This window comes from Hakea prostrata, chromosome 5 (genome assembly GCF_041222555.1).
Source record: "Hakea prostrata isolate BN-2017 chromosome 5, UWA_Hpros_2, whole genome shotgun sequence".
Taxonomy (NCBI): Eukaryota; Viridiplantae; Streptophyta; class Magnoliopsida; order Proteales; family Proteaceae; genus Hakea; species Hakea prostrata.
This window is the reverse complement of record NC_142604.1, coordinates 20,725,277-20,776,716: the sequence shown is the minus strand read 5'-3', so window position 1 is coordinate 20,776,716 and position 51,440 is coordinate 20,725,277. Positions and strand designations below refer to the sequence as shown.

General features: G+C 39.0%; 1 protein-coding gene across 1 annotated transcript; it reads left to right on the top strand.

The window, feature by feature from the left end:
• The first annotated feature begins 22,820 nt into the window (after positions 1–22,820).
• LOC149015663 (uncharacterized) lies at positions 22,821–44,801 on the top strand. Its single transcript, XM_089155086.1, has 6 exons — positions 22,821–23,161; positions 30,136–30,280; positions 35,370–35,630; positions 37,932–38,013; positions 42,821–43,017; positions 43,914–44,801. Exons 1-6 carry the CDS (start codon positions 22,932–22,934, stop codon positions 44,217–44,219), a joined length of 1,221 nt encoding a protein of 406 aa, XP_089011212.1. The 5' UTR covers positions 22,821–22,931; the 3' UTR covers positions 44,220–44,801.
• The last annotated feature ends 6,639 nt before the right edge of the window (positions 44,802–51,440 follow it).

Below are 51,440 nucleotides of genomic sequence, written 5' to 3'. Positions count from 1 at the left end.
TAGAAGGTTCAATCACATTCTCAGTTCATAATCAATCTAAGTCGATAAAGTCACATGTTGATCCATATGTCAAGAGCAACATTAATCACTTATATATTGTAATTTCAGAGTCATAATCATCAATCCTAAACCCTAAAACAATAGCACGTAAAAATATAGTCAAGGTTCACACCAATCAAGAAAAAAACAATGGTTATGTGCAAGTGAATATCCTCACCTTGCTATTGATTTGCAATCTTGTAAAATAAGTCAAAGAGTATGTTCACGCTTCCCAAAAAGTCCTAATAACATTTTGGTTCAAAATTAGAAATAACCCTAGAGGTCTAACATTGAAAAGAGAAACAAATGATCAACACTGCAGGGTGTGGTTGGTCGGGTCGCTTGCATGGGTCACCTAGGGCAACCAGGGCATTCAACCACCCTACGAGTACGGACAAAATCTACTTAGATCGACAAAAGGCTTTTTGAAAGGGTTCTAAACTACTCCAAAATACTTAAAAATTTTCAAATAATACTAGAACATTATCTATCATAGTTTGGACATCAAACAAAGTAAAAAGAATGAAAACCTAACTATTAAATCAACCTAGAGGGGGGGGGGTGAATAGGTTGCAATTAGTGGAATTGCCCAATTTTTCAGTTTGATTGCAAGTTCAAGATAAATTGAAAACTCAAATGAAATTAAATGATAACAAACAACCACAACACAAGAATTTAGTAGTTCGGCTTTACAAGTCTATGTCTACTCCTCTCTTGGCTTTAACAGAGATTTCCACTAGTGATTCTCTTTTAATATGGTGGATAAAGAATCAAACCATTACAATCTTTTTTCAATATAGAGCAAGAGCACCTTTTACAATATTTGTTTATCCTAGGGAAAAAGCACCCTCACAATCTTTGTTCATGGGTAAGAGCACCCAAACAAGTTCACAGGCAAGAGTACCCAAAATATATTCTAATCTACCTAGACTAGAATCAAACAAATACAAGAGAAGGATATTACCTAACAAGAGAGGTGACACTTTACCTCTTGTGTGAGTGTGATGCAATGAGAGTGTATGATCAAATGGAAATGAAGGCACCACCAACGCCTTCAATAACCTCAAGCTTGGCTTCCACAAGCTTGATTAACACCTTGGTATGTTCTTCAAGGTTGAATGAGTACGAGAGGCAAAACACAATAGATTTCTTGTAAATTTGAGAGTTGTAGAGTGGTAATCACTCAATAGGCAAGGTTCAAACTCTCAAATGGGGTTGGTTGGGCTTATATAGAAATGTTAGGAAATGCCATGTCAGCCTCCATTAGTTTTGTTGATAATAAACACAAATTACTAATATATACATTAAGTGATGTTTGTCCAGCTCATTACTAAAGTGGACCGATTTCAACTCATTGGACCAAACTCACTAGATGCTCAAGCCCAAGTTAAGATCAAGCAATCTTGGACAAAGAATCAAAGTCAAGATGAGTATCAAGTTCAAAGCACAAGAAGATGCCAAGATCAAGTTAAGATCAAGACTTAGATGAATTTAGGACTTAGGACACTTTCACATACATGCATATGTAACCACATTAATTATATGCATATCATGTCACTAGACTGGCCTAGGACATATTAGGAAAGTGTAGGAGGCTTAGGGTTGACCAAAAAGACCAAAAACCCAAGCCATGTCCAAGTCCCAAACTTGACTGGACCATTTGGCTGCAGAAGGATGACCATTTGATCCAAACGGACATCTGTCTAGTCACAGTGGGACAAATGGTGCTCCATCTGGCTAGTTCGTCTGGTCCTGACATAAGCCTAATGGCTATATTTTAACGGATAAAATTTGAGACAAAGCTCCGTCTGACCAGAATGTGGTTTGTCTGGAGTAAAATTTCACTGAAATTTTATATCCGTTGGGAGGTTGGGCCAAGAAATTGAATGACTTCTTTATAAGCCCAACCACCCTCAATTGAGAGTTTCTACCTTACCTACTGAGCTATCACTCCCACACAACTCTCAAAGCTATCATTTGGTGAATTAGCATTGATTACTTGCCTTCCAACTCCATCCAACTTTGAAGGACATTCCAAATTTATCAAGCAAGCTCATTGGAGTCAAGTTTGGAGTTATTGAAGGCCATTGGGACTTTTTGGTGGTGCATTTCATATCTTGAGCATACGTTCCTCATTGCATCACATTCACCCAAGGGGTAAAGTGTCACTCCCCATGTTAGGTAATATCCTCCACTTCTTCAAATTGTATTGATTGTTCAATTCTAGTCTAGGTTGATTAGAATTGGTAGAGGGTGCTCTTGCCCTATTTAGAACAAAGATTGCAAATGGTGCTCTTGCCTACTTAAAACAAAGATTGTAAAGGGTGTTCTTGCCTTGGTAAACATAGATTGTAAAGGGTTTGATCTCTACCCATTGTATTGAAAGAGAAAATCACTAATGGAATACTCTCTTGAGGCCAAGAGAGGAGGGGACGTAGATTTGTAAAGTCGAACCATTATAAATACTTGTCTTGTGGATTGATTGCATTATTTGATTATCATTGAAATGCACAATTTACTTTGTATTTGCAATTAAATTGAAAAATTAGGCAAGTCCAATAGTTGCAACCTACTCACCCCCCTCTAGGTTGTATTAACAAGATAGCATTCAATTGCTTGGCCCAACCTCCCAACGGATAGAAATATCTTTGAAATTTCAGTCCAGACGGATGTCTGTCTGCTTCAGATGGAGACTTGTCTCAAAAGAAGCCGTTAAATATACCCATTAGGCTTAAGTTGATACCAGACATACGACCATTTGACCACACGAAAAATTAGTCTGGTTTTTGTGACCAGACAGACTACCGTCTAATTCGGACGTACGTCCGTCTGCAACACAGAAGCACAAAGTGGGAATTTAGGGACTTGAAGGGGTTTTTATGGATTTCTAGCCAACCCTAGGCCTCATACGCTCTCCTAACATGTCCTAGGTCAATCTAATGACATGATATGTATATAACTAAGTGCAATTACATATGGGTATATGTGGAGGTGTCCTATGTCTTGAAGTTATCTAAGTCTTGTACTTGACTTGATTTTTGTATCTTCTTGTGCTTTGATCTTGATGCTCATCTTAACTTAGGTTCCTTGTCCAACTTGACTTGGGCTTGAGCATCCGACTTTGAGTTGGAGTTGCTCCACTTGCTCTCATATTGAACTAACAAACACAACTCAATATAGCCATTAGTAATTCATGTTTGTTATCATCAAAACAAATGGGTCTGACATGGAATTTCCCAACACTAACGAATCCTATATTAGGTCTTATCTGAAATCAATCCTAAAGAGTCACGAATGAGCCAGAGTGAATGGGGATTCACTCTAGAGTAAAGAAGGTAGAAGAAGTATCTTGATACAGTGACTAGAAGCCTTCAACTTAGTCTTGGCAGTAGTAAGAATCAATCATAGAAGAGAAATAGAACGAAGAATATGAGTACCAACCTTTAAGAAAGCAAATTGCTGTTCGAAAACCTTGTCGGATCCTCTCCACACTATCTTTCACCTTTGAGGAGTGTTCTTTAACAAGTTCTGACATTCTTTGATGGCTTTATATCATAATGATACGTTTTCAAACGAAAACACATTAAATAGGGCTTCAAAAATCAAAATTTCAAAATTGCTCTTTTTCTCCTTGAACCAGGCTGGTCGCCCTATGGCAGTCAATCAGCCCCTAGAACCTTTTTCCAGGAGCAAAGCCAAGGCCATGAAAACCCAAGCTCTACCCTAGTGCCTATTTCATACTATAGAAGAGTCCTACCTGATTTTTCAGGACTTTCTACACATGTCGTCATAGTATACTTGATCCATCTACCAAGTTTGTCAACGTCCCAGTTGGACCTTCTTCCAAACTATGACAGAACTCCCAACTCAGCATCATCTTCATCTAATTTCATTGGCTCAGAATCCAATCCAATGGTCTCTACTTGGATGGCCCACAGTTGCCTTATTTTTGCACTCCAGGTTTTTGGATCTACAATAAGGATTTTCAAGTTAGGATTTTAGGGTATTTTACACTAAGTCTCACAAAAAAAAAAACTCTAGCAGATCCCAGAAAACCCCTAGATTAAGATCATGACGTTAAATTAGAGTCTGGGATTCAAATTGAGCAAAAACAACTCCAAAACAGTCTCTGGAACCCAACTAGTTGCTTGTTAAGCGACCGCCCAAGTCTTGGACAGAATTCCAAGTCCCAAATTTAGACTTTGGATCCCCCATCCTTGATCTGTATTTGGGATACTCCAAGTCTAAACCATGTCCTTAGAACACCAAAGAAGCTACTCAAACTACATATCACATAAGGGAGGATCTAGATCTACATCATCTTCTTCGATAAGATCCGCCATTAATCGGATATAAAATCCATTCCTCTTGGCATGATTCTAATCTAGATCATCGATAGGAAGGCAATATATTAATCCAAACCACCACAACAGAACTAGAGGAAAAATAAATGCTCTCTAATATGATGTAATTCAATAGATTAAGAGAGTGGTTTAACTTACCTTCACTTAGGATCTGAAAGTCAAAGAAAACTCAAAAGATTCTTCGGGAAAATAGGCTTTCTTCCACCAACCATGTGTTCTCTCAATCCTCTCAGTCTACGGCAGCCTTCAAGAATAAAATAATACCAAATTAGGTCATGGAAGGCTTTAAATAGGGTGTCGGGGGGCAGAATAGGGTTTTTTAATAAAATGTTATAATCAACCGCTAGGGGTGGCAGTTGCTTGGCCAATTGACCGCTTTAAGCAACCACCCCTAGTATTTTTCAGTACTTGGGCGTTTTACACTTCCGGTTGATCTCTAGTTCTGTTACAACCTTAACCAACATGTGGAGGGCTCTTACCTCACTAATGGACGTCTTCCAACTCGACCTTTCTTGCACTAGATGTCTACCTACCCAATCCATCCGAGTTCCGACTAGATCTCCTTCTGGTTCCCAATAAGGCAGGTTCTTTGTCAACACCATTCAAATCCATGGGCTTAGGGACTAAAACACGGGACCTACAATTCGGCTAGGAATATGGGGGTTATTACAACCACTGCTCCTTAAATTTAAGACTTTCTTATGGTGTCTCTTGAATGTGGGGTTACCATTTAGATCTACATTATCTCAATGGACAAATATGTACAATTTTTGTGAACTGTGCAGAGATAAGACTCTCTAGCATGTTATCTTATCATGTGAATAGACCAAGAGAATATGGGTGGTAGGACCATTAGGACTAAGAACAGAACACTTTTGTCTATGACTCAATCTTGCAGTTGTGTAGTCAAATTCTAGTTGGCAACCAACTAGATGAACCAAGAACCTAGTGGTTTTTTTTGTCATTGTCATTACTTGTTTTTTTCCTATGGGTGGAAAGAAATACTGTATTAAATAATAAAAATAGCCAAAACCCACATAGGGTGTCATAAAATATCTAGAAATGGATAGGTGAACTTGATCTTAGGCCAACTAATTGGGAGGGGCCTTATGATATGCAAAATAAAATGCAATATCCAACTCATAATTCTGTCTTCAGCACACAACTACTTACTCACACATCTTACTATGTGCAGGGGTATATAACGAATTTCTAAACAAAGCCGGATGGAGTGCGGAGATTGTAAGTGAAGGCGACCTTTATATATATATTAATGCAAGAACATTGGACCAGGGAAACAAAGTGGAGCCTTGCTATGTGCAATGCAAGATGGCCTACATTACCCAAGCATATCTAAAATATTAATGCAAGAAGTGTGGTATAATGTTGATGAGGCAACACATCTCTTTTCGGTTCCACCACAAAAATTGGCCCCTCACCTTGTTTTGGTGCTAGTAGATATAAAGACAAAACTACCTAATGACTCTTTTTATCAATATAAATCCCCAGCACTTTTAGCTAGGTTCACTAATTTAGCAGCAAGGGTTATGATTGAGATTTCAGAATACAATAACTTTCCCTTTTTGTGGAAACTAATAAAGTTCCATGTGTAAATGCACATAGTGGTTTTTATTTAAATATGAATTACACAAAATGAATTATGCAGTTCATTTTTATAGTGCATATTTTCTAGACTAAAATTGGAAACCTTTTTTTTATGGGATAATTGTTGTTGTCCCACTATGCTTTGATTTTATTATTATTTTATCCCTTGTATTTATTAAAATTATTAATCCAACCTTTTACTTTGTCTACAATTACTAATGTTCCTTACCATTAAGCTCCGTTAGTTTACTGACAATGTGACATTTTTATATTTTCTCAAAAACCTCAAAATAACCTTGGAGTTATCTCTTTACTTATGTACCATTTTGTCAAGTTATATTGTTACCCTTAATCAACTATAGGTAGAGATGACAAATTGCAGCGCAAACCATTAAAACCGAACCACACCAGCCTGTTATAGCCCATTATAGCCTGAACCAGCCCGGACCGAACCTTAATGGGATGTGTTTGGGCTGAGGGTGGCAAAGCCTGCACAAACCCAAACCCAAACCGCAACTTGTTATAAACCGTTTTACAACCCGTTTTATAATTTCACATTAAATGTTGTTTGAATCATTGTATTACCACTAGGTCGTTGGTATAGACTACAAAAAAAATCGAGTATGAATTCAAAGATCAAATAGTCTTCTACTACTTGTAAATGACAATTAGAAGGATTAAGTATGAATGCCCAATTGAATGTACAAAATTTGTTTAAATTAAGTAAATATTTATCCAATCTAGAGGTATGTCTTTGCATTAGAGCATATCAAGTTAAATTAAGTAATGTGGAATGACTTTTCATTTTTTAATGGGAATTTATCAATAACAAATTTGCTTTCCTTAGAATTTTGGCTCTTTTTGCAAGATGTTCAACTATTTCTTTTTGTTCGTTTTTTGCATATCATAAATTGTTAGCCCAAACCGTTAGTTAGCCCGACCCAAACCGAAACCGGCCCAAAACCGTTATTTTGCTAATGGGCCGTGCTTGGACTGGGTGTATTTGAGCTCAAAACCGTTCCAAACCGCATCGTTGACATCCCTAATTATAGGGGGAAAAAACCTTAAATTCATTTTCTTCTCTAAAAAGAAACTGTAAAATTAATGAAAGAAGTGATTGAATAAAACTCAAAATGGAAACTGAAGATAAGGAAAGATCGAATTCAGCTCATAGTTGGAAACTGAAAATCACTTTAACACATTTTCCACTGAATCATTAACTTCACTCACTTCGTTTTTACTTCTTCTCTTTGATTTCCTTTGAGAATCTACAAATCATCAGCAACAATTGCCAAAACCTGTAACAGTTAAGAGGAGCAGAGCGACATCAACAATTTATTTAATACTTTGAGTAAGTAAAGGTTGTACGCAAGGTTTTGCCTTTTCTTTGTGCCTTCTTTCACCTTTTAACCATTCAACCTGTAATGGGTAACCCTTTCTATTCATTGTTTCGAGTGAAAATTGCTCCGTTGATGGTGAAGAACCATTCACCAAGTCTAGTTTCACTGCCCATAGAAAGTGGTGGAGTTACTTGTACAATATCCCTTCTAGAGGTCGAAACAACTTTTATTTTTCACATTGATTCTACTCATAACTTGGGGGTGCTAGTGTTTCAAGTGGATGGATTCAAGCCAACCATTTTTAAGTTCCCATTTGCAGAAAAATTTAATGCTTTATCTAAGTTCAATGAAGCCAAGATTTCTTCATAACAAACATTAACATTTTATCCTAAGCTATCCAACATAATTTTAGTGGAAAAAAAAACTCCCTCTTTCTCATTTGTCACTCTTGTTCAAAGTTATTTTTGTTTACTCCAAAGTTCAGAGGTTTCCTTCTTTTTAGCTTCTTTCTTCCCACCACAAAGTATGAATGGAGCTTTAAAATATGGTAAAGCTGGTATTTTCTTTGCCTTTAATAAATGAGGGTGATATCGTTTTTTGATTTTCCTTTTTTTTAAATTCTAATGAAGGGCAAAACATACATATCATATCCAAACTTAACAGTTACTTAACATTGTTAGAAGGAAGGGGGACTACAGGAATTTTGAAAAAACAGGGTTTGATTAGTAATAAAACCAAATTATAGGGGACAACACTAGTTAACCCTTTTTTTTGATTGAAAAAAATTATATTAGCCATTAAGTGTGTGCCTTGATCATTAGTGATTATTTTTATATTTGTCATCAATTTATGCTTTTGGTTATCAAGTATTTATTTAATGGAAAGGAGAGAAATAATGGTGAAAATTAATTACAAATAAGTGATAGTTTAGAATTACTATTTTGGACATAATTAAGTCTATTTTTTTTTTTTTATGAACGTTTGAGAGTATATATTTTGAAGAAAAATGTAGACATCTTCCATGAATTCGTGCTTCTATATATTAAATTAATAGTAATAATATATAATTAAGTATAGCATAGTACAATTCTAAAAAAAAAAGAGCAAATTGCACTGGCATCCCAAAATGGAGGCCTTAAAACACTAACAACTCACTTTATATTTAAAAAGCACAGAGACCCCAAAGTTGGATTTTCGTTGGATATATTTGTCAAATTTATCACTGAAAATAGTTAAATTACTGTTTTTTTCAAAAATATCCCTATAATAAACAGTGTCTGAAAGATTTTTAGTGACAAATTGGACAAATATATCCAATGAAATCCAATTTTAGGGTCATAGTGAGGTGATAGTAGGATAAAGGGCTCTATTTTGGGGTGCTCATTTGCAATTCTGGCTCAAAAAAAGTCTGAATTAACATTTTATAATTGGAGTTACTTGCCATGCAAGTTCCATTGAAGTTGAAGAGAATGGGGCTGACTTAGGTGATAGTGTAATCCAACTCGAAGAAGGCAATACACATGGTTATGGAAAGACAAAATAACTTGGAATGTTTCTAAGGTCATTAGAGACATCTTAGAATTACACACACAATATTTTAAGTTAAATTTAAAATAAGAAACAGATCTCATTAGGTAATTTTAATAGAATAATTAACCGATCAAGTAATGATAGTTTAGGAACCATATCCACATCCTATTAGTTTTTGGATGGAATCAAGTTCTCTTTAAAAACACCAATGCATATTTGGAGGCTGGTTTTAGTTAACCATTTACACCCAAGTTGATATCATCCCCTAAGAGCTCATTTGGCATGTCCTAGGGGGGAGGGGGGGGGAAATGAGCAAAAGTTACTAGTGGCAAGTATTAGGATTTCCAAGGGCCATAATAATGACTTTTCAATTACAATTAGGTTACAACAAGTATCATCTTTAAGCTCATATTTATTTGCTCTTATAATGGATGATTTAACCAAATACAACCAATATAAGGTCGTCCCTTTGTTTGTGTTCTTTATTGAGAATGATATTTGGTTGTTAATACCCTTGCTAGTACTAAATAACATGGAATCTTGAAGGGTATTTATGAAGCCAAAGGGAAATTAAATGATTCCATTTCATTAGCCAGCAAGGGTAGCATAAACATTCCTACTACCCCGATAACACTCAAGTTTGTTCCCCTTTGTTGATGAAGTCAAAGTTATGGAACTCAAATTTGGATTCAATAGTTTTTAAGATAGGTAAAAGAAACACAAACTATATAATATTTGATAAGAATAAGATAACACCCAACCGGGTTGAACCACGGTCTGGCAGTTACCCCAATCGGCTTGGTTCAAAAGATGAACCACCAAGTAATGTGGAAAAGAAGGAACCCGACGGTTATGGAAAGAAACGTGTTCCCTTTAAATTCGGATACACGATAGTGCCACGAAAGGTAACCATGACCAGTTCTAAAAGATGGAAAAAAACCCTACAATCGGACGGCCACCAGGAAGAAGCATAAACGAATCTAATAGTCGAGAATAACAGGTAAACCCTATATAAACTAAGAGATGGTACACAGTGAAGGTATCTAAATTGTTTCCCTCCATTAACGTTATTCAATTAAGCTTTGCAATCAACCAGGGCTCTGTGGTGTTCCAATTGCTAACTTAACCTTTGAATGTGGCTTCTTGACTGTGCGGTCGACCCACGTTAACTTCGTTTTGCAGACAAGCATTAAGGAATCCAGAGGCTAAATAGTTTCTGGACACATCATTTGGCGCCGCCTATGGGAAACGCTTCACAAAAGCCATGGTAGACACCAGATCTACAAGATATTAGAGTCAGAACTTCCAGCCTCCTCCAGGAAAAACCCTCCGAGGGAAATTGTGTTTGTGAAGGCGAACTTCACGAAGAAGAAGAAATAGCCAGAGGAGTTCGCCTGAACGACCTTAACAATGAAGTTCGAATGGTTCTGGTCATTCAGGAACAGATGAATTAGATGCAAATTCAATTTTTGGAAATGCAACAAATGCTCCAAACGGTGGCCAGACGTCTAAAAGCCCCAAGGAATCTGAATCTTCACGATCGTGAAGAAGCAAGAAGGCAAACACGAAGGACTAAGAGAAGAAATTCTCTAGTCAAGGGGAGTTCTCCCCGAAGAGATAGACACCCGATCAAGGGCTAGAATTTTCGTCAAGAAAGGAACCAAGGCCCACAAGAAGCACATGAAAAGCAGTGAGGGAATAAGGAGGACTGGTGAGTTACTAGGAGAGACGAATAGGACATTCAGGATCGTGCACAACGGAGTCGAACTAGAACTCTCACTAGGATCGAGTGTGGAGTATGACATATGACACACACTGTGAAATCCCACCTAATCCTAACCTTGCTGCTGTGCCAAATGCATACCTACCATATACATTGTTCAATTTATTCTCTGTCATATGAGTTGCCTAATTTTGTTTAGTAGAAGCTTACCTCAAAGCTAATCTTTTCTCCTTTCTATTTCTTCTTGTGCCTTCTATTTTCCCTTTGATGAGAGGGTGATCTTAAGTCATTCCCATGATTGATTCTTCTATACCTGCTGTTGTAAAGTGGACCTCCATACACTCTATAGCCTTGTAAATTCCCCACATGATGATTTTGAATAGAAATCAAGTGTGATCTTCATGATTTGTTACTCCTTCTAATTGTTTCAAGACTTCAAGCTTTGCATCTCCTGTTCTTCAATCAAAGGTTAGTAATCTCCCTTATGTTGTATTGATCTACTCTTACTATGTTTTATTCTTTGTGATTGAGACTATGAAGAAGATGCTACATCCTTGCAACCATCTCTTCTACAATCTCCTTTCATTCTTAAGGTTTTATGATCTTTATATTGATCTTTGCCATGATCCTTGTGAAGTCTTAGTGAAGCCATGATCATACTCTCAATTTTATTTCAAAGCATGTTAGATTTATTCCTTGTTTTCTTACAAAAGACTTATTGTTATTTGTTTTTCGTAGATTTTTGGGAGAAGAAAGTCAAGGTAAGAGCGATGTATCTCCATCTCTTTCAAAAGCCTAGTACTCTCCCAATTTCGAGGATGAAATTATTTTAAGGGGGGGGGGAATGTGAAATCCAGCCCAAACTTAGCCCGGGGCACCAAATTTATTTTTGGTGAAGAAAGACTTGGTTGATGTTAGACCCTAAAGTTGGACCTTGACTTCAGTGTTATTATCTTGAAAGCCTTAGGAAGTCATGTCCAATCTTTCCCTTAGTGTAGATCCATGTCCCGAAATGATGGAAGTTTTCCTTGTGGGCCCTCCTTATGGAAGACATGGTGTTTGACCTGAAGTGGGGGAAATAGAGACTTGTGGACCCTTTTGATTAATGATTTGGTGTCGGAGCCCAAGCCCTTGGACATTGTCGATGATGCCCCTCATTTGAGAGCATTGTCAGTGTTAATTTTGAATCTGCAGCCTGAAGAAGGTGAGCTTAGTTGGTGGACCTAATGAACTCCCGTGCTTGATCCGAAGGTATTTCCTGAAACTAGACTTCTTGATGGAGTTGTAGAATAAAACCCCACTCAATTTGACCTTGTATAGCCTTTCGAATCCTTGTCCGAAGTTGCTGAACTATGTTTGGCCAATCCTGTCTGCGCATTGAAGAAGATTGAGTTATTTGAAGCACCTAATGAACTTCCGTGCTCAATCCAAAAATATTTCTGGAAACTAGACTTCTTGATTGACTTGTAGGAGAAAACCCCACTCAATTTGACCCAGTATAGCCCTCTGAATCCCTGTCCAAAGTTGATGTTCATGTCTTGGTTGACTGCCTGGTCGACTGGCCAGTCAACCAGCCAGCCGACCAACAGTAATGGAATTCGAAAATCACAAAAATATTTACCAATTTGACCCTACCTTTTTGGAACTTGTGAATGAGGGTCTATCCTGATCATTGGCACTCCAGAGAACGAAAAGTGACACTCTCTTGGGCCTTCCTTGGTGTTTGTGAAGATCATTGACTCCAATCATTAGTTTTCCACCTCAATCATCAACTCAAGGTATGATTCCTCTTATTCTTCTTCTAATCTACTCATTATTCTATCAATTTATGATCTTAAGACCATGGTTGAAGTGCTGCAACCTTGCAAACACTTAACCATGAGTTTCCCCCTTTCAATTCCATGATTATCACCCCACTCTTGCTATGTTATGCTCCCATTAGGATTGCTTGCATTTCATTGCTTTGATTCCTTTCATTTCAACCTATTCTTGATTCAAAACTGATATGTAGATGCATGTTAGGTTTAGATTATTATGAATTCATGATTCTAATTTAATTCTTAACATTCACTTGATTGATTCCCACCATTCTTTACAATTTCAATCAATTCCAATTCGATTCTTGATATTTATCATATAGAACATAGGGCTTTGATTTGGGGGTTTTCAATTGGACCGTTGGATCGTCATGAAATTTAGTGTGTAGTGTCATCATATTGTTATAATCATGCCCTCCAAATTTCGTGTCGATCGGAGCACCGGAAGGTCAGTTTCAGGCCAAATCTTAAATTATGCCCATTGTTACCAAGTCTTGGTCGACTGACAGTCGACCAAGCCAGTCAACCAAGAGATGTTAACATCCCTGTACTTGGCCGAATTGCTTCATTTGACCTCCAATTCGATTGTTTTCTTCTCTGATATTACTTGTATGTTGTCTAGGGTACCAACACTGATTTTTGGGACTATTCTTGGTGATCTTTGATTTTATTTTCGACTTGATTAAGGTAAGGATGGTTATCTCCATAAACACATAGGCTATGAACTTATGTTTTGGTGTTTATACTTAGTGAAAATAGTCTCTTAATTGCTTTTGAATATTATAGGACTGCTATACATGTTTTAGAACTGTAGTAATGCGATTTCATACTCTCTTGTTATAATGAGTTATCATTCTTGTACTTGTACATATGATGGATCAGTTTGATGTTATGATTTAACTTTTATCATGATGATGTATCAAATGTATGAGATATGATGGACTTGGGTATGTGATTGCCTAGGTATAACTTGGGATTGGGGAGTGTCCTATTGACGCTTCTGTCCTTGGGCATCGGAGGGAATAGTATGGGATATTCTCCGAAGGTGTCCATCGACACTTTCCCGGGTTATTGGATGACATACATAGGATTGTCTAGGTATATGGTTAGGATTATCCTTGTTGTATTAGACCCGAATCGGAAGGGTATTGAGACCGAACGACCCATGGTAGAGAGTATGGTTGATGGACGCTCAAGACCGGTAACCACTCCGTGAGAGGATTTAAACCATACTGCGGATACCCGAAAGGGACCATTTATTGGTAGGGTTGCAAATGGATAGACCTGGGCTCACGGGCACTCAAGACCGGTAACCAACCCGTGAGAGGACGTGAGAGCTTCCCGTTTACCATTTGTGGATGACCAATAGGGTTGATGAGTCCGTAGTCCGAGTTGGTCGGTGCCATAGGATACGTTGACTCTAGTATGAAGGATACGGAACCGAGTTGGTTGGTGCCATAGGGAAAGTATCCGGATCTGACATGATATGATTGAGTAGATGACTTGCATTGGGCTAGGCTATGCTGTGACATGCGCCAATACTTATACCAATGGTGATGTGAGAGAGTGATGACTTAATCCCCAACCATGGTTTTGATGAGGACTTTACCCAATTACCCCAGCAGACCCAAGATATCATGTATGATTGAGGGAGAGTGACAGACGACCTAAAGATGTATGGTGCTATGACTTAAAGCATGTCTACCTTAGAGACCAACATTCGTAGAGTTAGAACCATACTTGCATCATGTGTTTCATATCATATTGCATCATGTTATGGTTTGTATCATATGGCTTATGTTTTATAGAATGACTACCTTGTCGAGTTCTTCTGAACTCACTCCTTTTTGCAACATATTTTGTTAGACTTTTCTGTAGGTACTACTACTGTTGATTGTGACAGTCAACACTCTGAAGACCAAGTTGGTGACTCGTACTACACTGGTGGCAGTGAACACGTTGATAAAGATTAGCAGTCCAAGATTGATATTTGTCAGGAGCAGATGCGGCCTGGCTTAGTTTCTTATAATTTTGTTATTTAGGAAACATTGTATAAGTTAGAAGAAACTGTAATTTAGTTGTTTACCTTTCCTTTCGCTTCTTTTAAGAACTGGTTGTAACATGCACCATATCTCGATCTACCTTCCATTGTTATCGTAGAATGGGTTTTCGCCTCATTTCACATTTTGATTAATTATTTTATTAGTATCTTTCCGCACTCTGATGCTCTTTGTGATTCTTCTGAGATTCTTCCTTGACTTTTATTATTAAGTTATTTGAAAATTTTGATTTGTTCTTGCTTTTGATTAAATTATTGTGCTAAATGGATATGATCGTTCCTAAACTTGATCTTTTGGGCTGTGGATCACTCCACCGGGTAATCCAGATAGGGTACCCTTAGGGTGGATGTGACACACACGACAACATCCCAACGATTGGGCCGGGACAACGTCTGAACAACAAGCACTCGGGTTGTGCAAATTGATCGAGAGTTGGCCAACATCAATAAGAAGTTAGGACAACTCACAAGAGGCAAAAGGACCGATGACATATACTCGATCATTAGAAAGACCCTGTTTGTGGAGGCAATAGCCAGTATGAATTCCCCACAACTTTAGGCTGCTTTCTACTTTCTCTTTGTTTGATGCGTTTGGAGACCCAATAGCCCATATGAGTTACTACCAGCAGACAATGGCGGTGGTTAGCAATTTAGATAAAATCCTATGCAAAGTGTTCGGGTTGTCATTGATGGGAGCAGCTTAAAAATGGTTCTCGAACTTAACATCGGGAAGAATTGCTAATTTTGATGAACTTGCCCTAAAGTTTATCGGTCAATTCCAAAGTGGAATTCATACCAAGAAGACCGAGGAGACCTTGTTCACTGTCAAAGAAGCAAAGAACGAGTCCATTTGGGATTCTATAGAGGTTCAATAAAGCTACCATGGAGATTGAGAACCTTGATGAACAGATAGCCAAAATAGCTATTCACAGGCCTTTCTAACACACAACTCCTGGAGTTTCCTGTTACGGATATGCCAATCACTTACCCCGAACTTGTTCAAAGATGCCAGAAGAAAGTAGTAGTGACAGAAACCATTGATGCTCAACAAGGAGAGATGAAAGCAACAAATAAAGAGTAGAAAGCTTCAGAAAAAAAGCTAGCACTCGAGAGCACAAAATAGTGATCGGGGAGGCAAAGGACGATTGGGATGGAGACAACGCTCACCCGACCATGCAGAATATACCCCTCTGAATGCTCGACGATTTGAGATCCTAATGCAAATTAAGGATCAAGATATCCTGAGATGGCCACCTAAGATGGTAGCCAAGCGTGGAGAAAGGAATACACACAAGTATTGTTGTTTCCATAGGGATTATGGGCACTACACCAATGAATGTAGACATTTGAAGGCGGATATTGAAAGATTAATACCCCAAAGACATCTGGCCAATTACATTAAGCGTTGCGAGGACGATCGAAAGAAAAGAACAACTGGAGAAAAGAGAAGAGAGCGCTCGGGGAGTAGAGACTATCGGGCTAAGGCCTATCAACCCAAGAAGGGGAAGGAAATAGTAGGGGCCCAATCAATCCCTATTTGCAAAACCTGCTTGCAAAATAAAAATAATCGCAAGCGCATGGTATCGTATAGCTAACGGATCAATCTTAAGGAGATATGCCACTTTAGAATTTAACCTCTTAATGGTAATGTGAGAGTGCAATGATTCAAAATTTTAACTGATTAATTAAACTAAATGAGCGGTCCTAACACATACATCTAATGCGATCGAATTGAGACTAAAAATAACAAACATAACCTAACCATTCATCATCTAATAAATAAAAAAAATAAAAACGCATAAATAAAAGGCAGGAATAAAAAATGCAGAAAGTAAATAACAAAGCAATAAAAGGAAAAGAGAAACCTTAACCAAAGAGAGGCATGACTGTAGGCAACTTTAATCAAGGACCCAGGGGGAAAGGAGAACAATAATGGATATTAAAGAGAGAGAAAAATGTAGAAAGTAAATAACAAAACAATAAAATGGAAATGAAAACCTTAACCAAAGAGAGGCATGACTATAGGCATCTTTGATCAAGGACCCAGGGGGAAAGGGGAATAATAAATAAATGCTAAAAAATAAATCCTAACTTAAGAATATGGAGGGGCAAACAAAAGTGGGAATTGAGGGGGGAAGAGAAGATTACTGATGAAGGCTACTTACTTGCATCTTTGAATCTTCAATGAAAAAAATAATCCTTGACCAATCGATTTGAATCTCAACCAACCCTAACAACCAGATCTAGAATGATCCAAATCTGCAATTGCTAGACCTAGAGAAAAACAAATCCTCTTGAAAAAAATAAACTCGAACTTGAAGCTTGAACTCGAAATTTAAATTTAAATTATAATTTGCATTAATCAAAAGAATGGAAATACACTTGCATAAAAACTAACCAACTTGAATAAACTAATGAATTACATAAAAAAAATTGAACCTAAACATTCAATTTAGAAAATAGAATCCCACAAAGTAATAAAAGAACAAAGAAAACCTAAACAAGCTAAAGAGATTAGAAGGTGTAGATGGCTAAAAAAACTAGAGAGAAAGGAAGTGTTTCTAGGTCTAAGAGGGGAGGGTCTATTTATAGGAGAAAATTAGAAAACCCTAATCTTTGACTATTTGTGGGCCCCATACATTTTTCAATTAAAATAAAGTAAAATAAAATAAAAATCCTAGCTAATCTCAACCGTATATCAAAATTGGCTTCTTTATTTCTAAAATATTTTGTAGTTGGCCCATAATCACATCTCTAGCCCATCATGCTCCAAATCAAGCCCATTTTCGCATTTGAGAATTTGAATGGACCTCTTGACGTGTGAAATTGCATGTTTCATACCCAAAACTCCAAATACTTGCTTAAGTCTTGAAAAGTCCTAAAATTTGCAAAAGCAACATAAAACTCCAAATACTTGCTTATGTAAAATGCATGCTTTATCCCCTAAGATTACACATATAAATGTGCTCATCAGAATTCCCCCACACTTAGACTAAGCTTGTCCTCAAGCAAGAATAAAGAAAAATGAAAAATGCAGGAAAGACAATTAATGCAACAAAATAAAATCCTAACTCACTTTTGTAGGAATCACGGTTACACTTAACATGCGCAACAAACCTTTAAACCACTAGGTTAGCCCTAGAGGACGAGTTTTGTCTTGTGGATGTTTGCAGATAATATACATATAAAATTCCAATTCAACTCAAAATAAATATTAGATGCAAATTCAATTTGCATATGAAAAATGCCACATATCATGAGCTGACAGATACATAAACAAACAAGAATTCAAACCCTGGGATCTCCCTCAATCCAATCCGGAGAACCAATTCAATTTTCATTTTTTAAACCCTCCTCGTGCATCTCATGTATAATTATAAATTTCAGATAAGATTTTTACAAGAAAATAAATAAAAATAATTTTTAAAAGTTTCTTGGGTTACAAGATCCTCAATCGTGTGTTTGCATCAAATTCTAAAGCAAGAATTCTTGATCTCAAAGATCGGTTGTTTCATATTCAGCGAGGGTCTTCTTCTGTGTTTGACTATCTTCTTCAAATCATAAGTCTTGCTGATGCTCTAGCTGTGGTAGATTCACCGGTCTCTGATGAAGATCTTGCTCTTTCAACGCTGAGGGGTCTTGGAGAATCATGGAATGATTTTTCTACTTATGTTCGCCTACGTGCCGATACAATTACTTTTTCAGATCTTTATGGTTTCTTGCTAACTCATGAGCTTCATTTGAATGCTTCTGCTTCAACCTCTGTTAGTTCGGTTGTAACTGCAAATCTTGCGACTATGAATGTTGCTCATGCTGAAGGTAGTTCTCGTTCTTCTACATTTGATTCTCAGTTTGTTGCTCGTAATACTGGTAATCGTTTTGGTAGAGGATGGAGGCCTTGGATTCATCGCTCCTATGGGAGGAATTATGGTCGATTTTCTGGTGGTAGGTCCTATGGGAGGTATGCTACTAACTCTGATTGTGTTGGTAATCAGTCACGAACCGGAGACTACAACTCTCCATCTTTTATGAATGAAAATCGCCCTATCTATCAATTGTGTCTGCACTCCAGGACATCTATGTTCTCAATGTCCGCAGAGGTTCAACCATGCTTTTGTTGGTGAGATTTATTGTGCATATGTGATTTCTTCCTCTAAGTTGTTTTCTGCTAAATCTTCTAAGAATTCTTCAGTTTGGATTTTGGATACTGGATCTAACGGTCATTTGACTGCAGATCTTGCTCATCTTGCTGTTCATGAGCCATATACTGGATCAAAGAATGTATTTGTAGGTAATGGTTGTTCTGTTATGATTTCACACATTGGTAGTGCTACTGTTTCAACATCTGGTCATTGCTTTGCTTTGTCAAATGTGTTGTGTGTTCCAGATATTAAGTATAGCCTCCTCTTTGTTTCAAGATTTTTGATGGATAATAATGTTTGTTTTGAATTTTTCTCCAACTCTTATGTGGTAAGGATTTGAAGACTCAGATCAGTTTTGTTGGAGGGGAAAGCAGTTAATGGACTTTACATTGTGGAGTTTTCAACTGATTTTTTGTTGCTGCATAAAGGTGTTGATTGCTCAATCTGCTAATCAAGATTGTATGATGCGTACTGGATTGTATTCTTCTAAAGCTTCTATGGTTGACTGGCATAGAAGGTTAGGACATCCAGCACCTCAAAGAACTAGTGCTGTGCTTCGGGGTCTTGGCTTACCCACTTCTGGTTTTGCTGTGTGTGATGCTTGTAAATGTTCTCACAATCACAGATTACCTTTTCAGTTGTCTCAAACTTTTAGTCGTAGGCCTCTTGATCTAATACATACAGATGTATGGGGACATGCTCTTATTACTTCTTTTGATAAATTTCGATACTACGTTGTTTTTGTAGATGATTTTACAAGATATACCTGGTTGTATACTTTGAAGCATAAGTCTGATTTGCATGATGTATTCTTGAGGTTAAAGGCTTTAGTAGAAAACTATTTTTCTCTGAAGATTTGTTGCCTGCAAAGTGATGGTGGAACTGAGTTTAAGGTAATGTCTGACATGTTGGGTGCGAATGGGATTACTTTTCAAATGTCTTGCCCTTATACACCTTCTCAAAACGGTGTTGCAGAACGTAAGCATAGGCACATTTTGGAGTCTGGATTAGCTTTAATGTATCAAGCTGGTTTGCTTAAAATATTTTGGACTGCTTGTGTTTGGACGGCTGTCTACTTGTTTAATCGATTACCTATGGAAAAGTTTGGTAATAAGTCTCCACTTGAGCTATTGTTCTCTGTCAAGCCAGATTATTATGCCTTGAAGGTTTTTGGTAGTCTCTGTTATCCATGGCTTAGGCCTTATACTAAATCCAAACTTGATGTTTGATCTAAACCATGTGTATTTCTAGGATATCATTCTTCTTATAAAGGGTATCTTTGTTTGGAGCCTGCTACTGGAAAAGTCTATGTTTCGAGACATGTTGAATTTGTTGAACAAGTGTTTCCGTACAAAGGAATGGTTTCTACTACCTCTCTGCCTGAAGCTTGAGCTTGGCTTAATGTTGAACCTGCTATAGTTCTCCCTTGTTCTGCTAGAGATATAAATCTGGGATTTACCAATGGGTGTGATGTTACTGGGCCTAGTCTTAATGGGTTATCTAATGGTTGTCATAAGGCAATTGATGTTCATGGGCCTACTGTTCATTGAGCTGTCTAAAGGTTGTAATAATGGATTTGATTTTCATGGGCCTCCTGTTAATGGGCTGCATCATGGTTGTAATGGGATTAATATGTGTGGCTTAATCCCACCACCTAATTCTAATGAAGATGCCCCACCCCCACCATGTCTTGATCCGGTAATTACCAATGGACCTCATCAAGGTCCTATGGCCCACTGTAATCCGGTCCAAGTGGCTGATCTACCTTCGGCTCCAACTATGGTTACTAGACTGCCTATCTCGGAATCTGTTGATGTTGCTAATACTTTAGCTCAATCAGTTCCATCTCAAGATGGGTCTTCAATTATGCCTCCACTTCATCCTATGACTACAAGATCTAAAACGGGAGCACTTAAATCTACAGTTAGGATGAATTTGAGCTCTTCTGTTGAAGAATTAGAGGTTCCTACATGTTATTCTAAAGCCTCGCTTTCTCCTCATTGGCGTCATGCCATGCATGAAGAATTCAATGCTTTGGTTCAAAATGGCACTTGGGTTCTTGTACCCTCTTCTTCCTCACAAAATGTTATTGGATGTAAGTGGGTATTTCGTGTTAAAAGGAAACCGGATGGGTCCATTGAGCGTTATAAAGCTCGCCTTGTTGCTAAGGGATATCATCAATGGCCTGACTATGAGTTTGGGGATACGTTTAGTCCAGTTGTGAAACATACAACTATTCGCATTATTCTATCAATTGCTATCCAAAATAATTGGCCACTTCGACAACTTGATGTCTCTAATGCATATCTCCATGGGAATTTGGATGAAATTGTTTTTATGGAACAACCTTCGGGGTTTACTGATCTGGCGTATCCTACACATGTTTGTCAACTAAAGAAGTCTTTGTATGGTCTTAAACAAGCCCCTCGAGCTTGGTACACAAGATTGACTTCTTTTATTACCTCTCATGGTTTTTGTGGAAGTAAGACTGACACATCTCTTTTCTACTACAAAACCTCAACTGTGACACTTTATTTTCTCATTTACGTTGATGATATCCTTGTCACTGGGAATAGTTTGTCAGCTATTTCCTCTCTCCTAAAGGCTCTTGCCATATAGTTTGCTATTAAAGATTTGGGGGATTTACATTATTTTCTTGGTATAGAGGTGATGCAGTCTTCTGAGGGTTTGTTTTTGTCACAGAGGAAATATATCACAGATTTGCTGGCCCATACAAAAATGAGTTATGCTAAACCGGTTTCAACACCTATTGCTTCTGGGGCTAGTCTATCACTTTCTAATGGGACGTTATTATCTGATGGAACCAAATACAGGCATACAGTTGGATCTCTTCAATATCTTGCTAATACTCGTTCTGATATTGGATTTGCTGTTAATCGGGTTGCTCAGTTTATGCATGCTCCTACGGATGTCCATTGGAGTGCTGTTAAGAGTATCTTACGTTACTTACATGGGACATTAACCATGGGTCTTTTCTTTTCCCCGACATCTACTATGAATTTATTTGCCTTTTCGGATGTTGATTGGGCCGGTTATCCGGATGATCGTCGATCGACTACTGGTTTTTCCGTTTTTCTTGGCTCACATCTTATTTCATGGGGATCTAGAAAGCAACATACTATTTCTCGCTCTTCTACTGAGGCCGAGTATCTTGCTGTTGTTGTAGTTGCTACTGAGTTGCTTTGGATACGTTCCTTACTTGGAGAAATTGGGGCTTTTCTCCCTGTTGCTCCTCAAATCTGGTGTGACAATATTGGTGCTACCTATATGACTGCCAATCCTATCTTTCATGCACGCACCAAACATATTGAGATTGATTTTCATTTTGTTCGGGATTTGGTTGCCACTTGTTAGCTTGTTGTTTGATATATTTCTAATCAGGATCAGTTGGCCGATCTACTTACCAAGGGTCTTTCTCGTGCTCGATTCTGTTATTTGAGAGACAAGGCTTACGTATACTACCTTTAATAAAATATATGAGATATTCCTTTCATCAATAACTTTTAAAAGTTTCTTGGGTTACATATATTTTTTTGTAAACAAAAGAGGAGATGCAGTAGCGGTGACCTAGCGGCCCCCGCTACACAATATTCGGACTTTCGGAGGAGTCGCTACACAATATTCGGACTTTTTATCGGAGGAGCAAAAATGATTCGATCTTGGGACATGAGGTTTACCAAACCACTTGGGACCACTAGACCACCACCCCCGGTGGTTTCTCGGGTTACATGGATCATATGGATATCGGCCGTGGCCATGTTCTCTTGATAAAAGCAGCTAGGGTAAATCCGTCATATCAAGACCAATTTTGGCTGAGGCTATTCAGCTGATGATCCCAAAATTTAAGTCCGGATCATCTCCCCGTTGGAGGATCACAGAACCACGAGTTTTACAACCACAAACATAGTGGGGCTTACTGGTGAAGATATGAGTTTTTTTTCCACCTGTGAGCCACACTATGTTTTGTGGTTATGGAGCCGTCTCTGTGCTACCCGACAGGAAGATCGATCATGACTCCCAAAATTTCGGCCTTTTTATTGAATCTGTAACGGTGTGCGGACAGCATGCCAGCGTAGAAGCTATGACACACGCGTGTCAAACCGTTGCCAGCCAAGTCCCGTTCAAGTCGATCAACAAGAAAAGCAACAGTGTTCTATTTCTACCACACGACAACAAAAAAACAAAAAAAAAAAAAAAAAGGAACGTAACAGTGAAAACGAAGTTCACATAGCCATGCTTCTCACACAAGAAAGCTCGTAGAATCATTGAATCGCATTGAAGAGATTGGTTCATGGATATTTGGTTTTCTTCCTCTAATCTGGGGGGAATATTCGTCGGACCAGAACAATTCTGGCGGGAAAACTCTCGTGGTTGTTGGGTGACGATTCTTGTGCTTGTCTTTCTTTTTATCTGTCAACCTGCAAAGAGGGCTTTAACGCTCACGAGGCGCCGCAGCTACCAATCAGTTTCTGCTCATGATAGCCAAACTCCTGTTTCTAGCCATGGAGATTCTCAAATCAGGTAATTTCTTCCTCTGCTTTTAGTCAGTTTGGAAGTTTTCATTTTAAAAATTCTGAATTTATTTAAGTTTAATCGAAATCTGGGTAGAGGTATGTCTTAATCCGAAGCAGTCGTCTGTCAATGCAGTAGATTGATTCGAAAATCATCTCTTTTCCACTCTATCCGGTTATTGGTGATGAATGAATTCTATATAATGATTAAATGCCGGAAGCAAACCTTAATATTCATATAGACCTGAGACTCTTAGGTTCCCAGTTTTCAGAGAATGGTCAATCTAACCTTCTCGCTTGTAGAATAACGTTAATTTTGTGTGATGTTGTTCCAAAATCTGCCGTCTACGATTGGACCGTAGATAGCTGGGTTTGTTGATGATTCACTCGGTTCTCTGCACAATGAAAATGAGTCGGTGCGGGCCGACTCAGATGGTCTCGGTCAGCTGCTTTCGAAGATTAAGTCGGACTAGGAACGAGACAAGCCCCAAAGCAAGGGAGTTAATACCCAAGCACATGAAACAACTGGGTGGATTTTGGGAAATTAATTATCATTACCAGATTCCTTGGTGGTTGGGGGGATATTTGTAGCATGGTCTAACCTCGTGAACCATCGGATGCGTGAGGGCTGATTTATCTTATATGGTGAGATTGACACATCAGCAGCACTCCTTGTCCGTTCTGACGGTGTCCTTACTTGACACTGGGAGAGCTGATAGTTGATGTGACATGTCTTCTGCTGAGTTCCCGATAGATTGGCTGGAAGCAGCCCCAGGCAAATATCCTTGAGGCTTTTGTATCCCTTGATACATACGGGGCATTTAATGTTGAATTTAGTGCACTAGCACTCGCGTTATAGGATAGGACACAAGACTCAACTCTCAACGGGTTCATTTGATTGGACATCCCCGGAAAGTGGGACTACAAAGGATGGGCAGAACTTGGTGTCACTGGGGAGAACCCGGGCTACCAATCATGTGCTCGGACAGGATCCACCCCATCAGAGGTACTTTATGCAAAATCCGCGCAACACGAGCCCCAGACCATGGTGTCACCTCTTATGGGCTGGTACCATTGGGTGGTTCTTTCGAGGCAAGATGGTCGGGCAATAGTCATGCGAAGAGTCACTTCTAATAACCAATTGATGTGAATAGTCACTGAGGACATGGAGGGTTGTTTTAATGACAAGACCGATGTCAGTTGAGGAGACGTGCACACAAATCATGGCGAGTCATCTCACGCCATGTGTTCTGGTTGTAATCATGGACTCGAATATGCTACTCGACGGATTTATCTCATCCGTCCGTATAGTTCCATCCCAACCGTTGATTTAAAAATCTGAAACGTTGTTCTTGGGGTATAAATAGGGGTCACTTTCTTCCTCTTCTCTTTTCACTGTTGTTGTGCTAGAGCTCGAGGTGCTGTTGCTTGTGCAGTTGGCCCCCATTCTCTGAGTTTCTCGCTCAAATACTTTCATTCTCTCTCTCTTTCTCTCCTTTTATACGGTAAGTGCTTCTTATCCTCCTTTCTTCTTCTCCTTCTGTCTTTGGGAGCCTTTTAGTCAAAACTGTTGCTTCATCTCCTTGTTAGACACCATAGGTACAACTTTAATTAAGAAATATGATGACCAAGGCAATCCTATTTGCCCTGTGATCCTTTGGAAGAGTTTAGAATAAGAGGGGACCTCTTTTTCGAGGCCTTCACCAAACATCCTTGAACCTTCTCACTTTGAGATGATGGAAGAAGAAGTCCCAGAAACATTAGTTAGGGAAGATTCTAAGAGTACATCCCCTGAAGGGAGAGAAGTAGAAGATGTCAAGCAAATTGACCAACCCTTTGATAGGAGGCATCCAAATTTTCATGGAAACGCTGGTCCTAAATTCTTTCCAAACCTTCTGCAACATTAACACCTCCAGTTGATGAGCCATGCCCTTAGAATCCCTCAAGACTTCTCAATTCGCCTGCATGATTATGACGAGAGGGCTAATAGTCTTGGTCCCGACGAATTCCCTCTGTGCTTTGACTCGATGCTTGGAGGTTTGAGGATTCCCCTACACCCCTTCTATATGCAAGTGTTGTACCAATTCGAGCTGAACCCGATATGGTCACCCCTAATGGTTGAAGAATTTTTACCGACTTCATTGGATACTGCATTAGCTTAGGTGTAGATTCTACTCTGCCTCTGTGCTAGTGGATCTACATGTTGAAAGACCTACCACAAGAGGGGTGGTATTACTTTAGCAGGGGGGACGATTAACACCATGTTCTTGGTATTCGTCATTGACAATGGGTTGGAGGGACCAGTATATCACTTGTCGGCCACCTTATGAGTGCACTATAACTCACTTTCCTTGCGTCTCCAAAAATGATATATAAAACTTCAATAAAAAGCCACTTTTGTCCAAATCCGAGGAGATAGCCGACAAAAAGTTCCTTCGGAGCGAGGGGGTACCTGTCCACGGACATGAGATGGAGTTCACCACACCATTTGTCTAGTAGGGTATCTTGGATGGCGAGCCTCCGAATAACTCTTTTGCACTTTAAGTTAACTACCCCTTGTCGAGATTTTCTAAATCTCCCTTTGATTTTCCTTGCAAATCTGAAGATGTTGAGCTGAGAATCCATGTTGGCTCAATACAAGGTTGCACGCCACCCATGAGGAGGTTGGGAAGACAAAGGGATGCTTCAAGATGCCTCGGTCGACAAGATTAATTTGCCTCAACTTGTCGCCAAGGCCATTCCAGATGTTGAACTTAAGTCCCTCTAGGAAGTTGACACCTCGGCAAAGAAGATTCTAGAGAAAAAAGGTCCCAAAGAAGAAAGTTGTGGAGAAGAAAATTTGTGCCCCATTGGATACCATGAAAAAGGTGGCTGAAGAGGGGAGACCTGAGTCTCAACCAAGATTTGTGATCAAACACGCCCAGGTCAGGAAGAAACGACCATTGTCCCCTGGGAAGGGTAAGGGGAAGATTGATGAAGGGAAGCCCCACATTGACGTTGAAGAAATGGAGATTGTTGACCTTGCCCATATGGCTGCAAGTGGGGCCCAATTTTATTTAGATGTTGTCATTGACGGGAAGAGACCTAGCCTCCTTAGCAAGGATGGTAAGCCGGTGGAGGGGGAGAATGCGAGTTAGGCGGCTATGACCCTAACCAAAGGTTCCGAACCCTAATAGAAGAAGCTCAACAAGTGGTTGTCGAACTGGGCTTTGTTTAAAGGTTGCTCAATCAGGGACGATAGCTTTAAAGCCAAGGAATGGCCAAAGCATGCACTTGACCTTGGGCAACTTTGCAAGAGTTTTCTAATGGGAAACTTGACTCCATGATTGCTCGGTAAGCCGATGTCTATTACTCTCGTGATTATTTATTCCTTTTATACGTTGAATTATTAATGATTTGGTCTTGTTGTCTAGGGATGCCTCCCATATCCTTGGTGCATCCTCGAGAGTTGCTGGCGAAACATAGTTTATAGAGGGAGGCCGGAGAGCTCCACAAGCAGAAGTCAGAACACCAAGGCAAGTATGACGTCTTGGACATGGAGGTTAAGGGTTTGCGGGAAAAGGTCGTTGACGTGGACAAAAAAACTACAAAAATGGAAGCCACGCAAAAATGCCTTCGTGATGGAAGAGAAAAAGCGAGAGTGGAGTGAAACAATGGTATAAAAGAGATGGAGGAGGCTTTGAAAAAGATGAATGAGTCTCGTCGAGAGGTCGAGAAGGCCCGAACAGAAAAAGCAAGATTGTTTGAGGATGGGGTGAAGCTCTCCGAGGAAAAGACGATTCTTCTGGAGGAGAAGAATGATCTAAAGAATCACATTCTTGAGCTAATTGGCGAACTAGTTGAAGTTGGCCCTAAGATTGTTACTGCATATAAATCTTATTTGAGTTTAAGATGGACATGTCGGCCTACTTTGAAGAATACAAGAAAACTGTGGACTTCCAAACAGTATGCCTTAAAGCAGCTGGTCTTGCTTTCTAGAATGCGGTGGATTCTCCCGGACAGATTCTAGAAGTTCTTCTTGGACATGATCGATGCCAGTATCTATGAAAAACTTAAGCTTCCACTCCCTCAATGGATGATTGACTTGGCAAAGACGTTGGATGATGCTTTGTTGCCCATTGCCCTGGTGGAAGCGGTACCCCAGAGGGAAACCTTGAGGGAAAAATTCAAGTAGGAGAGGACTAGCAAACAGGTCTTCATTACCGTGAAGCAAGAGAAAGTCAATGCACCTCCTTAGTGATCTTTCATGTTGATGTCCCTCCCCCTCACTTCTTGATCACTTCTTATATTTACTTCAACTTGATCGATGAATATTCATTCTTCATTTTCTTTTATTGCTTATGATAATACCAATCCCTCATTTTGCCGCATGATTTATTTATTGTAAAATTAGAATTGTAAAATAAAAGTACCATGGTTGACCAATATCCGAGGTAATACTTATGGCCCCCCTAGCATGGTGCCTTTGGCATGACTTTAATAATTCTGGGATACTTATTAGACGAGGGACATACATATATTTTGTAATGTGGTCTTAAATTTAACCTTTGTTGAGGATGAGTGTAAGAGCATTAAGTCCTAAGTTTTGGTTTACTAAGTTCATTATATTAAAAGACAAATATTGTGGGTGAGTACTCTAGATTTGTATTGATGAACTATAGCAAATATTATAACCAACCTTATTGGTAGAACTTTCTCAACTAAACATAGATCCATGCATGGGAGAGTTCTTTGTTGGTCTCTAAAATCCTTCAGGTTGTAAGTCCCTAGTGTACTTCTTTAATGGCGAGGTAAGGACCTTCTCATTTTGGGGAAAGTTTGTCCTTGTCCCTTGGATTGGAGGTTTTAGCTTGCTGCAAGACCAAATCTCCTGGTCGGAATGTCTTGTGATGTACTTGGGGGTTGTAATACATAGCTGTCATTTTTTAGTGGGTAATATTACGATATAGTGCAGTCTCTCGTACTTCATCTAAGAAATCCAAGTTTGCTTGAAAACCTTTTTCATTTGCTTTGGGATCATACTCATTTGATCTCAATGACCCAGTTAATACTTCTACAGGTATTAGAGCTTCAGTTCCATATGACAACTTGAGCGGGGTTTCACTTGTGGGAGTTCGGGCTATTGTTCGAGGGGCCTATAGGACATGTGGTAACTCTTCTACCCATCATCTGTTACAATCATCTAATTGGTGTTTGACCCCATCTAGAAGTGTTCAATTTGTCACTTCGACCTGGCCATTGCACTTGGGCTAACGCTATTGCGGCTGTTCGGAAGCTCACGTGATACTTATTGCAGAAAGCTTTAAAGGCATCGCTGTCAAACTACTTCCCATTGTCAATAAGTAGGATCTTTGGTAATTGGAGCACTAGATTCTACTAAGAAGTCTGCTAGTGCATGACCATGTTCGCCATCCTCGGCTTGAAGTCTACGTGATGCTCTCTAGGTTCCACCGCCTAAGACACCATCCTTCAGGATACATTAGGTCGATGTAAGATTTTCTTCAAAGGGAAGTTGGTCAGGACCGTTATTGGATGAATTGGGAAAATGATGAGTTTTTTGATTGCTATCATAGAGGTCAAGGCTTGCTTTTCTATCTCTCGGTATCTAGTTGTGGCATCTAGCAACATATGACTCATGTAATAAATGGGATTTTGAGCTGCCCCTTCTTCCTTAATTAACACGATATTTACAACATTTGGTGAGGTTGCAAGTACAATAATAGTTCATCTCCTAGGAGGGGACAAGCCAACAAGGGAGGAGACCCTAATTTTTCCTTCAGCTGCTCAAAGGCAACCTGACATTCATCATTCCACAACACGCCTTTGGTTGCACCAAGAGACTTTATAGCTTTAAAGAAGGGCAAACACTTGTCGCCTGATCAAGCAATAAAGCAGTTGAGGGTGGCTACTCGCCCCATTTGACTTTGAACTTCCTTGATTGTCTTTGGAGGTTGTATTTCCAAGATGGCATTGATTTTCTGAGGTTGGCTTCAATGCCTTGCTGAGACACCATGAAGTCTAGTAATTTGCCCGATGACACACGTTAGGCACCTTTTTCCAGAATGAGTCTCGTTTGATGAGACCTAAGGACGTCAAAAACTTAAACCAGGTTGGCGATGTGATATCCTCGATTCACACTCTTTACCAGCTTGTCATTGACATAGACTTCCATATTGCGTCTGATCTACTTGCAAAAATTTTTGTTACCATCCTCTAGTAGGTGGCTTCAAGATTCTTGAGGCCAAGAGACATGACGGTGTAGTAGTAGCTCTTTGGATCTGTCATGAAGGCTGTGTGGATCTCATCTTGGGTCTTATCAAGAATTTGATTGTTGCTGGAATAGGCATCTAGGAAACTCAATACCTTGTGCCCGACAGTTTTGTCAATCAGCAGATCGATCTTAGGGAGAGAGGATAGCAGTCCTTCTAGCACGCCTTGTTCAGGTCGGTATGGTCCGTACACATCCTCCATTTTCCGTTTGCCTTCTTTACTATAACTACATTGACCAGCCAAGTTGGGCACTCAATAGGTTGAATGAAGCCGGACTTCTTCAGCTTTTCTACTTCTGGGCGGATTGCTTCTTGTTTCTCAACCGAGAATTTCTCCTTTGAATTACTGGTTTAGTGTCCTTCTGGATCCAATCACATGGTCGGACCAGATGCACCCGAGCGAAGGTACTTGGTACAAAATCTGTACAACATGTGGGGTTTTGTAGTTAAGGTATTAATCCACAATGTATCATGTTTACTGCTCTTCCTGCTTGTTTTTCAATGACTACCTTTGTTGGAGTAAACTAAACTTTCTGGTTGTACCAATTTGTGATTTGGAATTGTCTTTCAGCCTTTCTATTATGTTTATCATAGAAATGATCAATTTACTCTGATGCGTTTGGATTATGTTAATATTCTGTGGAAGTTTCCAATATGATGTGATTATTTGTAGTCATGTCTAATGTAGAAGTTTTGTCTTCCTCCTTTCCTCCAGAATCTCTGAAATTATATCAGTTGGAGATTTGGGAAACTTAATTAACGGTTTGGATGGGAAGCTTAATGAGGAGGAGAAATGGGAAAACGTCATAGAAAAAAAGAATGATCTCCTTTACTATAATGCAAAATGCTGCAAACCCAAGGTTAGTGCTTTGTTACTAATATTTTTGTACATTACTATAATTGTTTCTGTTCCCTGTTAATCTGGATTATGAGTATGGTTGTGGGTGATTATATTTGAAGGATAGACTACAGTCTTATTAGGATCATTACCCGTGTCAAGATCTACAAGCTTTTTCAAATGACAACTACCTCCCCTCTTAGTTGGCTGAATTACACTTAGGCCTACTCATAATATGATAATGACAGTTATGTCCCCTGTACTGTTAGAAACATGACAATAACGATACTGTCAATTTTATCCGTTAAGTGGTAACTTGGTGTTAAACATTTTTTTAGAACTGCAAAATGCCTTTTACTGATATTATAATTTAGCGTAGACCCCAAACTACCCTCACCCTAATAATTAAAAACCATAAACTATCACTAGCAGAGTTGGGAGTAGGCATCCTTCCTTCACCATCTTCTCCTTTCTTCACTCATGTGGTATTTTCCTCAGCTATGGAAGTACTGGAAGAACCAAAACATCCCTCAATTGTTTTACTTCTTCCTTTCTTGGGCAGCTTAGCAGGAGTTCTGTCCACCCTCTGCTGGATGTCATCATCATTAATGCCCCCTTCTCCATTCGTAGTAGTGGACAAGCTCTCGCTAGGGCTACACATCTTTGAGACTTCGGAGATCTCTTCTACTGTTGGATAGTTTTGTTTGTGGCTGACTTAATAAAAATCAATACCAATGGGGAGGAAAAAAATGTGGGGGGGGGGGGGGGTTGAGAAGAATACAAAGGTTCACCAGATGGCACCAAGCCTTAACAGCAATCTAGAAGAGCGAGCAGCAAAAGAAAGAGGAATCTACAGAAACAGTAGGCAAAAAAGGCCATGATATTGTGCCAATAGGCCCTACTGGATTAGAGAAAAACCTAGTTTTTCTCTCTATCCATTTCTTTAAATCGCCATCAACTTGGTAACGCCCTTTGGTAATATGGTTACTTCTACAGCCATCATGATCCAAGGCTTCCCTCTCAGGAACACCCTCAAGGATATCCTTAATGCACAAGAAGAAGAAAATCTTGTTACCAGAGATTGGTTGCAATCAGAGAAGATAAGGGAACGAGTGATGGAGAAGGGGCCAGCCAAGTTCTTAGAGTATCCTCAGAGTTAGGAGTCAAAGTTGTTTTCTTCCCCATGTTGTTAACCTTTTCAAGCTTAATGTGAAAAGTGGGAGGAGGAGTAGGTGGGAGAAGAAAGCTTAACTATTTGACTTGAGGAAAGAGGGCAGAGGAAGTCTCCTGGGTTTCCACATTACCAGAGGAGGGCTTTGGGGTTGGAATCTCTGAAAGCACTTTCTTCACTCTCTCTTCTTCCAATGGTGGAGGAGGAGCTTTGCTAATTACCTCAGTTTCAGTCTTTCTCCAGGAGGAGTCTTGTTTGTGCTGACACAGCAACCCATCTTTTGGTTTTGTTGGCTTTTTGACTCTTAGAGACTACAAAAACTGAGCTTCTGTTCCCCATTACCATTGTTGAGGCATTCTTGCTTGGAAATTTCTGTTCCAACTGGAGATTCTTCTGGCTGGAATTGCAGTGAATTTTCCTTCCCATAGAAAGGCTTTCATCTTTCCAGCTGGGTTCTGGGTATGAGATTCAGACTTGGATGTCTTTCTCTCATGGAAGAAACAAGTGAAAAGGGTAGGTTTTAGTGGACACGGAGAATGGAAAGTATATGAATATTCAAAGGTAGAGGGAAACATTGAAAAAGAAAATGTCCAAGTTAAAAATGGAGGATTTTGTGACTTGTAGACTTGTAAAGAGGCAAACTTCCCAAGTCATTCACTGTCGAATTTGTGGGTGGAAGAGCTAGCAATCCTAGAGATCAGCCTTTTCCATAGAGTATCTGCTATGAAATCTTACGGCGTGAAATTCCAAACCTTGCATCTGCACCGAAAGATCTCTTCCAGATCTTGTCCTCGGACCATACTGGCGCTGTCATGTTTTCTGATCTAAATGACTAAGGACCATAGTTGTCATGGCGACGAGGCGATGCAAGGCAGTTTAGGCTAATTGAGGCGATGAGTCGATGAGGCGCCCTCCGAGGAGCTTTTGAGGCGGTTGAGGCGTTTTAAGTGAAATTTTTAGTGTACATCTCATTCACTCTAAATCTATCATATCTTATATAATAAAAAAACTAATATCAAACTACCTCTAGTCATCCAACATACTACAAACCACACATAATAGGTCCTAAATAAAAAGTCGCGAGAAGAAAGGAAGAGAAGAAGTTGTTTGTCGCTCGCCACTGCTTGCTGGAGTGTCGTCGCGGGAATGGAAGAGAAGAAGAGAGAAAGAGATTAAGGATTAGAGTGAGAGTGAGAGTGTGAGACTTGAGTCAAGAACTTATTCTCTTTGGATTTTGTTTGTTTTTATTTTTATTTTAACATTTGATCACATGTAGTGTCATTATACATATGCATATAGGTTCAAACAATAGATACTTTACAATCGGAATCTAATAAGTATTTCAATATATGCCTTTGATTAGGCATCTATCTCGTGATTTAAAAAGAAAAAGAAAAAAAAAAAAAGCGGACGCCTTATTGCCTAAAAATAAGGCAACTCCAATTTGAGGCGCTCCGAAGGAGCCCAGACGCCGAGGTGACGCTTAGGCGACACCTAGGCGACGCCTTGACAACTATGCTAAGGACTCAGGTATCGGAAACGTGACCTTCTGGAATCCATTGTAGCTCTCTTTCCATGGGAAACCCATTTTTCAGGTGAACTTTCTCTGCTGCCTGCTGCGATAAGAGAAAATAGCGTTTCCAGTGAGAGGGTTTGGTTTTGGGAGGTAACTGTCAACAGTAGGTAGAGGTTGTGTCTCAGAAAAAGGAAGAAGATGGGTGAAGGGGGAATCCCCCTTCACCCATCTTTATGAGTGATTTGATCCTTAGGTTATAACATATTAAGGGTATCTTTGTCTTATATAAAGTTGTAAGCTTGTAGCCTTTTAACAATGTCAGGTAAATCGACATTTCATTCCGCTTAACATAGAAAGTTGACAGTAGGGGGGATTATGTCTCCTTTTTCTGGTAAGAGGTGTAAATGTCATTAGCATATTAAGGGTGGTCTAAGTGTCATTCAGCCAACGAAGAGGCAAGGTGATTGTCATTTACCCGACTATTATCTACAGGATAATAAGTGGGCTTAGTACTTGTTTTACTTTCATTAGTTTTAAATTAAAATATTTTTACTTAATCATCAGAATTAGCTGTTGCTTAGAAATTAAGATGAACTTCCTAAATTACCCTTGACATCATGTTTTTACTCTTTTCCCCACTTTTTGGCATATTTATTTAGTTATCTTCATTTATCATTTTATGTGGGACCGATCACCATCACCACCACATCCCATTCTCTCTCTTTCTCTGTAGAAGGCCTCAAGGGCATCACCATCATTCTTGCAATCCTGTTTCTTGCCTCACCCCCACCTGTAACATTCCTTCCTCAGTATCCGGCTCCTGCTAAACCTGTCACCTAGAACCCTGGGCTCAACCCAACTTCAATACCTACCACATCACTTGTCTTGCTCCATGTTTACAATCATCTACCCTCCATCCAAATCCCCACTGCTTGAAAAATAATAGAACCCTTGAAGAGAGAAAACTGGTGTTCAGTATCAGATTAGTAGACCTTATTGTGGGCACCAAGATGTTTCCTTATTTCCTCACATGTCTCCGAAACTAGAAACCTAAAAAACTTGATAACCAACTTTGTCAGACTTTACAAATAACCTAAATTTAAGATATTATTCATCAACTTACTAAAATGGTGGTCTTGTTTTCATTTTCCTTATGGCAGAATGTAATTTGTCATTGATGCGTTGTCTTCAACTCTTCATTATAAATTATTGGCTGGTTGGTATGTGTCAACTGTCATCATTTATTTGGTTTGGCTGTTTCCCTTGCAAATGTGGTGGAGTGCCATGACTTGTGATTTTGATACAGGATCATTTGCTTGGTTGGACCACCATGCTAGACTTTGGAAGCCCAAACCTAGAAACTTGTCCAGTGGTTTTGGTTTAAGTTAGAGTTAATTAGTTTATTTAGTATTTTAGAGTATTATTTTGGGCTACCAAGGTAAGAATGATCGAATGAGTCGAAGTTTTGAGTTGGATTTTATTTTTCAGTTTCATGGTTCAACTATAATGTTGTAATTTTTTTTTCTTCTAAATACATGCTTGCAATTAGCAATAGATAGAGATAACTTGAATAGAAGTTTGAGTGTTTCTTTGAGCAGTGTGTACTCGTGCAATCCCTTTGCCTTCCCCCTTCGTGCCATCATTTTACACGTCTGCCATCAGATTTGGTGTCCCATCTATTCTCAGCTGTCCATTACTTTACTTGAACATAAACTTTCCCATCAGATTTGCATTTGATCAATCACTCTGTTTTTGAGCAAGGGCTGGGCTGATACTCAAATGGATGGGAGAGGGGTTGAGTGGATGGGGGGGGGGGGGGGGGGGGGGGGGGGGGGGGGGGGAGGGGGGGGGGGGGGGGGGGGGGGGGGGGGGGGGGGGGGGGGGGGGGGGGGGGGGGGGGGGGGGGGGGGGGGGGGGGGGGGGGGGGGGGGGGGGGGGGGGGGGACCTGGTTCCTGTCAACTGGGTAATGGAAGCCTGAGTGAGAATGTTCTTATAACTTAGGACTTATTTTATTCCTTTTCCTTCCCCACCTCCCCCAAGTTTCTCTCTTCCCCTTCCCCTTCTCTTCTCCCTGCCAGCCAAAAAAGAAAAGGGAAAGAAAAGAAAATCAATTTCTCCTATGCTTCATGAAATAAACTCCTTTTGCTGACATAAGTTAATTCTAGATCTAGCCCTTAACTTTTTGGCATTGTCTTGCCTTTTGGCTATGTGCTTATTATACTAAAAAAAAATTGCCTAGGGCTTCACCTTGACTGAAAAGTATCTGAGTTTTATAATCCTGATTTTGTTTGGAATTTATGATAGTTTTTAGTTTGCTGTGCCAATGAATGACAAATAGGCAAACCAGTGACTTTGCAAACATAAAAAATTCAATTAAGTTTTTACTCTTGCATTTAATTTGTTATTCTTTTCTGATGTGGCAGGATGGACCCCTAAAGTACCTCAGTGTGACAGTTTTTGAAAACTGTATGCCTGAGTTGTTGCGAGACTTTTATATGGACAACGAGTACAGAAAACAATGGGACAAAATTCTGGTTGAGCATGAGCAGTTGCTGGTTGATGAAACCACTGGGATAGAAATAGGCCGCACAGTGAAGAAATTCCCTCTTCTGACACAAAGGGAGTATGTATTGGCTTGGCGAGTATGGGAAGGGAAGAAGAAGACTTTTTATTGTTTTATCAAAGTAAGCATTACCAGAAATACATTAGACTTCACATGTAAAAGAAATTATTGCAGAAAATCTCAAGCTTGCAGATTATTGTGACTTATGAGGATGCTGTTTCATGATGTGGATCCTCTGTAGTTTTGTCCTTCCCCATGGCTGTTGTGCAGTTTTTGTGGGAGGATGATGAAATCATCCAGGGGTTACTTTAGTGGCATTAATTTAGATACATTTGTGCTTTGACAAGCAACACTTCTTGAGGTTAGCAGAGTACTGCGATGTTGTGTGTTGTTTTTATCTCATTTTATTTGAGGAAAGTTCTTTTTTGGATTTTGATATTTGCTTTTATCAAAATTTCAAACTGGGTCTCTAGGGATATGAGCTTTTGGATATCTTGCTTTTCTTAAGTCCTGTAAGTTATGCATGTTTACATTGCAAACACTTGAGATGGTTTGTTTTAAAAATGAATATTATGCTTACTTTTTGAATTTGCTAGATGCAGGACCACAACTGAGATAGGGTTAATAGATTTGGGTGCTGGGCCTTTGTTGCCTAGGTTTAAGTGGTCATTTGGCTTGTTCTCTGGGCCTTTAGCATGAATACTGAACTCGAGTACAAAAATGGCTTGGTACTTGGATTCACTTTTATTCCAAGTGGTTCTTTAATAGAATTCAGCTAAACTTAAGTTATAATGGCATGCCAGTCTTTTCTTATGTTTCATTTCAATTTTAGGGGTTCAGGTTCTAAGTCTAACTGGGCTTTTAGTTTTATTTCTTTTAGGAGTTTATTTCCTATTTCTTTTGTGAGTTGTATGACTGATTAGGCATCTACTTATAACCCCCATTTGAGGTAAGAGTGAAAAAGACAGATTAGTGAGTTTATCTGTTTTCTAGCTTCGGATTTGGAGTTTATTCCCTTTGTGGATTGTTGATCTAGTGTTTAAAGTCTAGATTGAGGTATTTGAAGTCCTGTACCTGTGATCTTTGGTGGGCAAAGTCCATGGTGGTTAAAGATTCCTGGAGGTCCAAGTCCAAGATTCTTGTTTTAGGTTGTGGATTCAGCTTGTCATCTTCATCAGCACCTCATTCATTGAAGAACAAGATCAAGAACAAGGTAAGTTGCAGATCAAGATCTTCCCCACCTCATTATTTCCCCTTGTCTTTTAATTTTCTTGAATTTTTGGACTTCCCAAGGCATTCAAAAATCAAAATATAAGTTCTCACCAATCTAACAATCAGATATGTCCCAAATATTAAGCACATCATCCCCCCACCCCTAGTGACGTTCGATCCTAGTTTGACCCCATTTTGACGAGTCAATTTGAAGGGTATAAATATTTTTGTACTCCCTAAAACCTTAAATCAAGAACTTAATGTACCCATTAGGTCATCACCAATCTATAGGAACTTGCCTTTACATCAGTAGCTACATTCTTTCCAAGTTCCATCTCTATCCGATTAAAAGATGCTCTTGTACCATTTCTCAAGAAAGTTGCCCTATTTTTGCCCTATCTCAATACCTTAATCCTTTCGTGTTTTATCTTTGGTGATCACTTAGCCAACCCATTAGGGATTAAACTTAACTTCTCAAGCTTTTAAACCTAGTCTATCACAAGCCTAACAGTTTCAACCAATTCCATCTTGGGAACCACAAGATGCATAGGCCTAGGTAGCCATAACCGTCATTTTGAGAAAACCTTCACTTCTCTGTTTGAGCTGGTTCTTTTGAAGATCTTGATTACTGGCTCTCTGTCAATTGAGGCTACATAATGTCTGGTTGATTTTTTCAGCCATTAAGTACCAGGTTCACAAATTGGGGTTTGATTAGGCAGAGTGGGGCCTCTGTTCCAGGCTTCTGGCCTATACTGGGTAATATGCTGATCTTTCTAAAAGCTTGTTTGGTATCTGGTTGAATTGAATATTCTGTATCTGAACCAGCATTGGGGCCACTGAGCAGGCCCTATGCCACTTTCTAAATACTTTGTTAGGTGTCAAAAGCTTTCTATTTTTGAGACCATTAAGCTTTGGGTGTTAGGGAGTTTTTTTTTTCTCTGTGTGTGTGTTTGTGGAAACTTATGATTACTTGGTGTTGCTATGATGTCTGGGCAGTCTCTTGGCTTGGGTAGAACTAATTTGTTTTACTCTAAACTTTAGTAGTGGTAGTGGTTCCCCCCCCCCCCCCTCCCCAATTTTGTGCACATAAGATTCTAGATTCATGCAGGGTTTAGATTATATTTCTTGTTTTGTAGTTACTGCTTTTGTAATTTTATATCATATTTGTTTGGGCTGTCTCTGTTACAAAACCCTTGCTTTTCCCCATTAGGCATGTGAGCATGATTTAGCACCACGAAGGAAGAAGTATGTACGTGTCAGATTTTTTCAATCTGGTTGGTGTATCAAGAAAGGTAAGTCAATCATCTGGTTTCCTCATTCTTTCTTTTACCTAACCTGATATCTCTTTGATGTTCTAGTTTCTCCCATGTTGAAAAACTGAGCTTTCTCCTGATTTTGTAGCGCTTATTTTTTTTTTTTTTGGTATCCAATTCACTTCCACCCCCCACTTCCCCCCCCCCCCCAAACCCGCCAAAAAAGAAAAAAAGTGGCCATACACCTTAATATTGTGTCTTTTGTGTTGTGCGTGTTAGTGCTTGCAGGGTCCTGATACTTGCTTGGGTTCTCCCTGCTTTTCTATCTCAATAAGTGTCGTAAGTTAGGGACATCATTGCCCATTAAGTATGACTTATTCATAGGCCCCAATAAGCTGTTTATGGTCACAATCTGAGTAGGAATCAAAATACAAAGCAAGTAGAAATAGAGAAACTAATCCTAGATCAATTAGGAAACTAGTCCAACACAGGATAGGAAACCAAAATAGTGAAGTTAAGAAAACAAGAACATAATTAAAATGGGGGTTTTAAAGAGGAGTCCTACTCCAATTAGGAGTTTAAAGAGGAGTCCTACTCGAATTAAAGATATTTTCCCTCAAAAAATCCCCCTCAAGTTGGGACATAGGTAATACATGCCCAACTCAGTCAAAATAGGATGAAAGATCTGTCTAGGTAAACCTTTGGTGAACACATTTTCTACTTGATCTTCAACTTCACAAATGGCATATAGAATTGCTGCTTTCCAATTTCTCTTTTATTTAATGTCTGTCAATACCCACATGTTTTATCCTGTTATGTAACTGGATCCAGCCAATGCCACAACAGAGCATCATGGGAAGAGGCACTGCAATGCCTAGATTTTCTAGTAAACTAGATTTAAGGTTCCAACTAGGGTAGAATTACAACCAATTGTAGTGTAATAACTTTTTTTTTTGAGGGGGGGGGGACAAACTACAACCTTTTTAAGAAAATCTGAACTGTCTGTAGACTTAAGTTCAGAATACAACCATAAACAGTTGCTTAATGAAAAGGAAAAATTATAATGAGAAGTGCTGAAATGTTTACTGTTTACAGTCCTAGAAAAGAGATTGTAAAAAGGGTAAGAACTGCTAAGGTACAACAGAAGAAAATCTCAAACCTGTTGCTAGTTTAGGTCTCCAAGGAAGATGAAATCTTTTCTTGAAAACAAAGGGTTTTTTACATGTAACTCACTTAAGTTGGGGTGAAACTCTTGTTGCCTCCCTTAAGTGGGTTATATTGCATGTAACTCAATCTAGTATTACATGTAGCACACAATTAAAATGGTGGATGAAGCATTTCCCTACCGGAAACCACCACTGCCCCACCTGTCCTACATCTCTTCTGTTATGTCAATGAAGCAGCTGGTGGATCTGCAGTCTCTACTCTCTCAGAAATGGTGGTGCTAGCATCCACCGGCTGCTTCATTGACATAGCAGAAAAGATGCAGGAGAGGTGGGTCAGTGGTGGTTTCCAGTAGGGGACAGTGGTGGGTGATCTCTAGCACAGGGAAGGTGGGGGCGATGGTTGTTCCGGCAATGATGGGTGGCTTCCAGCAAGGCGTAGGAAGAAGATGGGTGAAGGGGGAATCACTTCACCCACACAAAGGTTGGGTATGGGATGAGACAAAAGGGTAGCCTAGTAAATTGATATTAGGAGGGTATTTTGGTCATTTTATTTTGGGACTTAAACTGAGACTAACTGAAACTGTTTGTTGTGTGCTACATGTAATAAGTGAGTTACACATAAAAAACTCAAAAAAAACTCAAGTATGGGGAGAACAGGTTTAGGGCAGAACTGTCCTAGGTTTATGTTAAAAAAAAAAAAAAAAAAAAAACCTCAGGTATGGGGAGAACAGGTTTAGGGCAGAACTGTCCTAGGTTTATATATTATTTTAGATCATGGAGAAAAAGGAAAAGAGTGTAGCAGTTTGGTACATTCAATTCCTTTGATTCTATCACCAAAAAGAAGGGTAAACAATGCTGCGGCTAGGGTTTTCTCCAAAAGAAAAACTGAAAGTGACCTAACTTTATTTGATGTAGCTTCCAAGACTTTTAAGTGAGTAAAGAAGAGATGTTCCACATTTGCAAAAAGACTGATTCATTCACATTTGCAAGAAGAATGAATCAGTCTTTCAATGAAAAATTGAGAGAAAAAGGCCTTGCTGCAATTTTGAGGAAGAGCTTCAAGTTGTGTTGTTTTGGCAAACACTCTTCAGGAGGATGGGTCATAAGTTGAGCTTTAGACTCTGATGCCATGTTGTAAGTTTGAGAGATTATTGCTCAAAGAGTATGGTTTTCATAGGCCCCAATGGGTAGTTACAATCTGAGTAAGCCCCCTGAGTAGGAAAAGAAATACAAAAACAAGTAGGAATATAAAAACTAATCCTAGACTGATTAGGAAACCAGTCCAACACAGAATAGGAAACCAAAATAGGAAAGATAGGAGAGCAAAAATGTAATAAAAATAGGAGGTTTTGAAGAGGAGTCCTACAATTAGGAAACCTCTCGATCTATGTTGAGAGGTATATTTCCCTCAGACGACAATAAGATAGGGTCAATTTGCAGAGAGAGATTATAGGGAGCGACTGAAGGAGTTATCAGCTGAAGTAGGATGATTCCAGCCAAAACTCTCTTGAGAGAAGGTCGGGAGATAGAAAGGATAGATTTTAAGTTACTTGGCTGATTAGGAGGTAGAGGAGCCCCACTCATAAGAGAGTAACTAGGAAATTCAATTTTTCATTTTTCTTTCCTGGTCTTACTAAGTAGTTAAAAGTAGTTCTCAACTCGTTAACTCCTTCAATAACTCCTACCATGAATGTCACGATCCCACAACTGAACCACCTCGGCACCTCCATCTACTGATAATTCAAATAAAATAATCACACAAGGTTCAGAGAATGTAAACTAAATATATGGCTCGATCTGTTGTAGCTTCAGTAGGATTGTGGACCAAAACCAAGATGTCAAGTCAGAACCAACTTAAACAGGCTGTGTAGGGTGAAGGGTTTCAAAAGGGTAACTGAATAAGGTATGCAAGTAGGGTTAAATGTAGGTACTTTTTAGGGGATTGTATCTTCAGAACATGAACCAATTCTGATAGTGAAATAATAGGAAGGAGTTGCAGGTTATGATTTTAGGCTGGATTTAGAGCCTGAGAAAAGGTAGGGTTTTTAATAATGGGTGGGCTTTGACTGGGATCTGTATCTAGTATGACCTCAAATGGAGCTGATTGGAAGGCAATTATCCATGTAGCCAACCCCATTTAGTTGGGAAAAGGCTTGTTGTTGTTGTTGCTGTTGCTGCTTTAACTGGGATGGAATGTGGGGATGTCTGTAGGATTGATATCCTCCAAAGATGAGATGATTCTTATGGCTTCTTAAGATCCCTAAAATTTATGGATGAAGTATTAGGATCTGCTGGTCAATGGAAAAGTAATGGACTAAATTGAATAGATAAGGATCGAATGACAGTGGTACTGTGGGTTGGTTGTCTTCCAAAGGTTGAATGGTTCCGATGGACAGAATGTATATAAACTTTAGGTTTAGGTATTTGGCTGTTAAAGCTTGCTCTAATGGTGGTATAAGTTGTGATAGAGGACAGACACTGTGAAGGAGATTAGATGGGGTTCCTTGTGAAGGTTGTCCTTAGCTGGTTTTATGAATCAGTCTGGTGGTATATAAGACTGATAATTTGTGGTTAAAACATGGTAGGTGTAAATAGCAAATAGAAAACAAAACAAAAAGTGGGAGAGAAGAGAGGATGGCTTGCATCAGATCCCCTTGCCAACAGCAGGCTTCCATGGCGGATCTTCTCAGAAGTCTGTTCCAGAGTCAAATAAGGATCTGGTGTTCCAAACACTAGAACCAGCAACCTGCTGGACTTAGAACCATCTGGAACCTGCTGCTAGAGATATCTACTCCAATCAAAGCTCTCTCACCAAGAGAAGAAGGTTGCTGGCAAAGAGATTAGCTAATAGGCTATATCAAATTTCTATTAGCCAATCTGAATTGCAATACCACCTTGGGGATTTAACTAGGGTTAATCAGCCTAACAAATTTTATTTGTTTTGGGAATAGAACTACCAACTTTAAGCTAGCTAATACAAGTCAGGTTCCTTGTTGGAACTTGGAAGGGAACCCCTATTAGCTAACCTTGTTGCAGACCAAAACAAACTCCATGTTTTGGAAAGCTCACCTACTCAAAACAAAATAGAACTCTGCTCATAATTGCAAGTTAGTTAATTCATGTGACTTTTTAAGTGGTCATAGGACCTATAGAATTAACCAAAATTAAATAGCGAATTAAACACTCAAGTTTTAGACACATAAAGGAGGCCTATTACCAAATAAACTCACTGGACAAAGGGCCTAACCCCTATATGACCCAACCCTAGGCTTATTCCAAGGGTAAACAAGCCAAAAATCTGAATTCAATTGGTCAGTTGGATTTGATTTAATGTGTTAACTTTGCTGTGATGCAGGTGTAATGAAGTGAGGTTGAAAGTACTTTTTGAGGTCCTAGATTGATCTGCTTTGACTAATTTTTGTACTGTTCTGTTCATATTTGAGTGTACTTTCAAGAATCAATTTGATTTTATAATTAAAGATAGCCAATGCTTTACGAATTTTGTTTTTTACATACTGCTTCTTTTGTTGGAATATGGAAATGGTGCAATTAGTAGTTTTTACAATTTCTGGCCCTTGTATTATTTGCTACTGCTGTATGGTGGCCCTTTCTACTCTATTTGATACTTTCCTGTGTCAGAAGTTTAATTTCTCTTTGGTGTTGGATTATTCGGAATATAGTGTCTGGTCGAAATGCTTGTGAGATCAAGATGGTGCACCAAGAGGATGCAGGTTTGAATGTAGAGATGGGAAAACTAGTCTTTGCCAAGGGGATTTGGAATTATGTGTGTAAGATGGATGGTGCACTACGTCGGTACTCGCCCACCAACTGCCCTGTACCTAGATCAGTCCTGAATGCAGTCATTCTGATGCAGAAGGTGAGGATTTCTATCCTACCATAGTCATTGGTTATTGGATATTAACTGATGTGCCTTTGGTTAGTTTACTAATTGCTTGATCAATATATGTTTTGTATGGTACTAATGCTTGAGTTCCTGTCTTGTCATGACGAAGGGAGGAGGATTTGATGTTTCAGAACTCAAGAGTGCATTTGGTTACTTGATTCCATGGATTTGTCTGATACTAATGCTTGAGTTCCTGTCTTGTCATGACAAGGGGATTTGATGTTTCAGAACTTAAGAGTGCATTTAGTTACTTGATTCCACCGATTTGTCTGACACTAATGCTTGATTTCCTGTCTTGTCATGAAGAGAGGAGGATTTCATGTTTAAGATAAGAATGCATTTGGTTACTTGATTCCATTGATTTGAAATCCATGGGATCATGAGCCCGGACCCATTTGGATATTTGTTTTAGAGTGGTTTACACCCAAATGCATTACCCCATAGACTTATCAAATTTGCGTTGAAATGGGAATCTGGATTTCACCATTTCAGGTTAATTCCAATTGATTTCCCACATTTAGGCATGCATTTTTCGAGATGAACCAATCCACAAGTTCAGGGTAAGCAAACAGTGGAATTAAGTAACCGAAACACACTAATAGAGTTACCAGAAGGGGGGGGGGGGGGAACCAATAAAAATCTTGTCATGTTACTTTATTGATTTCCTTTTATTCTCTCCGAGTTGCCATTCGAGTCTTGCAGATTAGGAAATCATGGATGCAAGTCCTTTACTCTGTTCAGAGGAGTAGAGTGAAATTTGGACTAGAGATTGTGGGTGTATCAGATTTTTAATTCTTAGATTGTCACCTTGATGTTCTTCTGTTGCTTTGTTCATTTAAACGTCTAAAAAATGTGTCATTATGTTGTAGGTGCCACTGGAATTAGAAACTGTGATTATGACTGGAAACCCTGCCCTCCTAGAAAGTGCCATTGGTTGTGCTAGCAGCAGGAGGGTAGCCGGTGAAACAAAAGAGAGGAAAATCTTGAGACGGCCTTCTGGGAAATCAGTAGCCAATGGCTTGCTATTGCTTGGAGGTATCATTTGCCTCTCCCGCGGTCATTCTAGCCTTGGTGCTAAAGTTGCAATGGGTTACATCCTGAAGAAGTTTTCTAAGCATGGATCTTCTTCAAGCCAAGCTGGGCAAAGTGGAACAACCCTGGAATCCTCAAATTAGAATTGATTTTAATCAAAATGACTGTAAATGATCTAAATTATTGTATGGTAGAACTACCATAGATTCAATATTCAAATGTACACAAATATTAGTTATGGAAGGCTTCAATATAAACAAAGGTAAAATCCTTTTGTATCCAATTTTGTTACTATCAACCCTTGTTACCTTTCTTCTTGCCCTTGGCCATATCACTTGCAAATTCCATTTACTCAGTTCATTTTCTAATTTCCTTGCCTTTTTCTTCCTCTCCTTCTTTGTTTCAGAATTGGACTCACTGCCCCTGCCACAAGGTCAATGGGGTCTCCTCTCTGCATCATTCTCTCCCCTTCTTCATTCAGCTTTTACATCCCTCCCTTTATAATGTTGTGTTGGTGTGTACTTATCATTGCACTTATAGCAGACAACCCTTATTTTTCCACCTCTGTTCTTTAGTCTCATTAGTATTGATGTTGCTCTCATGTTTGGATTGGGGTTGAGGGTTGTCACCAATAAAGTTTAGGCTTGAGACATGCTACCACTGTTGCTCATCTTGTTGTCAGAGCTCAGAAACTCACTGGCTGTCTTACTTCCTTTGGCCCACCAGGATGGTAATGCTTATGACAATTAATGAACAATCCCAAATACAAGTCTAGATTATGTCTTTGATTTCAAGACTTTCCAGAAACCAATGTAATCTAATATAGTGTTTCATGGTAGAGTGGATTTCATTCCCAACACAGTGGATCCCACATGACTAATTTCTGGTTAGAGTTGAATGTCCTAATTAAAATTGTCTCTTACTGGGGTAAGACATGGAGTGGATTTCATTCCTGACACAATGGTTCTCAGATGGTTGATTAATGTGTAGGCTGAGGATAAGATTACACTCATTATGATCTACTTCAACCCTGCAGTGCTATGAGCTTCACACTTAAAAGGTCCTCTTAATAATAGGATAAAATTTGTTCCCACTCATGTTCTGGTTAAGTAGCTGCAACTTTCAATTCTAACTGTTTTTTACTTAATTGAAGCTCTTGGTTAATTCAGTATTTAAATTCTTAATTTATCCCTTTTCTTATTCAGAAGAAAAATTCTTCAATGTGACATCTTTGCTTTTTAATACTAATCCAAACTCCTAAAATGTTGCCTTATCACCACACCATCTCAAAATGGAAAATATAAAAGGAAAAAAATAAAAACATCACAGTGAACTCAGGAATGGATATATAACTTGGTATTCCTTTGGTTGGTGGTAAACCCAAAATGAAACATTGTGAACCCTAAAACTAAAAGTTAAAAAAATATTACTAAAGGATGGAAAGTCAAGCATCTTAGTGCAGCAGATAAAGTAGTACTAATCCAAGCTACCTCATCACTGTGCCATCACACTTCATGTCATACTTCAAATCACCAACTGCAACTTTGAACTGCAAACATAAGTTTCTTCTTGTCTAAAGGGGAAGGTTCTCTAGTTCATATCATTAATTGGAAGACCATTTGTCAGTCAGAGATCCAGGGATCCGAAGCGAACGGAACTAATAAACTTGGCACTTGTGTTCAGAAGGCTTGAGAGCTCCTCAATCCCAATCAATCTCTTTGGTGGAAGACCTACGATACATATATGTAGGCCAAAGCAACACCCACATAGTCATGGTGATGGAAATCAATCATTTTAGCTAGAGATTTAATGAAACAATTTCAGGATTGCCCAAACTAGCTGGAGATGACTGAACAACCAACCCCACCCAGGGAAGCCTTTGTTACAACCACCATTCCACTTCCACCTCAAGCACCAATAACAATGGCCTTCTTCATCAACCAACAAAAACAAATACTTTGAACTGGGACCTCATTTGTGAATGGTGAACATCGGATTAGAGGAAGCAATTCTTCAGATTCTACAGCCAACCAATGTACTAGAATTCTACTTCTGTGGAGAACCTAATGTTACTTTGGATAATCTATTCCTCCTGTGTCAATTCAGCTCTCAGATTTGGTCGCCACTAAAGCCTGTTGCTCTAGAAATCTACAGATGCTCTTCTATGTGATTTTGTAATCAATCCTCCCTAGCTCCCCACCCTCTTTTATTTGGAGGCCATTTTTAGTAGATAATTTAGATTGTAAATTTCTTTGTGGGTTTAAAGTTTAAATAGACAATTTTTTTTTATTGAAAATAACATTTGGAAATTTTGTATTTAGGATTGTGTATTCTGCTTATTTTTAGGGTTTTGTTTTTGGGAAATTCTCAATGCCACACTTGGAGTTAGCCCCTAAAATTAATGCCACCCCTTAAATCCTATGTGTGACTCAACTTGCTTCTTGTATGTTTGTGTTGATGATTCATACCTTATTGCAGCAGGATTAAGAAAGAAAGAAATCAAAGAACATAACACACATAGTTTTTACTTGGTTCGGTCATGTAGACCTACATCCAATGATGAGTTTAGCAACTCATCAAGCATTGCATTATCAATATCAAAGAGAAGATTACATATCTAGTTGCTACCCAACATGAACCCACAAGACATAGACCAAAAAAGAGATTAACCAAATCAGAACAACCACACTTGATTTAATGGATTACGTTATTCTCTTCTTCAAGGCAAATCGAGACCACCAAAACTAGCAGCTCACCCACGCCTTAGAAGCTCCTTAGCTTCACCAATACCATGCTGAAACACCTCATGTAGCAGCAGCAACCAAGCATCTCCTGTAGTGCACCACAGCTCAAGCTCACGCACCAAGAGAGAACAAGAGAAAGAATGGGAGAGATTGAAATCCGGGAGAGATTGAAACCCTAAGACCCTTTAAGAATATATATATACACAAACCATTGAAAGGACCAAAATAACCTCACATATAAATATAGAAGACTCCCATATTCCATACAAATGTGAAACGACTATAAAGCCCTTAACACATAACAACATTCTCCACCTTGACTTTGATATTAAGATTGTGCAATAACTTGAGAGTAAACACTGAACTCATCAAAAAATAACAAAACGAAAAACAAATTAAAGAGATAATAACTTCATCATGTTCAAATCCGATTTGAACTTTCCAATAAGAACCACTTTAGTCATAATGTCAGCTGGATTGATAGAGGTATCAATCTTGCAAACATTAACAAGACCTTTAGCAATGATATCTCTAATAAAATGAAGTTTTACATCAACATGTTTAGTTCTTTAATGATATACACTGTTCTTTGAAAGATACAAAGCACTTTGAAAATCACAATGCACAAGAGAATGTAAGTTATTAAAACCAAGCTCACTAAGAAACCCCTTAACCCACAAACATTCCTTAACAACTTCAGCCAAAGCAATATATTTACCCTCAGTGGTTGAAAGTGCCACCACATGTTGAAGTGTGGACTTCCAACTCACCAAGTTACCACCAACAGTGAACAAATAACCAGTTGATGACCTTCTCTTGTCCAAGTCAATAGAAAAATGAGAGTCACAAAATCCAACAATGCTAAGATTATTAACACAAGAATTATCATGAACAATTCTATAAGAAGCAGAATTTTTCAGATATCTTAATAACCACATAAAAGCATCCCAATGTGCATTTCAAGGCCTACTTATGAACCTACAAACTAGTCCAACTGAATATGCAATATCAAGCTACAACATACCATTGAATTGATAAGGCCTACTAGTTACAACAACATTAGTAATAGTTATAAGTTTAAAATGAGCACCAAGAGGAGTATCAACAGTCCTACAATTAACATTTCCAAACTTTTTTACAAGTTTATAAACATAATCAACTTGAGACAAAGTTAAAACACCTTTAGATCTATCTTTATGAATATCAATGCCAAGAATTCTTTTAGCAGCCCCTATATCTTTCATTTCAAACTTAGATTTTAACATTGACTTTAGTTTACAAATTTGAAATTTGTCCTTAGATGCAATAAGTATATCATCAACATAAAGCAAAAGATAAATGAAAGAATTAGGACTGAATTCACAATAATACACATAATTATCATAATAGCTTCTTTTATAATTATTCTTGAGCATGAATTCATCAAATCTCTTATACCACTGCCTAGAGGATTGTTTTAAGTCATACAATGACCTCAACAATAGGCAAACATTTGTTTCACTACCTTTAACAACAAAACCTTCAGGTTGAAACAAGTAAATCTGCTCATCTAATTTACCATTCAAGAATGCAGTCTTTTACATTTAATTGTTCAAGTTTTAAGTCACAGATAGCAGCTAAGGCCAGCAACACTCTAATAGAAGTGTGTTTCACAACAGGTGAGAACACCTCATTGTAATCTATTCCCTTAACCTAAGAATAACCCTTTGCCACTAATCTAGCCTTAAATATAGAATGTTCTACACCTAGAATCCCAGCCTTAAACTTATAAACCCACTTACAACCTATAAGCTTCTTCCCCTTGGGTCTATCTACAAGAGTCCAAGTCTGATTTTTGGCTAAGGAATCCATTTCATCCATCATGGCAGCAAGCCAATACTTGTTGTCCACACTTTCAAGAGCCTCCTTATAAGTCCTAGGCTCACTTCTCTCAAGCTGGTCAGCTACATTAAGAGCATAAGAAATAAGATTAGGATTAGAATTAGACATCTCACTCATATTGGCATATCTAGAAGGTCTCCTAATCTCTCTCCTAGACCTATCTCCAACCAAAACATAGTTGTCTAAAGGGTCCTCATCCTCAAGCTCTTCTTTAACATCTAAAGAATCACCACCAACCCCTAGATCATCATCTTCACCTATAGGATTAGAAGTATCTACCTCAACATTAGGTCTATCATCAAACTCCACCTCAAGAAAACTCTCATCTAAGTTATGGGAGTTTGAGATACCACTAAAGGAGCTAGTTTTCAGGAATTCTAGTTCATTGAACTTCACATCGACACATCCCTACTAATTACAACTCTCTTCACCTTAAACATCAAAGCCTATACCCCTTCATTCCTAAAGGGTAACCTAGAAAAATACATTTCCTACCTCTAGGCTCTAGTTTACCCTTACTTTGATGAACAAAGTACACACATCCAAAGGGTTTAAGGATATTATAATCAATCTTAGCCTTACTCCACCTGAAATCTGGTCTTTCAAAGTCAATAGAGGAACATGGGGGCTTATTAATCTCAAAACAGGTTGTACTAGCAGTTTCAGCCCAAAACTTTTTATCTAGACTAGATTCAATCAACATGCATCTTACCCTATCCATAATAGTCCTATTCATCCTCTCAACCACTCCATTCGGTTGAGGAGTATAAGTGCATATTCTATGCCTAGTTATGCCATGATCCTTACAAAAAACCAGAAATTAATCATTCACAAACTCAAGCCTATTATTTAATTTTTTTTGGTATGTGAGTAATTCATTCATTCATAGTGAGGACCGTGGAGGAGTCGAGGAGACGGGGAAGCATAAGTCCTGAATCCAAGGAGAGGAGCAAGGCCAAAACGTCATACACGGGATAGACGTGGCACTCCGAGCAAGAGCATCAACTACACAATTGATGCCTCTTGGAATGTAATCAAAAGAAACATTTAATAGTGAGTTCCCCAGTCTTCTAATGTTTGTGATCAATACAAATAGATCAGAGGGGATCAACTTGTCTGGATCTATAATGTATTGAATTACAGATTCGCAATCGCTTTCCACGTTCAGGTGTTCATAGCCTTCACCAATCGCATGGAGAAGACCATTTCGGATTGCTAAGGCTTCTCCGATTTCAGCATATTGGAAGGATAGAGGATCTGAGACTGTTGCTACTGGGTTGCCAAAGTGATCACGGATGATGAAACCAATCCCACTTTTCAGTGAATGGGGGTTAAAAGAAGCATCCGTATTCAGCTTACGTTGTCCCTGAGTTGGCGCTTCCCATTGTCTTGCTTATGTTGGACAGCATTATTGAACTCATGAAATTCACATTCAGCTGCACTAATTACTTCAACAGGATTCACATTTTTGGTAGAGAATATCCTTGCATTCCTGGCTAACCACAAATTCCAAGCCACAAAGCTGCATAAGGAGATCATTTTTGCTTTATCTTGTTTTCCCAGGTGTGTTAGCTGTGACCAACTTTGAATCCAATCACTTAGCGATGGTGGTGGTGGAGGTATAAAAGAGAGTGAGGATCCAAACCAAACCATTCTCGCCATTGGGCAGTCCAGAATTATATGATCAATAGTTTCTATTGGTTGAGCACAAAAGGAACAAGATGGATCAACTTCAATTCGTCTATGAGTGAGTTCTTCCCCTGTAGCCAATCCTCGAGCTATGGACCTCCATAAGAAATCTTTCAGTTTTGGTGTGGTGTTGCTATTCCAAATGCTCTTCCAAACCTGTTCAGGTACTTGTCTTCTGGGACGAGATGTGCTGGCTCGTTCCATTTCTTTTGTTCTTTCAAGTTATTGAGTAAGTGATAAGCCGATTTTACACTAAAGAGCCCATTTTTTGAAGCTCCCCAGTACATTTCATCTTCCCTATGAAATAAACTCAAATTGATGTCTAAAATGGCTTTACTCACCTGAGCAGGAAATAATTGGTAGATGATATTCTGCTTCCAGCATCTGTTAGGTGTATCAATTAGTTCATGAACCCATTGGATATTGCAGTTATCCGGTTGTTGAATTTGAACTCTGGCTATAGGCAGAGAGGGAATCCATATATCAGTCCAAATGTGGATTTTCTGTCCGTCACCCACTCTCCAGATAAGTCCCTCTTCAAGGATTTTTCTTCCTTGCAATATTCCTCTCCAAGCCCATTATTAGTCCTTAGTTTCTTAACTTTCTTTTCAGTTTGGTTTTCAACTAAGGCCTTCCACTCTAGAAACTTATTAAATACACCTGATTTATCCCTAAGAAAATACAACCAAGTCTTTCTAGAGAAATCATCTATTATGGACAAGAAATATTGGGCCCCGAGAGAGATAAATGCACATTTGGACTTCCCCAAAGATTTGAATGTATATACTCTAGGATTTGTGAGGTTTTATATGAGAAATGAGAGAATTTGGTCTTGTGGAGCTTACCCATAGCACACAAATCACATAAGTTCAGCCCTTTAGGCTAATTTGGCCACTTTTGTATAAGTATCCAAGACCCTTACTACTTATGTGACCCAACCTCTTATGCCATAGCTCCACCTCACTAGGAACTTTACTAGAGACTGATGCTGTCACACCCCACTCGCCGGTCTCGGTTATGCCCAACAACCGTGTGCGATCCATCACAGGA

Excerpts from the sequence above, each read along its gene's own strand:
- LOC149015663 (XM_089155086.1), top strand. The coding sequence starts at position 22,932 with ATGGATATTTGGTTTTCTTCCTCTAATCTGGGGGGAATATTCGTCGGA. Across the intron at positions 35,631-37,931 it reads CTTTTTATTGTTTTATCAAA|GCATGTGAGCATGATTTAGC; the intron begins GTAAGCATTACC and ends TTTCCCCATTAG. Across the intron at positions 38,014-42,820 it reads TGGTTGGTGTATCAAGAAAG|TGTCTGGTCGAAATGCTTGT; the intron begins GTAAGTCAATCA and ends TTCGGAATATAG.